Source organism: Podarcis tiliguerta (assembly GCF_965153285.1).
Source record: "Podarcis tiliguerta genome assembly, chromosome: 9".
Taxonomy (NCBI): Eukaryota; Metazoa; Chordata; class Lepidosauria; order Squamata; family Lacertidae; genus Podarcis; species Podarcis tiliguerta.
In genome coordinates, this window is record NC_139542.1 from 6,557,408 (window position 1) to 6,629,496 (window position 72,089).

Below are 72,089 nucleotides of genomic sequence, written 5' to 3' on the forward strand. Positions count from 1 at the left end.
AGTCTGCCCTCACGTCTTGCACGTGGGCTTCCAGTAGGCATCTGGTTGGTCACAGTGAGAACAGGATGCTTGACCAGATGGGCCATTGGGCTGATCTTGCAAGAGACGCTTCTGATGAACTTCTTGAAGTTCTTGGAATGGACCGCTCCAGATTTTAAATGACAGTGAGTTGTTTTCCCAGGGCACTCCAATTGCAGAAATTTGGAGGGGGCGATAGATTAAAAGCAGTGTTTGTCATGTGGATCTATACCTATTTCTATGCAATTGGATCATGTCCAAAAAATATTGGGGTGGCAGGCAACGTGTCCTTGCTGTGGGGCTACATTTCCCCCACCACAATCTTTCCTGGGGAGTTTTCCTCCACTACCTTCCCCTATGAAAGTCAATGGAGAGCATTCTTCCCCAGTGAGAAAAGGGGCTGCATACAGAGGTGGAGCATATGCCTGTGCTGCCCAGGGCAGGTGTGCTCCCGAGGGGGGTGGGACGCGGAGGGTGACCTCCCAGGCATGGGATAGCCGCTCGGGTGCACACTGCAGCTGGGGGCAGAGCGAGCCAGCCACGGGGGTGGATCAAGTTGCTGATGGAGGACATCCAACGGGGGCAGGCCACCCCGGGTGTCTTCACTGAGGGGGGTGACATTCAGTGCACTGCCTGCCCATGACTCCCAAGCCTCTACCAGCTGTCAAAACAAAGGGGGAAGGGGAAGTGCCTTTGCATAGCAGCGCAGCTCTCTCCCTTACCCCGACGGCTCCGGGTAGGCTTGGGAGTCGTGGGCGGGTGGTGCGCCGAATGTCACCCCCCTCAGTGAAGACACCCAGGGCGGTCCGCCCCCACTGAAGCCCCTACCTCTGTCCCTGGCTGTATCCACTGGCGGAGGAAGATGAGTGTGGGGCAGGCGTCTGCAACCTTTAAGACAAAAAGAGCCACTTGGACCCGTTTCCGAAGGAAAAAAAACTGGGAGCCGCAAAACTCGTCATTATAAAAATAACTTTTTTTGTCACTTTTTTTTATTATTTCTTTGTTTGACCCCTCAGAATTACTCCTCCTCATAGAAATAAACGTTAAATTAACAAGTTACCTTTTGTGTGTGTGTGTGTTCTTCACTCCCCTTCAAAACAGTGACCAGCAAACATGCCCCCTTTCAATGCAGTGACCAGTGTACATGCCCCTTACAATGTAGCAGGCAGGCGGGCGGGCGGGCGGGAAGGTGACGTCGGGACAGTGCGTGACTAACACACACACCGCCCCCTTGCGACGTCACAGCCAGTACAGTGCCCGCCACAGTGGGGAGTGTCGGGGCGCACAATGCGCCTCCTCCCCTCGCTAGTATCCACCCTGGAGCCACGGCAAAGGTGTAAAAGAGCCACATGCGGCTCCGGAGCCGCGGGTTGCTGACCCCTGGTGTGGGGGGAGCGCACTGCCCCAGCAGCACGGACCCAGCAGGGTGCCTTCGTGGCTGCCCTCCACCCACGCTGGGTGCCACGCTGCTGACACACTATGCCCCCAGGATGCGTGCCAACCCCGCCCCACCTGCTCTCCACCCCCCCTGGTGCCGGAGCATGAAGCTCTGCCACTGGCTGTATCTCCCCAAAACCACAGAAGGCAAAAGGCCACCCCCACCCTTGGGGTAACGGTGTCCTTGCTGGGGTTGGTAGGGGTGGCAGTTTCCCCACCCAAGTCTTTCCTGGGGATCTCTGCTCTTTTGCCCCACTCCCCTGGCCTTCAGGATTCATGTGGCATCCACGCCAAAACAGTACAGCATGCGGGCATTATTCCAAACAGGCTTCATCCACTCAGAAGGGGTAACAGGGCCTGCCAACTGCATCCAGTTCTGGCAGAAAATGATGATAGATATTTCTTTTTTTCTTTTTTAATCCAAGTTTACACTTGCTCTGCATTAAAAATACCCACAGTGGATGTATAATCTGCTTACAAGTTGGCAGGCCTCATCTACTCTGCTTGGAAATCTCATCCACTTATGTGAAATGGAGGAGGGGTGGTCTTTGAATGCAGAAGGTCCTATTTTCAATTCCTGGCCTTTCCAGTAAAATAGTAGTCTTAGTAGCAATAGTAGTAGTAAATGTTCTCATAGCAGGTGAACCAAAAGATCTCTCTCTCTCTCTCTCTCTCTCTCTCTCTCTCTCTCTCTCTATGTTCTAGCCATAATAGCCTGACCTGCTCTGCTGTTTTATATATGCTTGGTTGCATAGCCCAGGGGACTGTCTGTAAATTGTTATTTACTCCATTCTCACTGCTTCCGTTTTTGTCAGACAGTGACTCAGCATAGTTCGCCACGTCCATCACTTAATTGACTCAGTTTGCTTCATTTGGGACTAAACGTGTGCTTTTCTGTATCAGGGACAAGGAACCGGGTGCCTTCCAGACTCCAGTTCCCATCATCTCCGGCCAGCATTGCTGAGAATTAATGAAGAGGGGAATCCTAGTCCACAACAACACAAGTCCCAATGTTGTCATCAGCCTACAACCTCCATCATCCATGACCATTGACCATACTGGCTGGGGCTGATGGGAACTGGAGTCCAATAATGTTTAGAGAGCCACAGGTTCCCCATCTCTGCTCCACAGAAAAGCATGTACTCAGTCACTGAGGTATGGTGGAGCCCCCAAATGGTAGCACGGTTGCCCTCCGTCCTCTGTTCAAAGGATTCTGGAAACCCGTCTTTTTATTATTTCTTCCAACGCTGGACATATTTGCTCACTTGATCCTAATGTTCACTTTTCGGATGCCCTCATCCATGCTCCGTTCTTGGCAACTATCTTGGTGTACCCCTCTTATATTTTCTCAGTTCTTTCATAACCCTGGCTTGGATTCCAAGACATATAACTGGATGTTACCACACCACAATTAATTATACTAAATCTTTTACAAATCCCTCTGTCAACCTCTCAAGGGCATTCGAGGAGAAATCTGTTGGCTTTTGTGCAACACTCGATAGGAAGAAGAGCCAAAATATTTTAAAGCCTGAAGAGATTTGTTCTCCACATGCATTGACAACCTGCTGATAGCATCAGCTTACAACCCACACTGCCTAGGGTGTTGTTGATCCCCTTTTTTTGGAGTTGTTGGTACTCAATACTTGGGAGGCCCCTTTAAACATTTTTTTTTTAATATTCAAAGCTAGTTGGCTATGAACAGAAGTACACATTTTTTTGTTAATTATTTCTATTATTATTATTATTACTATCATCCCAGGGATGGTTGGTTCCCATTTGGACTGGTAGGGTGAAAGTCAGGGAGGTCAACAGTAGGTGGCAGCAGAGTCAATGACAGGCAGAGCCAATTATTGTTTTGCCCCAATCCTCCTCCTCACAAAGCATTGAGACTAAGGAGGAGGATGCAGATTGCCAGGGCAGCCCCATGGATTGTAAGTAAGAAGACAGGAAGATGGGGACTGGCTGAGGTCAGACTGAGATTGCTGGGGCAACATCCCATTGGCCCTAATGAGGAGCCCCCTTTGTCTAGGCTGTGTAGAAACAAATGATGAGGTGAATTCACTCACATTTCCTCTTCCTTTTTACAGATGGATGGACCAGACTAAATCTGTTCCACGTCACTTTTGCTCACATTCAGCCTTTGCTCAGTTTGAACCCATTTTTTAAGGACTTTCTAAAAGAATGCATGAAAAATCCACATGTAAATTCAACTCATTTCGAATGTACCCTTCTCATGAAATATGTACTACAGAGCATTTACTCTTCAAACTCATATTTTGTAGACATTTTTTAATGCAAAACACATTTAACAAAACTACATTGCCAAATTCAGAGAAGTGCATGATCTCTCAGATGGTTTTGTGTTCTAATCTGCATGCAGATCCTGGAATGTTGAAGAGAGCACATTGCTGGGGGAGTCATGTGGTCTGGGGAGCGGGGAATCTTCAACACCAGATAGAGAAGCCCAGAGGGCTAAACTGAGGTTAGAGCTTTCAACCCATGTGAAATGGAGACCTTGCAGAATGTTTAATGTCTTATCTCCTCCTGCATTTTGTGACAGTGTTGCGTTTAGGTTTAGAGAAAAGGTGAGTAAGAGTAATAAAATTATGCCTAGTATAAAGAAAGCGAGTAGAATACTAGACATCCAATGGAGCTGTATGCCAGAAGATTCAGGATAGACAAAAGAATGATGGGCACCAACTTGGATGACTTTAAAAGAAAATTATATAAATCCATGGAGGATAATGCTATCAATGTCAATGGCTACTAGCCATGATGGCTAGGTTCTGCTCCATAGTGGGAAGCAGTACGCTTGTCAAGGGCCAGTCTGGATCGTAAGATTGGGGAATGCAATCGCAGGAAGATCAGTTCCTAACAGAAGAGGAGGGGGACTATCCCCACCCTTCCAGCATTTCCAGAAGCAGAGAGACAGGCAAACACAGAAGCTGCACAGTTGAGAGAGGAGCTACCCAGCGATGAGATAGTAGCTAAGCAACCAGAAGGGAGGAAGCAGCTAAGCAAGACCTCAATTGAGAGTGTGCAGGGGAACTCCCTCCCTCCCCCTGAACTCAAAGGTCTGAGCGTGTCAGAGAGCAAAGGTGACTCTGGGAAGGGGGAGAAGGCGTTTCCCATTGGTGCGCTTCTTGCTGCGGAAGTGGGAAGGAGTCAGAGTAGGCAGCTGAAATCCTTGCACAGGATGGCCTGTTTGTGCTTGTAGCAGAATGCTGTAATAAAAGGACTATAAATCTACCCAATGCTCGTTAATTCTTATCGGGGAACCACCGGAAGGGAGAGGGAAACTCCTGTACTCGACAGCGCCTCTGAGTGCCAGTTCCTGGAAACCACAGGTGGTCAGGTCCTGTTTGTGGTCATCCTATTGGGACATCCCATTGCTGACCACTGTGAGAATAGATACTTGGACTAGCTGGACCATTGGCTTGATACAGCAGAGGTCCTCTTAAGTTCTTATGAATGTCTGATGACTCAGAGTGGTGCAACTGAACTGTTTAATGGCCAGTTTGCGAATGGAAGATGAGGACAAGTTTATGCCTTACTTCTTCTGACAAAGATGTTGTCTGAAAAGCGCTGTAGGTTGGTAGAAGCAGAGGTGGTTCCAGCTCCACCACCCTTCACCATTGGCTATCACTCATTCCTTGATGCTATATTCTGGCCTGCAGAAAAGACCAAGAAGTGACATGATAGCCATTTTGCACAGGAATGGCGGAGCAAGCTTGTTTTCTGCTGCTCCAGATGGTAGGACCTGAACCGATGGGTTCAAATTACAAGAAAGGAGAGTCTAACTAAACATCAGGAAGAACTTTCCGATGGCAAGAGCTGTTTGACATTGGAATGGATTCCCTCAGATGGTGGTGGGTTCTCACTCATTGAAATTTTTTGGATGGCCATCTGTCAGGACTTCTTTAGCTGTTGCTCCTGCATTTCAGGTAGTTGGACTAGATGATCCTTCCATCTCTGCAGTTCTATGACTAGAGAAAACACTGCGTAGGGAAAGTGAGGAATATCCCATGTGTCTTTATTTATTCATATTGGTCCTCTTTTATAGGAAAAGCACATGGTAAATGAAACAAGAGCAGCATTGAATGCAAAGCACATTCCATTGAACACCCATTCATAAATATATTACATTGTCTGCTTTTGTCCACATGAACAAAGCCTGTGAGTCCAAGTTCAATGCATGAAAGCTGGATCCTCCCTACTTTGTACAAGCTTTCATTTTGCGGGAAACATCCAGCCCCTTGTTCAGTCAATTTCTTCCCAGTTTAATTAAAATGTGCTGGGTTTTTTTAATATCTTCCCTCTCAGAAGCACAGAGGCATAATGTTCAAAGACGATCTTGAGTACCGCTCCGTTTCCACCCTTCCAATTATCCAAATGTGACTTCAAATATATCCTATTTTGGTGCTTTCTCAAGCCCATCTGCTATAAGCAAGAGTCGTGCTTTCTTATCCAAGCACTGGTTGCTGACCTCTGCAAAGTACATTGTGCCATCTTCCATGCCTTCCTTTGGTGTGGTGGATCTGACGGTAAACTTATGGTACATTATATCTTCTGCCCAGCCTGTGCCTATATAAATTGTAAGCATAACTGGCTTCGGGGAGGCTGGCAGCTCTGATTTCAAATAAATAAACATCACCTACAAAGAGCCTGCTGGTTCAAGCCAATGGCCCATCTAGTTGTCAGTTTGCATTTCTTAGTGCAGAAAGTATTGTAGAGATCTTTCCTATTCTACTTATTTCAAGAGGGTTCTGGAAGCTTCTCTGTGTGAAAGAAGCAAGCAGAAGGTTCATGATGTTTGGGTTATTAATTCAGAGATGCTGAGTACAGCCGGTTTAAACTGGTTCTGTTATCTCTTTCTGTCAAGGTCATGCTGACTATAAAAGTAGGGCCAGAAGGAGCCTGGGTTTCACCCGTTCTCTTTCTGTCTCTCTTCCTTCTGGTGTGGTGTTCTGTACATAGTATGCTTAGGGTTAAGGTTTTGATTTATTATAAGTTATTGTAAGTTTGAGTTAAGTCTGCTGCAACTGGATTTCTTATGGACAGTGAAAGTCCTGAATGTATTGGATTTGTGACCATTATGCTCATTTGCCTTCAGTAGCAGTAAAGCTCTGCTGGATGAAAAACGATTTCCTCTGGTCTTTTTTTTTTTGAAACCCTACAATGTGTTTAAGTTTTTACTCTGCTAACTATACGCCGGAGTTCTGCTCTGGAACAATACTGAGTAGAATTCCATGACACTAGTCCAGCATCCTGTTCTCACAGGACCAACCAGATGCCTGTCAGTGTTTGAAAAAGAAAAGATTATGACCTCCTTTTTACTCCTTTGCCTAGTCCTCAGACCTTAGTTGGCACAATAGAGTCTTTGAGAAAGAGTGTTCTTGCAGAGTATTGTTGCTTTTATTCTTAAAAGTCTTTATCTGCAAAACGACCAACTGTACACACATCAACTCTACCAGCTTTCTCTAACCAACCAACCAACATTCAACATTAACACTGACCACTCTATATATACCGTAGGTAAAGGTAAAGGTACCCCTGCCTGCACGGGCCAGTCTTGACAGACTCTAGGGTTGTGCGCCCATCTCACTCAAGAGGCCGGGGGCCAGCGCTGTCCGGAGACACTTCCGGGTCACGTGGCCAGCGTGACATCACTGCTCTGGCGAGCCAGAGCCGCACACGGAAACGCCGTTTACCTTCCCGCTAGTAAGCGGTCCCTATTTATCTACTTGCACTCGGGGGTGCTTTCGAACTGCTAGGTTGGCAAGCGCTGGGACCGAACGACGGGAGCGCACCCTGCCGCGGGGATTTGAACCGCCAACCTTTTGATCAGCAAGCCCTAGGTGCTGAGACTTTTACCCACAGAATATATACCATAGATTCCGGCATATTAGGCGACTGGGCGTATAAGATGACCCCCCAAATTTTGCTGTTCAATTTTAGAGTTTTAGAGTTTGAGCGCCGCCGGGGCAGAGTGCGCACCCCTCCGCTGCCTCTGCCGTTGCAGCAGCAGCAGCAGCCCAAGGCAAGGCGTTTGGCGGGCGGGCAGGTGAGCGTCGCGCTCAGAAGGACGTTATGCGTCCCCTTCTGTGGGAAGGGAGGAGGATCGATGGCAGAAGGGGCGCCTCTGCTCACCAGCTCCCTCTCCTCCTTCCCAACGCGTAAATGGACTCCTGACCATTAGGTCCAGTCATGACCGACTCTGGGGTTGTGGCGAGGGAGCTGGCGTACAGCTTCCGGGTCATGTGGCCAGCATGACTAAGCCGCTTCTGGCGAACCAGAGCAGCGCACGGAAACGCCGTTTACCTTCCCGCCGGAGCGGTACCTATTTATCTACTTGCACTTTGACGGGCTTTCAAACTGCTAGGTTGGCAGGAGCAGGGGCTGAGCAACGGGAGCTCACCCCGTTGCGGGGATTCGAACTGCCAACCTTCTGATCGGCAAGTCCTAGGCTCTGTGGTTAAACCCACAGTGCCACCCACGTCCCTCCCAACGCGTATACCCAGTTTATAAGATGACACCTGACTTTTGGGGTGCTTTTTCCAGGGATAAAAAGTCATCTTGTACGCCGGAACATACGGTACTGTACAGGTACAATTTGGTGAAAGGTTGCATGAGTCATTGTAGGCCACTGACTCATGCTGACTTAGTTCTTTTAGCATTAAAGAAACAGTGGCCAATTTTTAGCCGTGACAATGCCTGTGGGGAACCCAGAAGCAGGATTCACACACAAGATCACTCTCCCCGCCTGTGGATTCCAGCAACTGGTACTCAGAAGCTTCGCTGTCTCCAACTGTGGGGCCAGAGCAGAGCCATCATGGCTAATGGCTAATGGTCTTGGCTTCCACCTCCTACATCTCTAGTGAAATGAACTTCAGCTGCCAAGACTGAGATAAGACTCTGCAAAGGACCCTGGAGAGCTGCTGCCAATCAGAGGAAAGCAATACTGGGCTAGATGGAGTGATGATCTGACTCAGTGCAAGACAGGTCCATATGTTTCCATTTAAGTAGCATTTCAGAGTTTTCAACAAGCTTCACACACATTAGCTGGTAATATCTTAGAAGCATATGGAGGAGGAAGGAATGGGGGGGAGAGAGTTATTTTTTTTCTGGGTCAGAAAATTAAGCAAAATGAAGAAGAATTGAACGCCTTAGAGAAAGCAGTTGATTAATATAGCGTTAGACAAGAGTGTTTAACAAAGAAACAAAGTGTGTAAGGACAATTGTTTTTGCACTGGAAGCCGAAACTGCCAAGCGAGGCAAAATTTCTCATCTTTTGACTGTGTCAAATGAAGCATGGCTGAATTGAACTGGACAGTAGTTTTGTTAAAGAGAAAGGTTTCTAAAGACCTGTTTCCAAAAAAAGGGGGGGGGGCAGATTCAAAGTAATACATTCGTATTGTGTATTCCAGTAAATCAAGATTGGAGTTGACTTCTGTATTATAGAAGCTAAACAGTATCTGTCACTTTTTGTCTTGTTTCAGCGCAATCTGGGAGTAAGTCGCATTGTACTCAGTGGAGTTTACTACTAAGCAGACATGTATTTGATTGCACTGTTAGGTGCTAATAACATGCTGAAAGATGAGAAAAATGAAGACTGCAGACTGTCCCAGAAACAGATGAGGGTAAACACTTAATAATGTAAGCCTCTACCCTTTTCCTCTTGAACTCTTCCCAGGACTCTTAGGGCCATCTCGCTTTAGCCAGTTCATTATAAGGTAAAGGTAAAGGTAAAGGACCCCTGGACAAGTAGTCCATTCAAAGGAAACTATGGGGTTGCAGTACTCAACTCACTTTCAGGCAGAGGGAGCCAGCGTTTGTCCACAGACAGCTTTCCGGGTCATGGGGCCAGCATGACTAAACCGCTTTTGGCGCAACAGTACACCGTGATGGAAAGCAGAGCACATGGAAACACCATTTTCCTTCCTGCCGCAGTGGTACCTATTTATCTACTTGCACTGGTGTGCTTTCGAACTGCTAGGTTGGCAGGAGCTGGGACAGAGCAATGGGAGCTCACCCCATTGAGGGATTTGAACCACCAACCTTCCAATTGGCAAGCCCAAGAGGCTCAGTGGTTTAGACCACAGGGCCAAGCAACAGGATAATAAACATTTAGAGGACAGATAAATTGAATCATTGCAGCAGGCCCCAGCATCCATATGACGTAGCTGGTAATAGTTGCTGGCTGGGGCTGATGGGAGCTGCAGTTCAATAACTTCTGGATGACAACATGTTGACCTGCACCATATGCTTTCTTCTGTAGATGATGTTGGACTACAACTCCCATCAGACCCAGCCATAATGTCCAATGGTCAGGGCTGATGGGATTTGTAGTACAGCAAATATCCAGAGGGCCAACCCAGCTTTACAGCATTCCTTGCTTTGATTATTAGACTCCTGTCCTAGAGGAATCAACACTTAAATTCTCATTTTTTCCCCTAGTTCTGTAAAAATCCTTAATTAGTTGAGCTCTGAAGTAGGAGAGCAAAAGTGTCTATTTATAGCAATTGTAGAATGGAGAGATAAAAACAAAATGAATTTGAAGCATGAATTTTGGAAGAAAGCATGAAGACTTAACTTTCAAAACACAGATTAAACAGGAAGGAAAGACCAGTTGCTATCAGAAATCCCCATTGCATTAAAAATTGTTTATCAACCAATTTTCCCCAAGGAAGCTTAAGGGATCTTTTTTTGCTTAAAGAGGTCAGCGGGAAATAACATGAAACAAGAACTGCTGAGTAAAGATGCTCAGAATTTAGAAATGCTTGGATCATAAAGGATAGATTGATTAAATCAGTAAAGATCTTGACTCCCATCTGCTTGCCTGCCAGAAGGAGAGCTAAAGAGCAAGCAGACAGTACCAGCCAATGCCCCCCCACCACCCCTTCCACCTCTATGATTCTCCAAGATTCCCCATCCCTCTCTCACTCCTTCCTACTGTTGGGATCCATTCCACCTTTTGCTGCAGACATGGGATTGTTGCGTGTCACAGGTCTGTTTACATTCCAGCACAGAGTGCTGGCGCAAGTGAAACTTCCGGTCTGTATAGCTGTTGTTTCTTCTCTTTCTCTCCGAGAAGAGAGCAAGGAGAGACAACATGTTTCTTTGTCCTGATTTATGTTTAATAAAATGGGAAGCGGGTGGCGCTGTGGGTTAAACCACAGGGCCTAGGGCTTGCTGATCAGAAGGTCGGCGGTTCGAATCCCTGCGACGGGGTGAGCTCCCGTTGCTCGGTCCCTGCTCCTGCCAACCTGCTCCCTTGGCCAATAAAGCGAGATGGGCGCCGCAACCCCAGAGTCGGCCACGACTGGACCTAATGGTCAGGGGTCCCTTTACCTTTTATGTTTAATAAATGCGTAGCTTAGTATGTATCTACAGCCTCAAGCCACTTCTGTTGCGCAGTATACACTGATGAGTAAAGTGTGCTCAAGTCTGCAAGCTTGAGTCGCTGATGTACGTCGGAGCCAGAGGTCGATGAATCAATGCAGAGCGAAGGCTGAGAGGGAGATGTGCCAGTTGGCTTTTTGACCCCTGGATGCCAACACCTACAGCATGGTTGTCGCGCCCCCTGCAGCACAGTGCCCAGGGCATCTGAGCAGGTTGTGCTACCCTAAAACCACCTCCGATTCAGGGAGGAGAAAAGTGTGGCAGCTCCCCCTGGCCAAGAAAGCAGAAAGGAGCATGCGAGCCTGAGTACTTGCTTTTCAGACATTTAAAAATGTAACTACCCCCACCCCATATCCTGTGGATATTTTAATAATTGATTTTATACTTGTAAACTGCTTAGAAGCCATTTTGGCATGTAAGTGCTATAATAACAATAGGAGTTGTCGAAGTCTAGCAGCATCTGGAGGGCATGCATATCACTGATGTACTTTCTAGAGGAAAGTGCCAGTTATGCATCCAGTGAAAACAATCACACAATTTAAAAAAGTAATATAGAATTCCCCCACCCCCACCCATACCTCAATTGCCCATGAATTTTGCAAGCTCATGTTGCAGTACAGCCAAGATTTGCTAGCTTAACAGTTATGTTTTCCTGCAAGTCTTATCTAATGTACAGGGAGAATAATGTTCTCTCTCTCTCTCTCTCTCTCTCTCTCACACACACAGACACACAGAGAGAGAGAGATAAACACAAAACACACACAGATAAACACAAAACACAACACAACACACGCACACACACATGCACACACACACATAAACACACACCCCTTGAAGGAGCAGCAGCTGTGGAAGTGACAAAGAATTTTAAGGATAAGATGAAAGGAATACGTTTATGTGTAAATTAATACCATTACCGTTCCCTTTTGGTGGTATCTTTCATCTTATGATCTAGATAATGGATAAACAAAGTAAGCCCAGGCAGTTGAGGAAGGTGAGACTTAAAGAAGTTGGGTTGAAAGGTGAAAAATACACAGTTCTTCATGCTCTTTTAAGCAATTTGCAGGCTCCCAAACTCCACAGTTCTGACATCAAGAAAGGATAGCAGGACCAGCCACTGCCTCAAGTCATACTATTTAGCATTTACAAATACCACCACCATAATGAACAAATCACAAAAGTGGCCAAATCTCTGTTCAGAATCCATATAGCCAACCAGTGATGGCAAACCATGTCTGAATTCTTGTGTGAGTCACCATGTGAGGGGGGAAATGGAGTTTCCAACCGTGGATTTCCCCCAGAAGGGAATTATGAATATGAGGGTCAAAGATACTAAATAATCCACCCTATTGTGTCAACTCACTGATTCTCTTCTCCAAATGTCACCAACGGTTTAATTGCTTACCCCCTTCTCCACTACCCAAGTAGGATGTAAGTCTAGCTTGGGGCATCTTATTCTTGAGGAAGCATTTGAAGAATGAATCATTGGTCACAGATTTGTGGCTAAGCACCCATCCCTCTGATTCAGCTCTGTAAAACCACCTCCCCATTCAGGGGTGGCTGAATGTGTCAATTTTGATTTCTCTATGTTTCCCATTTTCCTCATCTTAAGTTCAATTCTCCGCATTTCCACGTCAGTTTGCAACAGTTTGCAACCAAAATTTCTGCATTTTAGTGTGACTCTTCCCTGCTGTACACATTTTTTTGCAAAGCCATTTCCAGAACGCAATGCATATTTGTGTTGTATCTTCGCACAATGCATTTCTGTGCATATTACCACATTTGGTACTGCAAAGGAATCATGTGAAATTGAGGGATGACTGCACTGCTTTCTTTCTGGGGGTACGCATACCCCTAAACATTTTGTGAATCTTTGTACTTTTGTCCATTTAGTGTATTTGTTTTTCCCGATTTGAACTATAAAATGGTGATTTTCTTGAGTCAAAATGAGAGTATCCATAAACACTTTTTTAAGGAGAAAAAAAAAAGCACTGGATGGCTGTCTTTAGGTTCTCCTGTTGTTTTGGAAAGTGTAGGCAGAGTTAAATTCCTGAGTTAATTGTCTCTGCCATCCCAACATTCAAGTTGTCTTGGCAAATTAGGCTTTGAGAGATAGTATTTTGCTAAATTAGTCTGTACCACCTTAATTGCATAAACTTATTCTGGAGTTGCACACAGCTCCTCTTCCTTCTTGACCTGAAATTTCTACATAAGGTGTCACCAGCATCAACTGATCAAAAAGAGCATGAGTCTCCGATCTTGCATGGGCGGTTGTCCAGCCTCTGCACAAATCTGAAGACCTCAGGACAACGCGGCAGCAATGTGTTTCTGAAATGTGTGAGAATTTTCTCCTTGTGTCAGCAAAACCCTGATAGGAGGCTGTGCAAGTTCACACCTTAAATTTAAGCAGTGTAACTTTCTCTGTAGATCAACCCTGATTCTCCAAAGTGATGAAAACCTTCCCGTGATAAAGAGTCACAAAGTTCTATTGACTTCCAAAGTTGTTAAGGGTAATCAACACTCTCTTTCTTTCTTTCTTTCTTTCTTTAAAAAACAACAGCTCACAAAAAGGAGGACCTGGGTTTTAATGAACCCACCAAGTGTACATCAACTTTGTTTTTTTGCCCAACTGTTACAGGGGCATCTTTTTCTTAATGCACTAATTAGGAGAGAAAATAAGAGCCAGGTAGGATAAATGGCTGGTTTTACCTGTTAAGTGCAGTGTGTGTGTTGAAACAGGGAAGAGATGTTTCTGAAAAGATGTAGGCGGTAAAGCTGTCCATGGATCAGCAACTTTTGAGAGTAAAAATATAAATTTGTATTTCCAAAATACTTTGTTTTCTCATATCTTGTTAATAAGTTAAGTTCTGTTGTTCTGATCTATTAAGATCTGGAATGGAACTCTTAAATGGGGTGATGAACAAAGAGGGAATATTTTAGCTCAGTCTTCTTCCATAAAGAAGAAGAAGAAGAGTTTGGATTTGATATCCCGCCTTTCACTCCCTTTTAAGGAGTCTCAATGCGGCTAACATTCTCCTTTCCCTTCCTCCCCCACAACAAACACTCTGTGGGGTGAGTGGGGCTGAGAGACTTCAGAGAAGTGTGACTGGCCCAAGGTCACCCAGCAGCTGCAAGTGGAGGAGCGGAGACGCGAACCCGGTTCCCCAGATTACGAGACTACCGCTCTTAACCACTACACCATTCTGGCTCTACACCATACTGGCTACTACACCATAAAGTCTTTGGCTTAACCTCATAGGCTTTGGCTTAACTCATCCCACATTGGAACTAAGCTTAAATTGAGAGCCAGTGTGGTGTAGTGGTTAAGAGCGGTAGTCACGTAATCTGGGTAACCGGGTTCGCGTCTCCGCTCCTCCACATGCAGCTGCTGGGTGACCTTGGGCCAGTCACAGTCTCTCAGCCCCACTCACCTCACAGAGTGTTTGTTGTGGGGGAGGAAGGGAAAGGAGATTGTTAGCCGCTTTGAGACTCCTGAAGGGGAGTGAAAGGTGGGATATCAAATCCAAACTCTTCTTCTTCTTCTTAAATATGTGTAAATGAGGCATAGGGAACCTGTGGCCCTCCATATGTTGTTGGACTTCCATGAGTCACAGAAGGAGCAATGGTCAGGAATGATGGAAAATGTAGTTCATCAACATCTGGAGGGCCACAGGTTCCCCAGCCCTGGTGCAACTATGCTAAGAAATAGGCTGCCCCTATTACTCTTCCATTCTTAAGGAAATCAGCCCTGAGTGCTCACTGGAAGGACAGATCCTGAAGGCCACCTCATGAGAAGAGAAGACTCCCTGGAAAAGACCCTGATGTTGGGAAAGATGGGGACGACAGAGGACAAGATGGTTGGACAGTGTTCTCAAAGCTACCAGCATGAGTTTGACCAAACTGCGGGAGGCAGTGGAAGACAGGAGTGCCTGGCGTGCTCTGGTCCATGGGGTCGCGAAGAGTCGGACACAACTAAACGACTAAACAACAACATTACTCTTGCCTCTATCATCTTCCTATCATCTTATCACAGTCTCCACGTGTCCCCCTCCCCATAAATTAGATAGAAAGCTCTCCAGGTCAAGGCCTGCTACTGTTTTTATGCTGCTTTGTAAAGGGCCATGGGCATCTGGAATGATGATGATGTGTTAGCATTCTGTATTTTTCACTTCCCCAATTAATTTATATTTCCGTCAATCTGCTGATGCTAGATTCCACAGAGAAAGTGGGAAGGATGGAGGCAGGTTGTATGCTGGTGAACCGTGGATAGCAACAAGTGAGCAACTTGCTGCAACACAGGTTGGGAATAGACTGAGTCTTTTTAAGCCTCGGTCTCCAGCCTATCTCCTACAGGCTTCACCAGTGCTTTCTTCTTCTTCTTCTTCTAAAAAATGTTTAGAGGTACTGTTATTTTCCTACTCATATTGAAATACAGCCCCTCAATGAGGCCAAACCTGGATTCACAAAATGTATTATTATTATTATTATTATTATTATTATTATTATTTGATGGCAAACTGCCACATGCTGTGCCTTACTTGGATCTGTCTGGAGTCTTGGAAGCTTGACTACCCTACATTCTCCTACAAATGGAGCTTGTTTGGAGGTTCTAGCAGGGGAGTGCAGCTATCATATACCCTTGACTGAAGAACAGTACACTCCTTCTGTCTGGGATGATCGTCCTCTTCCACCAAGTGCGCAGCTTCGGGAGGGACACACATGGAGCAGTGAGGGAGGAAAAGGACACCTGCCTGGCCAGCCAAATCAGCTGAATCAACCTTGGCGATCAATGGGGTGACAGATGTCACAGCCAGACAGCCCTCACATCCAGATTCACAAAATGTTTAGGGGTATGCGTACCCCTGCTTTCCCCCAGAAAAAAAGCACTGGGCTCCACCCCCCTTCAGAGTCTTAATGGGCCATTCCTCTGACCTTACAATGTGGAATCTTCCTTCATTCCACAACCTCCCTTCTCTTTGCACTGCCAGACTGGTGATGTCTGGTGGGAGGCATCTACTTCTTCAGACTAGGAGGTAGGTGTTGGTGAGGGTCCAGGCTGCGGCCCTATAGGCCCCAGTACTCTTGGCTATCCCTCTGGGGGGCCCTGTACAACCTCCAAAGGCACAACACTCTCCCTATCTCCAGCAACCAGCTCTGAAACCCTGGTATCCCTGCAGTCTCTATGTGTCTGGATTACTGCTAGATTCAGGGCTTAACCTGGCCAGAGATGGGAAAGCTTTGGACTTCCAGACCCTAGTGGACTACAACTCCCATCATCCCAGATCACTGGCCATAATGCCTGGGGCTGAAGGGCGTTGGAGTCCAACAACATCTGGAGGGCCAAAGATTTCCTGTACCTGAGCTAGACCAGCCAGGTCCTTTAAGATTCCATCCATGATTCATTTCCCCTCGCCTGGCATTACAAATGATGGATTTTCTTTTACTCATAGTGAAAGTGCTGGTATTAATTTATGTTTCTCCTCACAGTAGCAAATAGAATTATCACTATTAATTGATAAACTGTGGCTTCCTGGTGTGTGTGTGTGTGTGTGTGTGTGTGTGTGTGTTTTCCTCTCCTTCTTCGGAAGCAAATACTTCAGGAACAAGCACTGAAGATCCCATCATTGGTGTGTGGTGGTTCCTCACACCTGTAACACATATTTTGCAGCTTTCTTTCTTGCTACCTTTCCGCAAACCTGCCGATGTGTCTTCCCACCTCTTCCTTTGGGGAAAAAAGTTCCATCTCACCGTCTGGCAGCCCAGCATCACATTTGAATGAGGTGTTCCACCTAGCTACTTCAGATCTCTTGCGCTTATTTCTATTGGATATCAAGTTGTAGACATTGGTTCCAATATGACTACCGTCATGGTCTCTAGAGCAGTGTGCAAATGGACTCTGGGAAATTCTCCATCATATTTGTGGGGAGAGAACTTGGGGAAGGAGAGGGGAGATGGACCATATCACCAAGTTTATCCAGGAGGAGGAAGAGAACCTCCCCATCTCTGGCATCCCCAGGCAGAGACCCATCTGAAATCCTGGAGAGCCTCTGGCAGTCAGTGTAGGCAATATAAACCTGGATGGACAACGAAGGATCTGAGTCAAAATAAGAATAGCTCTGTTGGGTTAAGCCAAAGCTCTGCCTACTCCAGCTTCCTGTTCTCATAATGACTAATTAAATGCCTATGGGCAGCCCACAAGTTGGAACTGAGCACTAAAGCAATCTCCCCACCTGCAGTTTCCAGCAATTTGCCTTCAAAGACATACTGCCTTCAACAGAGAAGGTAGAACACAGCAGTTGCAGCTAGTAGTCATTGATAGTATAAGGCGGTTTCCTCTGCTCCTGTTTTTCTTTGGGAGCTGGGCCCACCATTATCAGTAGCCATGGAAGGTAAAGGTAAAGGTACCCCTGCCTGTACGGGCCAGTCTTGACAGACTCTAGGGTTGTGCGCCCATTTCACTCAAAGAGGCCAAGGGCCAGCGCTGTCCGAAGACACTTCCGGGTCACGTGGCCAGCATGACATTGCTGCTCTGGCGAGCCAGAGCCGCACACGGAAACGCCGTTTACCTTCTCGCTAGTAAGCGGTCCCTATTTATCTACTTGCACCCAGGGGTACTTTCGAACTGCTAGGTTGGCAGGCGCTGGGACAGAACAGCAGGCGCGCACCCCGCCGCGGGGATTCGAACCGCCGACCTTTCGATCGGCAAGCCCTAGGCACTGAGGCTTTAACCCACAGCGCCACCCGCGTCCCTCCACAGCGCCACCCGCGTCCCTAGCCATGGAAGAGCTCCCTTCTTTTTTCTTCAGGTCTTTGTGTTTTTTTGCTCCCCCCCTGATCTTTTGTTCTCTTCATGTGACAATTGTTTTTGTGTGCAGTCCCAGGAGGGATGCACCTTGTGATCTTTCTCTCTGAAGAAAATTCTCACCTGCCTCACAAATTTGCATCTCTGTAACAGAAGGCGTAGAGGGCATTCAAGGTGCAAGATAGGCATTTGATTGCCTCTCTGTTACAAGAACAGAAGAAACTCAGGAAAATCCCAGGTCCACCCAGATACAACCAAGTCCAGAATCTCCCTGTGACATTATCTGAACAATCTCCATGCTAACGGTCAACAGTGAATAGCAGCTGCCTGTTATCCTCCCATCTCAAAGCACAATAAAGCGATTCTTTTTCTTTCTTTTACATATATATATAATTTTTATTTATTTTCCATTTGATATTATACATTCACATCATCATCATCCACTTTACCACTTTGGCTCTTTAGAGCCTATCGACTTCTTTCCCTCCCGCCTCATGGCTTTCAAAATTAACCTTTATATCATTGCATTTTGTACGCTTTCCAATTCTAATTACGCTCATTGCAAAATAACTCAAAAATTAAATAAAAGTAAAAAGATAGAAAAATTCTCATTACAAGTCTTCCGACAACCCTGCTAATGATGTTATTTGCTTTGAATAATCTTTCAGGTATCGTATAGATTTACTCCAGTTCTTTTGGAGTATTTGATCATGCTGGTTTCGGATTTTTCCTGTCAGCTTCGCCAGTTATGCAAAGTCATCTTCACCTGCCACTCTTTTGCACAACAAAGCGGTTCTTACTTGAGACTAAAGGAGATAATTTATAACAGTCAAGGCCTAGCAGCAAGCACTGGGTACTCTTGCAGAGACACTGCTCTTGTGCTCAGATCCTACTTGAAGGTTTCCCATGGAAATTTGGTTAGCTGCTGTGAGAACAGGATGTTGGACTAGATGGGCCATTGGCTGGATTCAGCATGACCTTCTAATGTTCTTATGAAGAGACATCAAGATTCCAAGGTACATGAGCAAGGCAAGAGAAACAGAATTGAACGGAAGCAAGGAAGATGTCCCAACAGCAGTGTGGTGTAGTGGTTAAGAGCGATAGACTCATAATCTGGGGAACCTGGTTCGTGTCTCCACTCCTCCACATGCAGCTGTTGGGTGACCTTGGGCCAGTCACACTTCTCTGAAGTCTCTCAGCCCCACTCACCTCACAGAGTGTTTGTTGTGGGGGAGGAAGGGAAAGGAGAATGTGAGCCGCTTTGAGACTCCTTCTGGTAGTGGTAAAGCGGGATATCAAATCCAAACTCTTCTCTTCTTTTAAAGATGAGGTGGGACCACCACACGTTCAAACATGCACTCCATCTGGGCAGCACCTAGTTCTCAGTAACAAGACAGTGTCCTGCCCCCTGACTCCATCTCCTGCTTTGCCCTTCTCACTGGCTACTTGAAGTCCCCAATGAGGCCCATGGGAGGGGCAATGAGGGGTTGGAAAAGGCAAATCTGTTGCGTGGCAATTCCTGCCCCCCCCCCACAGTTCGAATAAATAAAGACACCGGACACAAGAATTTACATTAATGGGCAAAAATGGCCACAACTTTATTGATTGCAGGTAAGAGCGGTATTGGCTTTAGGCATTGGCCCTATCAGACTAACCGGTATAAAACCGGGAAGGGTTAAGCACCAACAGGGGGAGCCCCCGAGATGCACATCCCTAGGCGCTCCCCGAGGGGTTACCACTCGGGAGCGCGCTTTAGGCCCTAGCCTCCGTAGGTTTCGGACAAGGCAACGCCCCCCGTAGTCCTTTATCAGGCTACCCTTCAACTTTGGGGGAGGTGATGGCGTTCCTCCCCCCCGACTCATTTGCAGGATAATACCCCTGCCAATGCCTAACTGCCAAACCAAGGTGTTGTGACGATTTGGCTATGAGGTAGGCGAAAAAACCAAGTGGCTTCAAAATACAGCCAAATGGAAAAAACTCCTACCAGGACCTTTGCGGTGACCAGCCGAAGCCCATAGCAAAGTCCAAATGCAAACCTAGAGGGTGGGTGGGTGGGAAACTGCAGCTGGCTGAAGGAAAAGAAAGGGGCGAGCACGGGCTGCCCTGACTTTAAATGACCTGACCTAACCCCGCCCCTGTCGCCAGCCGATTGGCTGGCGTCCTAAGAGATAATCCCTGGGATTCCCAAGTCCTGCGGGGCTGAGCTAGCCCCGTGAGGTGGTAGATGGGGCGTGAGCCCGCAACCCCCCCTCCTTATGTCGGGAGTGGCTTTCTTCCCCTCTTCAATGTCTCAAATCACAATGGGAGGACCTCCATCGCTGGGTGCCAGCCTTCAAGCACATCACCCTACAACCTAAGAACATAAGAAGAGTCTGCTGGATCAGGCCAATGACCCATAGAATCATAGAGTTGGAAGAGACCACAAGGGCCATCGAGTCCAACCCCCTGCCAAGCAGGAAACACCATCAGAGCACTCCTGACATATGGTTGCCAAGCCTCTGCTTAAAGACCTCCAAGGAAGGAGACTCCACTACACTCCTTGGCAGCAAATTCCACTGTCGAACAGCTCTTACTGTCAGGAAGTTCTTCCTAATGTTTAGGTGGAATCTTCTTTCTTGTAGTTTGGATCCATTGATCCATTGCATATAGACCAGCATCCTGTTTTCACAGTGGCCAACCGGGTGCCTGTGGGAAACTCACAAGCAGGATTCAGGCACAAGATCATTCTCCCTTCCAATGGTTTCCAGCAACTGGTATTCAGAAGCATTACTGCCTTCAGCTGTGTTGGAGAATAGCTATCATAGCTAGTAACTATCAATTCTCCTCATCTGCATGAATTTGTCTTCTTTTTTTTTTAAAGCCATCTATGTTGGTGGCCATCACTGCCTGCTGTGGGAATGAGTTTCATTGTTTAACTATACACTGTGTAAATAATGACTTTCTTTTATCTGCCCTGAACCTTCCCTACTTTTTCTTCCTCCAGCTCCTCTTCTATCTGGGGCTGCAAAACCATGCCTGATCCTGACATGTCTGAGGGGCCCATGACAGAGCACAGCTAATCATCTTTCCGGCTCATTGATAACCAATAGATGATCTGATCCTAGAAGGTCTTTTACACCTTGAGCTGTTACGAAGATGTGCTGTCGTTAAATGAGAAATAAATCCATTGAGCTCATTCTCAAGACATTTATTCATGATTTATTTGTCATAGCCATTTTTGTCTCTTTAAAAAACAACAACACAAAACCAAAATGGCTGAAAAGAGTGGAAAACAGCAGCACAATAACAAAACAGCAATTAAACGTAAATACTTTAAGACCTGACAGCATATAAAACATACATAAAGCCGCCATCCCCAATAAAACCAGCCATTAAATGTCTTGTGCAAAGAAAAGAGCTTCAGAGCCCTTCTGAAAACATGAAGTCTTGGAGGAGATCCCCAGGGAAGAGTTAGAGTTGCTTTCTTGCTGATTTTATGAAGCTTATTCAGCAAGGAAATATGTATCTTGGTGACTCCTCAACACACAGATGTATTCTGCTTTCTTTTTCTCTTATTATACTGATATCCCACCTTTTTTTAAGGAGCTCCAGGTCGCACACATGGTTCTCCCCCGTCCTTATTTAATCCCCACAACAACCCTGTGAGGTGGGTTAAACTGAAAGACAGTGACTGGCCCAAGATCGCCCAGTGAGCAGAGTGAGGATTCCATATTGTCTTCCATATCGTGGTTATTAATATTGTACATATGGAAGAAATGGAATGAATAAAAAAAGGCTCTTCTCCAGTCCAAAAATAGGGTTCAAAGGTTTTACTAACAGAACTTGCTCCAAAACAGACACTTAAAACAAAAAATGTTACATCCAAATACATACATTATATCATGTGCTTGGCCAAGCATAGGCAGAGCATCTTAGAAATATGAAATTACTTTGTCTAGAACTGAAATCAAAGTTCTCCCTCTCTCACACGCAGACTCCATTAGCCTGATGCTGTGTTGTCCTAGAGAGAGATTAAACACACATCCTTTCTCTTCCAATGTTTGAGAGAGAGAGAACTAAGACCAGCTCACACAAAATGGAGATTTACAACTGAATACTCCCCATGTGATTTAAAGTTAAACACCTCGTGTCAGAGTAGCAGAGATACATTCTAAGTTAATTATCAACCTGTTAGGCTCTCAGCAACTCCTTTGTTTAACTACTGCGGAAGTTTCCATGCTATGCATTTAGCAGTACACATAAAGAGTTGTTTTCCATTAAACAATTGTACTCAACATTCCAGGTTGTACTCTGACACTCTAACTGCTATGCCACACTGGCATATATTCTGCATTATCATTATGAATGACTCCATTTGGGGGAAAATTTAGAGGCATGGTGGCATCACCAATGCATTGCAAAAATGAGGACTTGATTTGCATTTGCTAATGCATATGTATAGAACTATCTCTCAACATAGAGAGTAAGACTGTGAGCAGGTGGCCTTTGTACTTGCTCAGTTTTCTATTCAAAGGCTTCCTACAGGTGGGCTGTTTCCACCACCACCACCACCGCTGCCACTTTCCTTTTTTATGGTTTTTTAAATCTTTAAACTGGACCTGGACCAGACATCCCTTCAAGCAGAACTGTCCTCTGAAACACCTTCTGATAAATGGCAGACACATAGCAACTGCCCTGGAGAGAGCCTATCAAGGGCTATTGTAAAACTTGCTGCACTGAGCTATGGTCAAATGTGTATTGACATGTGTGTGTGTTATTTGCATGGAAACAACACATCAGTGCCCATTAATCAAGCACTATGTATGTGAGTGATTGTGATCAGATCCATGCAAGCAAATGTATTGCCATCTACAATAGGGATAAATTGCGCATGCAAAATCATATCTGAAAATCCTGAAATGGGCCACAAATGAAGCATCTGATTTATTTATCCATCAGTACTATTTATTTATACTTCTTTCCCCTTTACTAGGGTGGGTTGCAACAATAAAATGTGCAATTAATGAGCAAAGAAAATGGGGAAGCCACAAAACAAGAAAAAGGGTTAAAACCATTCCATATATAAATTATATAAAAACAATTCAACATCTAAAAACATTCTGAGTACAGATGCAGGCTGGGATAATGCTCCATTTTAAAAGTATTGTTGAAAGAGAGAGATTTTCAGTACGTGCTGAAAAGACAGAAGAAGTGGCACCACATGCCTGATATTTAAGGGGAGGGAGTGCCTAAGGTATGTGCCACCACATGAAAAGCCTGATTCCTGGATCATACAGAATGGATCTCCTGATAAGTTGTTATTCGACGGAGGCCCTCTCCAGCAGACTACAGTGAGACTATCTTTAAGGTGAAGGATAGAAGATAAGGTAGTCAGAAGCTGGGGGGGGGGTGAGGGTAGTATCAAAACTGCTCTTTAGCTAGTGTTCATCTAGGTGTTTGCCATTCAGTTTCTGTGAGGGAAGGGGAAGTTGTCAGTTTGGCTGGCATCAGACTCCACACAGACCTATGGGGTCAGTGGCTTTTGGAATCAGGCTGAAGACTGGAAAGGCAAGCCAGGAAGCTGAGAGGCTAAGAAGAAGGGAGCCCCAAAATGTGGCAGCTGCAGTGAGGGTGTGTATTAAACCAACAGAGAAATGGAAAGCCATGGTACCAGTGGTAAAGTAGGTCTAAGGGAAAGAAGGATGGAGACAGGCAACTGGGATGAGAAGGGGCTAACAAGAAAGTTAGTCTTCCCACATCGAATTGAACTAATCAATGGTTCTTGCATGTAGGTGTGGGTGTTCTGAGATAACAAAGAGAGTGGGAGAAAATAAGGAAGATTTAAAAATATATTTCCAGCAGAGTTAATTCCTAGTTCATTTTCCCTTTCTCTTTGGCGTGGTGGTAAGAATCTGGACCAGAGGTTCCTTTTCCTTGGCAGCCCTGAAGTAAGACTTTCTATAAAGTTTTGTAGCACAATCTATTGTAACCAGATGATGCAATACCATTGCACCAAAAACAAGATCATAAGTGATTTATTATTTATGGAATGCAACTCATAAGGTTTTCTATAAAAGTTGCTACATTTTAATAAAAATCATGTTCTGAAAACACAACATATATACAGAGAGAGAGAGCGAGAGAGACAGAGAGAGAGAGAGGGAGAGGTGCCCAAAGTCTGAGTAGGGCATAAGTAATCCATGTTCAGGCATCTTGAGAACCTGGAATAGGTGAAAAGGGATTATGTAAGCTCATGTCTGCTCCTTAAGGTGGAATGGAAATGTCAACAAGATGCTGGTGCATTTTTTTATGAGGACTTCTGTTTCTACATACAAAATTATGTGGAAATGTGGAGAACTGAACTGGAGCTTGGAAAGGTGAAAAACCAAGGGGAACTACAATTGACAGCTTGGTACATCCCTACTAGCTTCCGTCCCTGGTTGTTTGCCCCCAGAAATAAGGGATTTTCTTTGGAACCAAAAATAGAGGCTATTAATTTTGGGGTCTGATCTCAAAGTCCAACATCTCTACACTTCCAGCCTTTGTGATTTATTTTAGTAATTAGCCATGGTAACGAAACATTGAGCCTCCAGACTCAATCGCAGCATACCCCTGGTTACAAGAAGCTGGGGCCCAGAAAATTAGGAAGAGCTCTCTCCATCATGCTCTGCTTTGCCAACTCCTTAAGGGGATTCTGGCTCAGTGGCTGTTCTGTAGCTCACATCATGCAGACCATTGTATTTCAAGTTTTAAGCTCTGCATTTGCTTTCTTTTTCTCAGATATTCATGCATGTCATCAGACTCCTTCACAACTGATAATTTATTAATTTAAAAAAATTAATATACCACTTGATTTTAGTCAAACCTCAAAGTGGTAGAATAATGTGGACTTTCAAAAATCTTCCTTGCCCAAATAGGAAGGAGGAAACCCCACCTAACCAGGGAGAGAAGAGCACTTTGAGTAATTCTAGAACATCTGTACTTTCAAAAGGCATTCTTTTGTGCATCTTAGTTTTGTGAGAGCACTCTCTCTCTCTCTCTCTCTCTCTCTCTGAGGGAGAGAGACCAGACCACAATGCTTCTCTTTCTCTCTTAAGAAACCTGACTTTGTGGAGTTGTTATAAATTTAAAAGAGAGTTGGGTGCTCTGGTGTGTCCTGTGAGCCACTTGGATGTAGCCTCTAGCAAGTTTCCGCCAAGGGAATTCAACTGTCAAGGTAAAAATGTTTGGCCAATTAAAATATACAGTGGTACCCTGTTTGCATACGTCTTGGTTTGCATATATTTTGGACTACAAAAACGTCAAACCCGGAAGTGCATGTCCCGGTTTGGAACCTTTTTTTGGATTACAACTCATTTTTTTTTATTATTATTATGAACAAAAAAAATTTTGGAGGCCCCATTGGCGAAAGCGCACCTTGGGTTACAACCAGTTTTGGCTTACAAACAGACCTCCGGAACGGATTATGGTTGTAAACCAAGGTACCATTGTATGCTGTTACATCTGCAGTGATCTATTTAAATATCCAGGGCATCACATGCAGTGGTTTTTTTAAAAAAAGGATTCATGAATGAGCACAAAGCTTGATGATCTCAGCCTCGACATTCAACTGCCAGTCATCAGGCATCGAGCAATCAAGTGCTGTGCGTCTCTGTGAGAATCAGTGCTCCATGTCATTCATTCATTCATTCATTCATAACATGTTTTTAGCCGCAGTTCCAGTATTTGCTCAAGGTGACATCCAAGAGTAAAAATAGGCTGCAATAAACCTAACATTTCAAGCAAACAAATTGTTCGTCAGACAATCAAAACATCCGTCGTGAAAAAATAAAATGCAGCAGAAAACGATCTCAGACAATGCTGGAAAAGGAATTAAATGCCTTTGGGGAGCATGGTGCAGTTGAAGAAGCTGAATGCATGCATATATGGATGGAGAAATAGCACGCACTGCTCACAGCCACATGTCACTTCTTATGGTTGCAAAGGCCAGGGGAACTGAGTTCCAGGACAGTATGACTATAATTTATTAATTGGAGAAGAAGAAGGTCAGGTTGCAGCAATTGAGGCCCTGAGCTATAAGTTGCATATAACCAGGGGTGGAGGAAGGGGGGTGCGGTGGGTGCGGGCTGCCCTGGGTGTCACCACTGGGGGGGGGCACAAAATGCCGGGCGGCACTCACAACAGGGCCTGCAGCGCACCCGAGCTGCAGGCCCTGTCATCAGTACCGCCCTCCTGGGAGTGACGTGGTGGCTTGGGCTCAGGCAGGCTCCGAGCTGCTCAAACGGTCTGCCCACTGCTTCCCCTCTGCTGTAGGGTGGCTGAGTGGAGGGAGGCAGGCAGACTCCAGAGGCCCCATGGGCACGCCGCCCCTAGCGCCTGAGTGGCTTCCTCTGCCGCTGCGTATAACCACGTATCCTTTGTAGGGATGTACCAAGCTGTCAATTGTAGTTCCTCTTGGTTTTTCACCTTTCCAAGCTCCAGTTCAGTTCTCCACATTTCCACGTCAGTTTGTATGTAGAAACAGAAGTCCTCATTAAAAAATGCACCAGCATCTTGTTGACATTTCCATTCCACCTTAAGGAGCAGACATGAGACTGTTGTCTTTGTCCATGGGGTTTTCTTGGCAGGGATACTGGAGTGGCTTGCCGGTTCCTGCTCCAGGTATGTATGGAAGTGAGAGCTGGACCATAAAGAAGGCTGATCGCCAAAGAATTGATGCTTTTGAATTATGGAGCTGGAGGAGACTCTTGAGAGTCCCATGGACTGCAAGAAGATCAAACCGATCCATTCTGAAGGAAATCAGCCCCGAGTGCTCACTGGAAGGACAGATCCTGAAGCTGAGATTCCAATACTTCGGCCACCTCAGGAGAAGAGAAGACTCCCTGGAAAAGACCCTGATGCTGGGAAAGATTGAGGGCAAAAGGAGAAGGGGACGACAGAGGACGAGATGGCTGGACAGTGTTTTTGAAGCTACCAACATGAGTTTGACCAAACTGCGGGAGGCAGTGGAAGACAGGAGTGCCTGGCGTGCTCTGGTCCACGAAGAGTCGGACACGACTAAATGACTAAACAACAACATGAGATTGTTGTGTGTCACATGTCCGTTTACATTCCAGCACAGTGTGCTGGGAACTTCCGTTTGTGTATAGCTTTTGCTGTTCTCTCCAAGAGGACATGAGAGAGAGAGAGACAACATGTTTCTTTGTTCTGATTAATGCTTAATAAATCTTTAGCTGTTAGAATGACTTCACAAGCCTCATGCCTACTTCTGTGTGCGCAGTACACTCTGCTAATTGCATGCCCTGGCTTTTGAAGTCCGGGTTGCTGAGTTACATTGGAGCATGGGCCAATGGAAGGAGACAGCACAGCTGGGGCTTATCAGCTGGCCTCCTGGCCCTCTGCATGTCGACACATCTAAGTGTGAATTTCTCTTATCATGCACATTTTTGCATGCAGAGCCACTTCCCCCATCCAATGCTTTTTGTTTGTTATTTTCACTAATACGTGCATATTTTTTTTGCACAATTTATCATAGTAGAAGCATAGTATCTGCACCGTACTATAGGCAGAGTGTAGCCATGGCTGGAGACAGAAATGCTTCTGAATGCAAGTTGCTGGAAAGCACAGGAGAGGGTGGTGTGCTCCGCTGCTGCTTACCAGCTTCTTACAGGCACCTGTTACGCTACTGTGAGAATAGGATGCTAGAGTACATGGGCCATTGGTCCAGGCTGGTTCTATGTCCTTAAGTCACTGCATAGCAACAGCCAGGAGTCTTCAAACAAGCACCACATTGCTCCTTGGTAATGTGGCACAGCCAGTCCTTACTCAAAGAGGGAGATTCCGTAAGCACTGATCAGCTGATTTGTGCTTATAGCAAACCCCCTGCACCTGCCAAAATGGCCTGCAGGAGTTGGAGGAGTTCAGGATCTAGCCCACTGGTCAAATCCTATTCCTCACATGCGGTGTATAGCAATGGGCAGTTCTCCTTGTTGTGCAGCAATAAAACTGCTGGCACACTTGCAAAGCTAAGCAGGGTCCAATATGGTTTCAGATTGGATGGGGGACCATGTGTTGAGATTTCCCGCATTTGCAGGGGGTTGGACTAGATGATTCTCAGGGCCCCTTCCAACTCTACAATTCTATGATTCTATGACCTGTCTTTAGGTGATGTTATTCCACCCACTACAGAGCAGCCCACTTTGCACAAATGAAATGGAAAAAGAGAGCTGTGTGTCTGACAGATTTTTCAATCTCTTTGTCAAGTTCACATCCAACTTTGGAAGAAAAAGTAGCCAGAGGTGAAGATCTGAATTCTCATCTCTTTCTCTCATCTAGCCATGCTGTTTGCGCTTTAATGATATTTTGGCTGAAAGGGAACAGATGAGTTCATGTATCTATTCTTTGGCTCTTCTTGGATTTTGTATCCAACTTTCTCTCTGAAAACACTCTTAGATCTGGCTTCGTTAAGAAGGCCTGCTTCAAAGGAAGCTATACATTTAAAAGTCCAGGTTTCCATTCTCTCCGTCCTTCCAGTCCTGGCAGGGAAGGTGAGGTCACATCATATGGTGCTTCAAATGGTGAGCTCTACTCCAGGCTCTTCAATACTCTCTGTCCTTCCCTCAGGGCAAGATGGTTCCTGGGTAACACTGTGGTGAAATTTGTGGAAGGGAGAGACTCCTGTCACTGCAACCCCAGGAACCAGATGATGAACAGCCCTTTAGGTTGTTCCACCTTCTCTCTCCCCTTCCGTCAGAACAAGATGGTCCTCAGATTGTTTGTTTGCACTCTGAGAAGGAGGTAGGGAAATGGAAGGCTCCTTCAGAGCAGAAGAAAACTTTCCAGAAATTAGAGGATGGGTTTCAGCACAGCGCAAAAAAGAAAAACAGGAGGAAATGCTTCTGGCTGCTAAAAAGCTAAGACATTGTGGTCTCCAGAACTCCTGGGAATGTGAGGAAAACATCTCTCACTTCCGCAGCCTCATCCCTGGGCTGTGAAAGTGAGTTGCTGCTCTCTGGTCGGCCCTACAATGGGTCCCGTTCCCCTTTCACTCTGACTGCTTTGAGCAGCTGGCAGAACTTCATGACAAAGATACTGTTTTACATCTCATCTCCTCGCAGCCTGGAGCTGTGGGAACAATGGTAAATGTTAGCGTGGAAATCTCACTGTTTGCACATTGCATCTTCGCAAATGTCACTGTGCGGTGCTGGATTCCTTTTTGGCTCTCTCACAGCGCTTGTGATTCCCCCTCCAGTGGTAGCTACTGTACTGATGGCAGAAGGAAACAGGGTCAGCCCGACTGAACAAGCAGCCCAGGTGATCTCTTGGGCGTCACAGTAAATTCAGGGCAGCAGCAGAAAAAGTGTTTCTGGCCTGAAGCACATTTCAATCTGAAAAATCTTCTTAGTGGGGTGGGTGAGCAAATACTCATGGTGGAGTGAGAGGCGAAAACAGATGCAGTAATGGATATGAATTGTACCTTCATAGAATGATAGAATTGTAGAGATGGAAGTGACCCCAAGGCCATCTAGCCCAACCCCCTGCAATGCAGGAATCACAGCCAGGCTACATTCCAACCAAATAATAATAATAATAATAATAATAATAATAATAATAATAATAATTTATTACTTATACTCCATCCATCTGGATGGGTCCCCACCAGCTACTATGGACGGCTTCTAACAGAACATTAAAAACAAAATAAAACACCAGATATGAAAAACTTCCCTAAACAGGGCTGCATTCAGATAGAATCATAGAATCATAGAGTTGGAAGAGACCACAAGGGCCATCGAGTCCAACCCCCTGCCAAGCAGGAAACACCATCAGAGCACTCCTGACATATGGTTGTCAAGCCTCTGCTTAAAGACCTCCAAAGAAGGAGACTCCACCACACTACTTGGCAGCAAATTCCACTGTTGAACAGATGTCTTCTAAAAGTCAGATAGTTGTTTATTTCCTTGACATCTGGTGGGAGGGCATTCCACGGGGCAGGCGCCACTACTGAGAAGGCTCTCTGCCTGGTTCCCTGTAACCTCACTTCTCACAGTGGGGGAACTGCCAGAATGCCCTCAGTGCTGGACCTCAGTGTCCGGACTGGATGATGGGGGTGGAGACGCTCCTTCAGGTATACTGGGCCGAGGCCATTTAGGGCTTTAAAGGTCAGTACCAACACTTTGGATTGTGCTCAGAAACGTACTGGGAGCCAATGTAGGTCTTTCAGGACCGGTGTTATGTGGTCCCGGCGGCTGCCCTCAGTCGCCAGTCTAGCTGCCACATTCTGGATTAGTTGTAGCTTCCGGGTCACCTTCAAAGGTAGCCCCATGTAGAGCTCTTTGCAGTAATCCAAGCGGGAGATAACCAGAGCATGCACTCAGGTGCAACATCCAGGCAACCAAGAGGCATTATCACAATTCAGGGACATATTGCAGCTGTTAATCGGGTGATACCCACCAAGCCAAATCCTGGCTAATGCACTAACATTCGTGGGATCCCTGTTAAGTTTTGATTTTGCTCAGCAGAAACCCAGCGGAACAGGACATAAAGCTTACGGTCTCCCTCCCCGTGACTTTTGGATGTGACTGGGGGGGGGGGGAGCAAACACCATTGGTTTATTGATGTACAAAGCTTAATAGAAATGAAAAATGGGAATGATCTGAAATGATGTTGGATTTATATGGAAAATAGAAAATGGAATGTACAGGGATCCATACAAAATTAGGTAAAATATGATTGGATAATTAGGAATTGGATATGACTCGCCTTGAATTAAAAAGCAGCATCGACAAAACAATCCATCAAAGTAAGTAACTGTCCTGAGCAAACCCAGCCCAAGGGGAACAAATGGGTGATAGCTTAATTTATTATGGCAAAGCACTCAACTGCAGCAACTTGCAAGGGGCACAAGGGTATCCACACCTGCTGCTTATCTAGCTAGGCATCTAATCCCCAGGCTTGAGTCCTGAACTGGACCATTGGAGCAACAGCGTGACCATGTCTCTACTCTAACTTAACACCCCTCAGCTGACGGGGTGCACACAAGCAACCTGAAAATTCTGCATAGCAGCTCCCACTGTGCCTGGTGCTTTGCACCCATCCTTGTCTTGGCTGCATATTTTTTGATGTTTTGTTTATGTTTTGAATTCTGTGTTATCGTTGTCCCACCCTCCATGTTCCCTCAGCCGTCCTGAGCATGGTTTTAACTGTGGAAAGGTGGCATAGAAGTAAAATGATGTATGTATGATGGTGCCCCGTGACTCTGGACAAATAGAAACAAGGGAGCATGTGCTTCTATAGCGCCTGTATTCCAGAGACATTCGTACTACAGTAGCGCCATCTTACCACTACTGCATAACTACCCAGGGGGCACAGGACAATTCTATACCTTCTTGCTGCTTTCAGATACCAACCCTGCGACAACATACAATGTTGCCAGATTCTGCACAGCAGCGCTCAAAATTCAACGGACCTGTGTCACAAACTAAATTTAATGAGCACTCATATCAGAGTGCTCTGTAGACTGATAGCTTATAGTCTTCTCAGGGCCGGATTTAGGTTTGATGAGGCCTAAGCTACTAAAGGTAATAGGGCCCTTTATATGTCCAGCTGTCCTTTGTCAACAACAAATCGTCACTGTTTTTTGTCTTGAATATATGCTATAAAGTAATTTATGGACCTAATAGGTAATGAAAGCCATTTGCACATAACAAAATATGTATTTTATCAAAGTAATTGTTGAACTGAAATGTAATTAAAGGTAAAGGGACCCCTGACCATTAGGTCCAGTCACGGACGACTCTGGGGTTGCAGCGCTCATCTCGTTTTACTGGTTGAGGGAGCCGGCATACAGCTTCCAGGTCATGTGGCCAGCCTGACTAAGCCGCTTCTGGCGAACCAGAGCAGCACATTTACCTTCCCGCCAGAGTGGTACCTATTTATGTACTTGCACTTTGACATGCTTTTGAACTGCTAGGTTAGCAGGAGCAGGGACTGAGCAACGGGAGCTCACCCCATTGTGGGGATTCAAACCGCCAACCTTCTGATCGCAAGCCCTAGGCTCTGTGGCTTAACCTACAATGCCACCCGCGTCCCTTTTGAAATACAATTAAGAAGAAGCATATTAATAGTGAAATACAATTAAGAAGAAGTATATTGGGGGGGGGGAGCCCCAAGAGAGTGGGGCCCTAAGCTATAGCTAGTTTAGCTTATACATAAATCCAGAGCTGACTGTTGTATATACTAACAACTTATGCGATGCCACTCCTGTCTAATGTTCCTAACTCTTTTTTTTAAAGACTTTCCTTGCTTCCTTTAGATTTTTATAGACTTTTAATTCTTTTTAGTTTTTCAAATCATTTTTTCAGATTTTAAATGACCGTAATAAAGATTTGATTTCATTTGATGTATATTTGTAGATTCATTGGACTGATTTCCATTTTGGACATGGGACAAATAAGGAAACGTTGTCAGTTTCTGCTCCCGTTTCGGTTTTCATCAGACTCCACCGACATCCGTAGTTACAGGCCAGATAATTATGCTTTCTTCTTTTTGTTCTTTGCCCACAAGAAATCTCCGCTTTGGTTACCCTGCAGTCCTTCCTCAAGCTGTGCATGAAATAAAGGAGGAGATTCCAGCGCCCACAACCAAACGGCTTTGGGAACAAAGGAATAAGATTAACCAGCTTCCCATCTGTAAAACACAGGCATTGATATAATTATATCGGGACCAGATTGATTTAGAGGGCTGAGAAAAACACTCTTGATAACCCAATTAGCCAATCATCCTGGCAAGTGGAGCCAGCAGGGATCCTGACACATCATGAATCCCAACCTTGTCCAATTTGCCTCATTGGCTGCTTTATCGAAGTGGGTTTTGTGCTTGGTGTCCTCCGAGGGACAATCTGTGAATACATGATTAGCGGAATAGCCACATTTGTTTGAGCGAGATGGAGTGAGCAAAATCAAATGCAAAGAAGAGTAGCTAAATCAGAGACTGGGGTGGGGGAAAAGCTTCTGGTTTAAAATGAGGAAGGAGGGAGAGTACTCTGACTCCTTTTGTGGAACTCACGATTTGTAACATTTAAAATTGCACTGGATGCTCAAGATTGCCAGAATCAAATATGCTCCATGTCTGTGTTGTATTAAACCCCAGAACTGTCCTGATCAAGTATCCAGCTACTCCCTTCCCTCTTTTCCTTTCCCTCCGGCTAAGAGAAGCCACGCTGCAGGCCTGTGCTGGGAACCCTGTGTGATGGCCTGGGACTCGGGTTCGGACTTGGAACCGGAGGAGTCTCGGTCCGCACTGGATCCTCTGCCTCAGGCCAGGTCTGGGGCCTGATTCTGAAGAGCCCCAGTCTGCGCAGGTTCCCCTGCAACAAACATCAGCTGGGCCGAGTCAGGGGCCTGAGCCTGCCCTGGCTCCAGGTGCAGGGACTACCTCGTTGCCTTGAGCTGGGCCATCACAGCTGCTCTGCTACCGGCTGGGTCAGGGGAGGCTGAGGCGGCCTCTGGGTATAGTAATACACCAACGTCTCCAAGCTGCAGAGACTCAGGTCTGAGAGAAGGAGAGGCCTGAGTACTCGCAGGAGGAGTGCTTGCCTTTGGGCGAGTCCTGGAGGTGAGTCACCATGGGATCAGGACCGGCTGCTTACCCCATCAGAGATAAAAGGCTGCTGGACCCTACCCCTGGTTGCAGAAGCAATGTTGCTGCTTGCTGGAACCTGCCCGTTACCCTGTGCCTGACCTAGCCTGGTTTCCTGCCTTGGCCCTGTTGGACTGGCTCCTCGTGGAATCCTTGGATTTGGGACGGGACCTGGACTGTGTTGCTCGAGTTAACCCCCGGGCCCAGCTCACCCTGCCTGGCAGCTGTATATAACCTTGCAAACAAAGCAATGATGTTATGCACACCCTTGTGAATAAGTTAAACCAACAGTCCAGTGCCAAGTTTTCCAGTAGGCATAGCTAACATGGTGCCCTCCAAACAGCCCTGAAGAGGGGCAGTCAGTGGTCAGGGATGATGGGGCATTCTTTCAGGAGTGGCGAATCATTTTTCAGTCCGATGGCCATGTTATCTTCTGGGCTACTTCCCTGAGGCCACTTCCCTGCCTGGTGAGCAAGGTCAGAAGAAAAACATTTGTAGCTTTGCACTGTAGGCTAGCACACACACACACCAGGGGTGGAGGAAGGGGTGTGTGGTGGCTGGGTGTCACCACTGAGGGGGTAACAAAATGCCAGGCGGCACTAACTATGGGATCTACAGTGTGCCTGAGCCACACGTCTCTCCTGGGAGTGAGGCAGTGGCTTGGGTGCCTGCAGGCTCTGCGCTGCCCCAAATGGTTTACCTACCGCCTCCCTCTCAGCTGTAGGGCGGCTGAGTGGAAGGAGGCAGGCAGACTCCTCAGAGGCCCTGTGGGGTGTCCTGCCACGGCTGGCCCTGCCCCGTGGGTGGCTGGCCCCACCCCTGGGCACAGGGCACACACGCTGCCCCAGGTGCCCAATCAGCTTGCTCCTCAGCGTTGCCTCATCAGTTGCCAGAGCCTGGGGTATGCACATACCAGCATACCAGATGGGGGGTGTGCAGGTGACAGGTGGTGAGACGCCAGCCAAGACCTCGCTGTCGATGCCGCCCAGCAGAGCAAAGCGGGGCCGCACTGAGCTGCCAGCCCACCTACTCAAGGGGAGCCCGGCCAGCTGATGCAGCCTTTGGCAGGTGGAAAGGAGCACTGGGCTGGGCCAGGCTGGGCGCGCCTGGTTCTCACCTACTCAAAAATTGTGCCCCACGGCTCCCCTGGCATCCCCTTGGCTGTGGGTTGTAAGTTAACTGAATTTCCAAGTGGGAGGTGGAATGTTAGGGAGCTGCCTCTGGAGTGAAAGAATGAATGCAGCTCATAAACATATAACCAGTGTGACTGGTAGGTATTTTGTGATGTTGCTCTTTTATTTTCGGATGGTTTATTGCATTTATTTTACCTTTATTGTGCATTTCTTCTGGGCCACATTAACATGCTGTTCAGGGCTTCGGGCCGAAAAGTGGAATGTAAATAAACCGTAATGTAACAATTAAGCAGTTTTCAGATGCAACTGCCAACTGTAGGCGATTTCCCAGTCGAAAGACACAAGGTTTATTCCTGCTGAAGAGCGCTTGCATTTTTCAAAGCACAAGGTGTTCTGTCTTTTCACACCTCCTCCTTCAAGTATTTTCCAAGGGAGCGGGGGGAGCCATGGTGTTGAATGAGAACATGACAAAATCTAATTTCTGAAGGATATGTTTGCACTCTGTTCCAAAGCGGACTTTGCTGTAGTGTTGGGAAACCAAGTTAGACATTTCCTTTATGCAATCTCATTGGTATTCTCTTACCTTTGCACACAGAACTCAGTGAAAGGTATGTGCCATTAGCTTTAAAAGAGACAAATGAATGGATGGAGTTGTTTGCTCAAAACATCCAAGCTTTCGGCAATCTCTATAGTGACGTTGTACTTAGACGCTGAAACAAGTTTTTCGTTTGATGATTTAATCCAGCTTTCGAAAAGACAAAATAATTGTATTTGATGGCCGGGAATTCAATCTGTCAAGCCGAAAACATCAATTTTTGTTAGTGTTTACAGCTTCCAACAAGCAGCGTCCTTTATTTTGGTGAAATATTCAGTAGTGGATAAAAAAAGAAGCATAAATCATCAATTTTTGCATCTCCTCCTTTTTTGACAATGCAGGTGGTGGTGAGGAGAAACACAATACAAAGTTTAAAACATACCTAAGTCAGCTAGGCAAGTGGATTGACATTAATTGTATTGCCTGCTTTGAAACCTATAACTAAGCTGTCAAAAGCTACGGCTCGGAACTCAGGGACGTTTTCTTAAGGAAATTCCACTTTTTAAGCAATACTAATTCATTGTTAAAATGCAAGTGTTTTGGCACCTGCACTGTGGGCAACATCTCCGAATAATTTTTAATGGTTTTAATATTTCCACCTTGCCACTTCACTATAATTAGAAATGGACTCATTGAATCATAGATTTGTACAGTTGGGAGGGATCTTTGGGGTCATCTAGTCCAACCCCCTGCAATGCAGGAATCTCAACTAAAGCATCCATGACAGATGACCATGCCAATTCATTGGATAGCTAATGGGTGCTTTAAGTGCATTTATTTCCCAGATAATAGCTCCAGGGGCTGGGAATTGTATTATTTAATTTTGATGGAGGAAATAACATTGGATAATTATGGTTTCTTTTGCAGGGAAGGGCCATAGCTCAGCGGTGAAGCATCTACCTTGAATTCAGAAGGTTCCAGGTTCAGTCCCCAGGATCTCCAGGTAGGACCCTTTATAAAATACTGCATGTGTGAATTGTCTCTTCCAAAAAGCATTTCTTTTGAGGTTACGTAACTTTATTACCTGTGAAAACCCATTTCACACTTGCAAGGTATTTCTTTGAGCTTGTCATCATCAATTGATCAACGTGCCGAACTCCTCAGAGGAGGGAGTTGTAATGGTTCTAGGGGTTGCTCATGCGTAAATCGGTGCCAACACCTGGCTGGGTTGCCTGAGTGAACCCTTTCTGTCTGGACAGCCACTCGCCCGTGTCTGTCTCAATCTCTGGCAGAATCCGTCAGTGGGCATTTCTTGAACTTCTTCCAGCATAAAAGTTCTTTGACGCCTAGTCTTCGCCTACTCTCCCTGCGCAGAAGCCTTCTGCGCAGGGAGGGTGTGGGCATCGGAGGACCCATGCTCTCCCCGCTGGTCCCCGGCGAGGAGTCTTGGAGCCACCTCACCAATTCCCCCATCTGCCCCCCTTCTCCACTGGAGCTACGCTGATTTCCTTCCCCAGAAGATGTGCTGCTTCTCTCCCTCCCAGGACACTCTCCGGAATCCCTCTGGAGCCCTCCCTCTCCCTCTGGCTCCGATGGCAGTTCCCTGACAGGAGTGAAGTGGATTTGAGTAAAGAAGATCCCTTGCACGTGAACTAGTGGCAAGCCAGGTGTCCCCGTCTTATATTTGTTTACTGGTTCTCCCTGCCTAAGTGCAGAAACATTGAAACTTATTTTATTAGTTTAGGCCCAGTTCTCCAATCTGTTAAGGTCGTTTTGAATTGTGATTCTGTCTTCTGCGGCATTAGCTACCCCTCTGTCAGGGAATAGCCAGAACACGCAGTTTTGTCAGTAGCAGGGGAGGGTTCTGAGCAGGAACTGGCAAAAGAGGAAGACAGGGAACTGAGGCACGAAGCAGAGCACGGGGCGGGGTGTAGTCAGGAGGAGCAAGGGGTCAGGGATGGTGAAGAGCCCTACAACTCACCAGAGACAGTAAGAGGAAATTCAGACTCAGAAAAGGGGGCGGGGCTTTCATACCAGCACAGGCAAGGAGGGAAATGAAATGTAAAGAGCAAAGACGTATCACGAGGTGTCCACACCTACTTTGTTGGCGCCGAAATCGAAGGAAGCCACTCCCCGAATCTGACTAGACAGATTAGGACATGTAATTTTGAACTGCAGCTGTTCCTTGTACATATGTAATAAAGACTGTAAATATCACGCTGTGTGTGCTGGAGTTTTGCTGCGAAGAGGGAACACCACCTTTACACCCTCCCAGTTTAGTGTCATCCGCAAATATGATGAGCACCCCCTCAATTCCTTCATCCATTTACAAAGACGTTGAACAACAATGGGTCCAGGACAGAACCCTGCGGCACCCCACTTGCCACTTTTTCCCAAGAGGACGAGGAACCACTAGTGAGCACTCTTTGGGTTCGGTCAGTCAACCAGCTACAAGTCTTCTGTCTTGTCACCTCTTATTCACCCTTTCTCTAAACAAAGAAGTCTCAAGGGCTACAACCTTTTTCACATAGTGGAGTTACTCCATCCTGTTGATCTGAACCCTTTCCAGCTGTAGAGTACAGTACCTTGGGTCTCGAATGCCTTGGTTTCCGAACAAATCGGCTCCCGAATGATCGAAACCCGGAAGTGAGCGTTCCTGTTTTCGAATGTTCTTTTGGAAGCCAAACGTCCAATGGAGGTTCCGCAGCTTCCTATTGGCTACAGGAGCTTCCTGCAGCCAATTGGAAGCCGTACTTTGGTTTCCGTAAGTTTTGGAAGTCAATCAGACTTCTGGAATGGATTCCGTTTGACTTCCAAGGTATTCTTTTTGACCAGAACCATACCCAGTATTCCATCTCCAGTGACAATTACCATGACTGTTGCTTCTTGGGATGTGGTAAGCCCACAGGATGAGGAAAGCTCTAACGCAAGGGTAGGCAACATCTCAGCTCCAGAGATTGTTGGCTTACAATTTCCATCCAGCCCAATAAGCATGGCTATAGCCAGGGCTGATTAGAGTTGTGGCCCGATAGCATCAGGGGGGCACCATGTTGTCGACCCCTGTTCTGCAGAGCTGGGGGAATCAGAGGATTAGAGAGCTGGAAGGGACCCTGAGGATCATCTAGTCCAAACCCCTGCGATGCAGGAATATGCAGCTCTCCCATATGGGGATTGAATCTGTGTCCTTGGTGTTATCAGCACCATGCTCTAACCAACTGAATTATTCATGGTATATGGGGAGGGACAGTTCTCTTTGCCAGAAGGGCTGCATAAAGCATGCACACAAAATCATTTTTTAATTTCTTTAAATAAAAAGTCCATTAAATACTGGGAAAAGAGCAGAGAAACATATGATCCAATATGAGAAAAAGAAGCAAAGGGGAAAGTGTTTTACGGAATAACTAAAAAGGAGTAAGTGTGACAACAGGCCCTTTAGGGATGTATTCGCAGCTAAATAATGTGTGACGCTCATAATCTCAGCAGCCTGTTCCGAATCAATGAGCTGAGAGTCTTGTAATGTTGCTGTTAACACCTCCAATAAGGAGGCAAATATTTCCCCATTATCTTTCCTTAAGCATGAAGGAAAAGTATTCATTGGGTTATAATGGAGTTATGGCAAGGAGCCAGAGTTCTGCTACTACACCAACCATTATTTCCGCTTGGATCTTCAAGTACAGAACAGCTATTGGGGTGGGGCGCTCAGAACATTTATTGCTTTTGCCAGTGCTTCCCCCCCAATAAAAATATATATGTTTAGGGGTACTCTCATTTTCCTACTCATATTGAAATATTGCCCCTCAATGAGGCCAAACTTAGATTCACAAAATGTTTAGGGGTATGCGTACTGCTGCGTACCCCCAGAAAAAAAGCATTGGCTTTTGCACAATTAATTTCACCTTTATAATTCCTATTCAGTGACATTGATTTCCTCTCTGTTGTTGCTCCATTTTGTTTCCTCCTGAAGGCTTTCATTTTCGTTCCCATATTACTCACACAATGGCCTTGGTCTGTCAGGGATACTATAAGAGACAAGGTGTCGTGTTAGACCAGTCATTCAGATTTGTGATGAAGGGTAGCCAAAATGAATCTAGAATAACCTTATTCAGTTGTTCACACGCACACCGCCCCTCAAATAGAATCGAAAGAAGGGGACAACAGGGATACCAAACCTATTGGCTCTACCAACCATGCTATGCATTCCTACTGCCCTCCTCCATGTGTTGGAAGGATAAGCTATGCCACAGGGAACCTTCCTTACTTGTGATGTAGAAACCGGCGTAGGGTGTTGAATGGATTGTGGAGGATGAACAATTAGAGAAAGTTCCCCACAGCAGACATTCAGCCCCCAACATGTGGGGTGGTGGAGGATTAAAAGGGTACAGCAGTTGGGAAAAATAACACCCAAAGAAGGCTAACGAGGACATTTATTGCTGCATTAGCCCCTTAACCCCCATCCCGTCTAGTCCAGGATGAAGAACCAAGCAAGATGATGTAACACCACTATGTCGCTAACAAGATATGGCAAGGTGCTAATGCCACCAAGAACAAATGAAATTGTTGCGGCAGTGGCAGCTGTTATATTTTATTATCCTCCCCCCATCTGTCCTTCATGCTAAGGTCCTGGGCTGCGTTGCAGTCATTTAAAATGCAACATTAAGAACAGCTTTAAAACACACACACTTTACAAACACACACAAAAAATAGCTTAGGTTCTCAGTTGTCAAAGGCCGGGGGTAAAGAGGTGCATTTCCAGCATTTGCCAAAAACTGTTTAATGAAGTTGCCAGGTGCACCTTCCCACAACTTAGGGGACACCACAGAGAAGGCCCTGTCCCGCCACCACACTTGAATCTCCGAGGAAAGCAGAACTACCAAAAGGGCCCCCTCTGCTGATCTTTACACCTGAGGGAGTTTGTAGAGAAGGAAGCAGTCTCTCAGATATTCAGGGTCTGGGTCATATAGAACTTTCAGCAGAATAAGGGCAGTGCATCCTTTTTGGTAACTGCAAAATCACTGAAAGTGGTGTTTTTTGTTATCATTTTTGATGCTGTCACATATGCAGAAAAGGTGAGTAATTTTGCCTTAGCCATACAATAAGATACTTGAAATGAATCCCCTACTTTGGAGATGGGCGCAACAAAAGATGCTATGAGCAGCAAGAATCTGGGGCACTTTCAAGTATAGGAAAAGTAGTTTAACTAGCAGTTTAACTATTTATAGTTCAGTGATGGCCAAACTTGGCCCTCCAGCTGTTTTGGGACTACAGTTCCCATCATCCCTGACCACTGGTCCTGTTAGTTAGGGATGATGTGAGTTGTAGTTCCAAAACAGCTGGAGGGCCAGGTTTGGCCATCACTGCTATAGTTCAACTACCCCACAGCACAGCAAACCATGACTTGCTGGATTCCAACCTAGGTTTTCCTAGGATCTACTACTGGATTCCTCAGGGAGAAGGTCATTGGCTATGTGCCACTGCTTATAAACTTCCCAGAGTCATAAGGCTGAATGCTGTTAGAAGCAGGATGTTGGACTAGATCAGGGTTGAGGAACTAGTGTTGCTTCCCAGATGTTGCTGTATCCCAACTTCCATCAGCCGCCCACAGCATGGTCAAAGGTCCGGGATGATGGGAATTGTAGTCCAGGAACATCTGGAGGGCTTGACAGGTTGGCTATCGCTAGATTAGATGGTGGTTTGGTCTCCTTCAACAAAGCTCTCTTTAGGATTTAGGTTCTTTTGTTCTTACAAGACATTCTCAGCTCATTGTGTCTCCATTCTTTTTAAAAAGAAAAATAGTTGATTGCAAAGCTGAAATACAATTAGGATTTGAAGTCTGGTAGTATATATGTGTGGATCATACTGTGAGGAAATTAGAGAGACTTGAACAAATCCAGTAGGCTTAATTTACTGAAGAGCCTGCTTAATGCCAAAGCCGAAAGCATAAAAAAATTAAATTAAATTTGGACAGATTCATATTTGACAATTTAGGGATAAGAAGAGAGAGAGAGAGAGAGAGAGAGAGAGAGAGAGAGAGAGAGGATGGTTTAATGAGTAGGTTAGTTATACATTCTCCCAATAGCCTGATTGGGCAAATGAGACATTTGTTCAGGACAGTCTTTAAGAAGTACTCTGTATCCATCTGCTCAGCAATCTTCTCTAATGTCTATCTTTTCATTATTCCTGTGAAAGAAGAAAAATACAGATCACTTCTTTCAAAAACAATCGCAACTTCAAAGAGGAAAACTTCATGTTGCAAAACAGCACAAACAACTGGAAATGTCTGTATCAAAATTATGATTACACTTCCAGAAACGGACGAAGATGCAACAGCTTTTGCCACCACCCCCATCTCCTATCTCAAAATCTTGTCAGTTGAGTAAGTTTTTGACTTTGGTGTGATAAGCCACCTTTTAGGCCAGACATCTTTTTACAGATAATATTTTAACACCAAGTCTGTTCTTTGTAAGTAACTGTCAGGAATGTGGCCCTCCACAGCGCAGCGGAAGGCACTGAGCCTCAGAAACTGAGTTAAGCGAGCAAGGGGGCGACTCCGCAGATGTAAATAAACATACATAAAACCGATGGAGAGTCATTGCTGCTTATCAGGCTGCTTGCCTGCCAAGAGATCATTATAGTGACTGTCTTAGCGGTTCAGGACTGTCAGGTGCCAAAGAGTCATATTGGTTCCAAACAATGCAGCTCTGGGTCCTCCAGGCAGCCAAATAAAGTTGTGAATGCTTGAAATAAAAAGAAGTGGAACCCAGCACAAAATCTGCTTGCCCATTTGTTGCCCTTACTACTTTATGGACTCAAGGGCATCCTGATCAAATTTGCAGATGACACCAAACTGGGAGGGGTGGCTAACACCCCAGAGGACAGGATCACACTTCAAAACGACCTTGACAGATTAGAGAACTGGGCCAAAACAAACAAGATGAATTTTAACAGGGAGAAATGTAAAGTATTGCACTTGGGCAAAAAAAATGAGAGGCACAAATACAAGATGGGTGACACCTGGCTTGAGAGCAGTACATGTGAAAAGGATCAAGGAGTCTTGGTTGACCACAAACTTGACATGAGCCAACAGTGTGACGTGGCAGCTAAAAAAGCCAATGCAATTCTGGGCTGCATCAATAGGAGTATAGCATCTAGATCAAGGGAAGTTATAGTGCCACTGTATTCTGCTCTGGTCAGACCTCACCTGGAGTACTGTGTCCAGTTCTGGGCACCACAGTTCAAGAAGGACACTGACAAACTGGAACGTGTCCAGAGGAGGGCAACCAAAATGGTCAAAGGCCTGGAAACGATGCCTTATGAGGAACGGCTAAGGGAGCTGGGCATGTTTAGCCTGGAGAAGAGGAGGTTAAGGGGTGATATGATAGCCATGTTCAAATATATAAAAGGATGTCACATAGAGGAGGGAGAAAGGTTGTTTTCTGCTGCTCCAGAGAAGCGGACACGGAGCAATGGATCCAAACTACAAGAAAGAAGATTCCACCTAAACATTAGGAAGAACTTCCTGACAGTAAGAGCTGTTCGACAGTGGAATTTGCTGCCAAGGAGTGTGGTGGAGTCTCCTTCTTTGGAGGTCTTTAAGCAGAGGCTTGACAGCCATATGTCAGGAGTGCTCTGATGGTGTTTCCTGCTTGGCAGGGGGTTGGACTCGATGACCCTTGTGGTCTCTTCCAACTCTATGATTCTATGATTCTAGTGCTGGGCATCAAGCGATGCCACCCAGGCACAATGCCAGGCACTCACAGATCACAGCACACAACACCCGAACCGCCCCCACCAGCCTGAAAACAAATCATTGGTCATTCCTGCACCCGAGCCGTTGGACCAGATCTGCCAGCAAAAGGATGCAGCTCTATCCAAATCATTTCTTAGATGTTTCCAAATAACCCCTGCAAAGCTTGAGGCAACTGGCGAAGGAAAGAGCAAAACATTTCTCCTTGGAAAGTGCACATTTTCCATGTGTCCTGCTGTAGGAATCTTTCTTCCAATTATTCCATCTCTTCATAACTGGCTTCTGTAGGTGAGGGGAGTTAACCTTATAAATTTGCAAAGCGCCCCTTGTGATATTAAAATTCTGCGGTTCCTAAATATTTAATATGTATCAGCTGCCTAGCAGAACCGGAGTTAAGAAGCTCGTGCCAATACATCGCTTTCCTTCAAGGAGATTGCAGATGCTGCTCACGGCTGGCAAAACATTTTGTGTTCGGACCAAGCAGCTCAGTGCGTAAGAGAATCTATGCATGTGCTTCTTCGTTTTTCATTTAGATGCTCCAGTAAAGGTTACTGTGGGCTGTGTCCAACATTTTCTGCCCACCAGCACATGAGTTCTGGTGTGGTGTAGCGGTTAAAGTGTTGGACTGGGACTTGGGACACCAGGATCCAAATCACTACTGCCTCTCAGCCTAACCTACCTCACAGGGTTGGTGTTGTGGGAATTAAAGGAAGAGAGGGAGAGCCATGTACGCAACCTCACTCTCCTTGGAAAAAGGGGTAGGATATAAATGCAAACAACAACCACAACCACAACAAAAACAACAGACAGATGAGTTTTAATGTTGTGCCACAGAGGAAGCCAGCAGAGCGATTGCACTAGCAGAAACTCAGATTACAAATTACCTAAGAGAACACTGTAAACAACCAAAAACTTTGAGTAACGCTTGTAATGTACTAAAAACTAAGGTAAAAATGGGTTGTTTTAAGAGAAATAGAGAAAATATATGACACAGTTGAAAAAGACTGAAAATGCAAGCCATGGAGGGGTGTCTAAGGATTCAGAGGATCCTAAATGATGATGATGTCTAATGTTTGAATTTAAATGTGTAGTGTAAAGCTGAATAAAAAAAGTTTTTTTTTTTTTTTTTAAAAAAGACAATACATAGATGGGTCTGACTTGGTGAAAGGCCTGTGCTCTTATGTTGTTCCTATGAGATCTTACTCATTTTCTCCTACATATTCAAGGAATTGAGCAACAGCAGGCTTGTTTCCTCACCGCTTAATCTCACCAGCATGCAAAAGCTGCAAAACAAATTCCAAGGAAACAAGGCAAAAGTTAAAAACGCGGACGCGAAGAGGATGCCACGACAACAAGGCATTGCCAAAAGAGGCTAAACTGAAGCAAACAAGTTATTTTCCCTTGGTCTAAGAGAGCAGGAAACGAATTGGTTTTTGAAGTGTGAGAAATGAAGCAGGAGTGGCTTGCACTTCCATCATTTAATAAGGGACAGAACGAGAACAGAAGAATTGCTTTGCTCGGTCACACAGAGCAAGGGCTGTCAAATCTAGCGTTGGATTGCAAGAAGAGACAGTCTGCTTTTCCCCCTCTTCTTTTTCTCAGGGAGGCCGTAAAAGGAGGTGAGCCTCAACCACATGCACACAGCAATTTCTACTCTTTGCACAGAGTGGACTGCCTCTGTAAATGAAGGTTTCATGTAGTGATCACAAATAACAGCCATTGCAGGTGTTGGGAAAACATTCTTTAAGAAACAGATACAAGTTCCTGGAAGCTTTAAAGAGGTTTCCAGAATATTCTTCAGTGTGTAGGCTTGATTGGTGTCAGCTGAAGGTGCAAATAAAGGGAGGAAGTTGCAGGATGCAATTTCCACAAGAGGAAAGCACACACACACACACACACACACACACACACACACACACACACTATCAGCACACATGCTGACAACAAGGTTGGAAGTAAGACAATGTGTGACAATGTGTGGAAGTAAGACAATGAGTTTTGCTGTGTCTGGATTGTTAACTACTGGACTGAGATTATGCCGTGCTGGAGAGATAGAGAAGGAATGTAAATAGCTTGTATATAACAGTAACAGAAATGCTTGTGCAACCAGTCAAGCAATAAAGAACCTCTTTATTGAAGAATTTCAATATGACTCCTGTTCTTGCCCTCTGCCTCCGGGAAAAACTCTGCTACAAACAGTAAGAAGTGGTTTTACCAAGGTGCCACCACACAAGCAGAAAAGTGCAGCGGAAGTGTGTGGGAGGCAACCTCTAATAGCAGGATCCCTCTTCTGTGAATAGATGCACCCTGTTTTTCAAACATGAGCATCCATTGCTATGTCCTATGGCAGCTAGTTCTATAAGTTATTGGTTGAAGCAATAGATGCCATCATTTCTCAGCCCTCGATGTATTGCTGATCAGCTTCATTGCTTGGCCCTATACAGTGGTACCTTGGGTTACATACGCTTCAGGTTACAGACGCTTCAGGTTACAGACTCCACTGTGTCCTATTTGAACCCATAAACAAAAATACTCTGTGTCAGTGTGATTTGTTGTTCTCCTGGGAACTTTGTGGCTCAGGTGCCTTGGCATGCAATGGGCAGTTCTCGGAAGGATGGCTCTGAACTCCTTTGAGGCATGGCTATGGACTCCCCTTGTATGTGTGTGTGTGTGTGGGGGGGTGTCTATAGGATGAATTCCTGCACGTCAACATTCACCACTACCCCAGTGGAATTCCAGGTGAGGCCAGCTCTGTTTCAAACTAGGTGGGAGGTTTCGCTTTCATGTACCCAACTCTGCTACGTCCCATTTTCTTGAGAAAAGAGGGAGGTTTCTCTTTCATGTACCCAACGCTGCTACGTCCCATTTTCTTGAGAAAAGAGGGGATAAATGTCCCATCCCTTAATTGCACTCTACTATTTGATGAGCATTAATGCCACATGCAGCCTTTGCTGTTCGTCACAGATTTGTTGTGCACAATGGAGAAATAGCAAATGTATCAACACAGAGAGGTTCAAGGCATAATTACTGAGTAACACTGCGACTGCTGTGACTGATTTTTTTTGGGGGGGGGGGGAGATGGGGGTTCTGCCAGGAAAAGATAGCATCAATTTCTTGATTCCCTGGGTCTCGTGACATACGATTTATGTCCAGCCAAACCAATTATTATATTAAATATGAAACTGCTCCCAAGAAATGATCTGACATCGTTGCCGGCGGTATGCCTTATGTTGTTTACTGCAATCAGGAAAGCAGGCTATATAATTAAGGAAAGATGTGCGAGGACCAGCACATGAGCAGAGCACAGAACCGAAGACTGCCTTTTATGTCCATCAGTAAAGAGGAGCAGAATGGAATAAAAATCTGGAGCATTTTTGCTGTCGCTCCCACGCAGCCACCACAAAAGGCGACAAATTCCTCAGATTAGGCGGCTTTCCCCAGAAGGAATCTCAGCAGAGAACAGAAACCCCTGCAAGACTCTGTCTGTGATATAGTGGTAAAATTCATAGGATCATAGAATCATAGAGTTGGAAGAGACCACAAGGGCCATCGAGTCCAACCCCCTGCCAAGCAGGAAACAACATCAGAGCACTCCTGGCATATGGTTGTCAAGCCTCTGCTTAAAGACCTCCATAAAGGAGACTCCACCACACTCCTTGGCAGCAAATTCCACTGTCGAACAGCTCTTACTGTCAGGAAGTTCTTCCTAATGTTTAGGTGGAATCTTCTTTATTGTAGTTTGGATCCATTGCTCCGTGTCCGCTTATCTGGAGCAGCAGAAAACAACCTTTCTCCCTCCTCTATGTGACATCCTTTTATATATATATCCTTTTATATATTATATAAATTAAATGACTATAATATCTTCTTCTTTGGCGATCACTCATAGCTGAGTAAGATTGTCTTCCATAAACACGGTCTTAACAGTGAGTCCGTAAGTGACTGTGGAGGCCAATTCTGGATCCACACATCCTTCCACAGTGAGGACTGAGATTTCTGAGCAGGAGTTGATCATGGTGAGGGTTTGCCAAACATACCTTCCTCTTAGTACGTTTCTCCCTTTTGTCCTGAGTTCGAGCATCTTCAAAGTCCATGACACCTTTGGTAAAGGCTGTTCTCCAACTGGAGCGCTCACAGGCCAGTGTTTCCCAGTTGTCAGTGTTTATACTACATTTTTAAAGATTTGCCTTGAGAGAGTCTTTAATCCTCTTTTGTTGACCACCAGCATTACGCTTTCCATTTTAAAGTTTGGAATAGACCTTTGGAAGACGATAATCAGGCATCCGCACAACATGACCAGTCCAACAAAGTTGACATTGAAGAATCATTGCTTTGACACTGGTGATCTTTGCTTCTTCTAGTACACTGGCATTAGTTCGCCTGTCTTCCCAAGTGATGTGTAAAATTATTTGGAGACACCGTTGATGGAATCTTTCGAGGAGTTGGAGATGGCGTTTATAAGTGATCCATGTTTCTGAAGCATATAGTAAGGTTGCTAGTACAATAGCTTTGTAAAGAAGCATTTTGGTTTCCCAGCGAATGTCCCGGTCCTCAAACACTCTGCACTTTAATTGGGAGAAAGCTGCACTCGCAGAGCTCAGGCGATGCTGGAGTTCGGCAGCAATGTTGGCCCTTGTGGAAAGATAACTGCCCAGGTAGGAGAAGTGACCAACATTTTCTAGAGTTACACCATTGAGTTGGATTTGTGGCTCTGCAGGGGGGTTGTTTTGTGCTTGTTGGTGCACCACTTTGCCAATAGTAGGAATACCTGTAGGGTAGGGTAGGGATGGGGGAGTAACTTGTAGCTCAGTGGCAGAGCATCTGCTTTGCATGCAGAAGGTCCCCATAATCTCCAGGTAGGGCTGGGAGAGGCTCCCTACCTAGAACAATAGAGAACTGCTGCCAGTCAGTGTAGACAATACTGAGCTAAATGGACCAGTGGTCCGACTCAGCCTAAGGTAGCACCTTGTGTTCCTGTGATTTAGGAGCACACAGCCTGCTCTTTAAAAAGAAATCATGTGAACATGTGCATTTAATTCCAAAATGCACATTTCTAAACATATTTTCCCTCAAAATACAGATTTTTTTAAAAAGTTTTTTTATTTACTAAAAAAAATAAAATTGCATTGGAAGTGCAAAGTGCAATGGGTATATTCATATTATTTGAAGCTTTCTTACCCTGCTCTTCAGTGACATTATGCATAGATCCCTGATGCAGAATGTAGAACTTTATCCCCAGTTAGTTAGTTATTTACCAGCAGTCTTGTACCTGATTTTTTCCGGGAATCCGAAGAAACAAAAACAACTGTGCAGTTTTGAACTCAGTGGTGAAAATCACTGCAGTTTTGAAAGGTTCATTTTGCCATCTTGGTTCAAAATCATGCCCAGCTGTATGCAAACATAGACAAAAATCTGTTCCTTGATTTCAGGAACCGTCATCCAATATTTGGTTGCGATACCTCTAAAGGCAGAATGAATTGACAAACAAATCACAACGGTCCAAAATATATAGTAGATAATTTGCTCCTAGATCCTACCCTTCACTGAATGTTCCCAGAGCTGGTTACAGAAACATCACAACTATAACAGGTAGATAGTATAATAAAATCATAAAACACAACCACAGAATTAACCAGCAACTCAGTTAATGCGTTGATGTGTGGAACATAAGTGAAAGAAGTGTGAAGACCACACCGTAAGCACAGATCTGGCTAAAGAGATGTGTCGTGACTAATAGATGACGATGATGGTGCAAGATAGATCAAAATTCCACAACCTGGGGGCCACCATAAAGAGGTCCCTGTATATGTCAAAAGTCCCTTTGGCTCCTAATTTCCTCTGAGGCATGGGTAGGCAAACTAAGGCCCGGGGACCAGATCCGGCCCAATCGCCTTCTAAATCCGGTCTGCAGACGGTCTGGGGATCAGCATGTTTTTACATGAGCAGAATGTGTCCTTTTATTTAAAATGCATCTCTGGGTTATTTGTGGGGCATAGGAATTTGTTCATTTGTCCCACCCCCCCAAAAAATATAGTCCGGCCCACCACAAGGTCTGAGGGACAGTGGACCGGCTCCATGCTGAAAAAGTTTGCTGACCCCTGCTTTGAGGCATAGAAGCCAACTCCTAGGGGCCAAGGTCCCTTCGACCTTCCCAATAATATATTTGAGGGGCCCGGGGCACCCCAAAGTTGATAAGCATTGCCATTCAAATGTACCACCCCCCTCTCTCCACCACTCTCTCCCCCTTCAAGCCTATACTAGATACAACACGGTCTTACACTGAACGTAACTAAGGGACTCTATGATTTGAGGGGGGGGGGAGGAGAGACATTGCACATTTTTTTGTAATTTAAGAAAATCTTCAATAAGAAGTATTTCTCAAAAAATGGTTTGTGTGCATGACAGATTGTGATCGATTATGCAGGGCAGGGCTTACCTCTCCCCTCACCAGAATATTTTATTCAAGTCGGGACGCGGGTGGCGCTGTGGGTAAAAGCCTCAGCGCCTAGGGCTTGCCGATCGAAAGGTCGGCGGTTCGAATCCCCGCGGCGGGGTGCGTTCCCGTCGTTCGGTCCCAGCGCCTGCCAACCTAGCAGTTCGAAAGCACCCTCGGGTGCAAGTAGATAAACAGGGACCGCTTACTAGCGGGAAGGTAAACGGCGTTTCCGTGTGCGGCTCTGGCTCGCCAGAGCAGCGATGTCATGCTGGCCACGTGACCCGGAAGTGTCTCCGGACAGCGCTGGCCCCCGGCCTCTTAAGTGAGATGGGCGCACAACCCTAGAGTCTGACAAGACTGGCCCGTACAGGCAGGGGTACCTTTACCTTTACCCTTGCTCTGAGGCAACTACCAAATGAATACTTGTGTAATGTTCCTTTCTGTTCTTTTCTTCCAAACTGATCGCCTGCTCATTTAAAGACTGAAGGGATGTACAGTGGTACCTCAGGTTATATACGCTTCAGGTTACATACGCTTCAGGTTACAGACTCCGCTAACCCAGAAATAGTACCTCGGGTTAAGAACTTTGCTTCAGGGTGAGAACAGAAATCATGCTCCGGTGGTGCGGCAGCAGCAGGAGGCCCCATTAGCTAAAATGGTGCTTCAGGTTAAGAACAGTTTCAGGTTAAGAACGGACCTCCAGAACGAATTAAGTACTTAACCCGAGGTACCACTGTGTGAGCTTTCCCTGCCCCCCCTCCAGACGTGCACCTTCAAACCCGTAGCGCCAAATATCTTACATAACCCAGTAACATTTTATGTGCCAGTCTGAGACTCCACAATGCAAGGGGCTTGTTTTGATCTCCAAGAGCCCAGCTCCATTCAGGTCTCCTGTCCCATTTGGCACTGGAAAGGCAATTAAATATATTGTTTGTTTGCGCTTGGACAAAGCAATATGTCTACAGAAGAAAGCAGAGGCGGTATGGGGAGGGGGGAAGTGGGCTTATTCTCTCGGCCAAATGAAACTGGAAAAGTAAAAGTAGATTCTGTTTTGTTATCGAAAGGTACAGTCTTAAATAAACTTCATAAATCTCCTGGACTGGAACATTTCAATGCTGAAAGAACAAAGCAAAGAGCTTTGTTGGAGGTGTTCCCTCCCCCTATTATCCCTGCAGCTAAATTATCAAGGTGGTGAAAAGTAGCCAGCAAGAAGTTGTCAGAAGTGCAATAAATACTTTCCAGCAGAAAGACGCGTAAGTGCTTTCTATTTGATGTTAAATACAGTGATTGTATTAACAGCCCACTAGAAAATAATTCTGTATGCAAGATGGGAAAAGGGGCATGCCCCCCCACCAGTGCTATTCTTGCACACAGGGTTGTAGGAAGGGGTGGGTGGGGACAGTTCGGCCCAGGTTCCATCATGGAGGGGGTGACAAATTAGAAAGGAACAATTACTGCCCTACCAGGGGGCGTTCATGGGATGCGGGTGGTGCTGTGGGTTAAACCAAAGAGCCTAGGGCTTGCTGATCAGAAGGTCGGCGGTTTGAATCCCCGCAACGTGGTGAGCTTCCATTGCTCGGTCCCTGCTCCTGCCAACCTAGCAGTTTGAAAGCACATCAAAGTGCAAGTAGATAAATAGGTACCGCTCTGGTGGGAAGGTAAACGGCGTTTCCGTGCACTGCCCTGGTTCACCAGAAGTGGCTTAGTCATGCTGGCCACATGACCCAGAAGCTGTATGCCGGCTCCCTTGGCCAATAAAGCGAGATGAGCACCGCAACCCTAGAGTCGGCCATGAGTGGACCTAATGGTCAGGGGTCCCTTTACCTTTAGGGGGGTTCATAAAAACTTTTTTTAAAAATGCCTGCTCCAAAGGTCTTATCTTACTACACTAGGGATTATATAGCTATATATGAAACTTCATGCATATCAGTTAATATCTTGACCCTCCTCCACGAAAATAGCTGTTTACTTGGCCGTTTTCCTATGTCGTGAAGGCTGAAATTTCAATTCAGGGGAGCACTTACTGTTTCCAACCCTAACCCTGCAGAAAACCATCTAATTAGACTTTAATTTGATTTTGACATGTTTTTAGGAGGTAATTTAATTATTGTTTGATTTTATACCAATGTTACGTATCTGATGTTAGCCACCCTGAGCCCGACTTCAGGTGGGGAGGGCGGGATATAAATAAAAGTTTATTATTATTATTATTATTATTATTACTTATTATTATTCCTTTGTAAGAAAATATGAAATAACGTAAAACCATTTTTGCAGGCAAAAATAAATAAATAAATAAATAAATGGGGGGGTGACAAGAGGTTTTCTGCACCGGGTACCACCTGACCTTCCTATGCCTCTGCTTGCACATCCCTCATAATGTTTAATCTGACAGAAGATTCAAACAAGCTGTTTCAAAAGTGGTACAGTCATCACATGGGCTTATACATCCTCTTATTACCATGGAGAATCCGAAAGCATTTCGGATAAGGCTGCTAAGGATTAGGCCGGGGATCCAAAAGTTGGGAACAATCTTTGCGAACTCAGGGCTGAGAACATGATTCCAATACTGGAGTTTAAAAAAATGTTATTATTTTATTTTTATAGAAAACCAAACTGAAGCTCCAAACAAATTGCCGCATCCAGCATCAATTATCTTTGGTTCAGTCTGTCCAAACAGGAGCTGGCAGTCCTTAGCTAGGCATGGATCAGAAGGCAGGTGGCCAGAGATATGTGCAGTGCATTAGCACATGACTGATGAATGTATCAGTCTCCGGCTTGGAGACCTGTTCTTTCAAAAACACATTTAATTTTGCAACCAGCACAACACTGGATAGCAGTGAATCCAGTAAGTCAAAGGTTTATTATATGAAGAATTCATCTTTCCCCTTTCTAGGTATAGGTTCAGATGTTCACTGAGTTGTATCCTCCTTTCCTTAGCTTGAAAATTAAATTTTGCTGCATGAGGTTCTCCATGTTACAGACAAACTGCTTTAATATTAAATCCCTTCTTCTTCCTCCCACAGTGTGTGTGAGAATTGTTCTTTCTTGGTGTGGGGTAAAGGTCTTTTGCAGCATCCTACCGAATCTGAATTCCCTGGGTTTTTGGTTTGGGGTTTTTTTTGCTGTTGAGGAGCTTGGATGCAGGGTTCAAGGAGACTATAAAACTGATAAATCTTTGTGGAGGAGATTGGACTTGTTTGGGGTTTTTTTCCCCCGGAACTGAGAATTCCTGCCAAGGGGGTAGTGAAAATTCCTGCAAACCCCCCCCCCCCTTAAAGACCCAATGTTGTTATACATCATAACACATTTGGCCTGCACCTAGAACTTGTCCCTGTTTTTAAAAAGTAAAGTACAAGCTGTCCACAACAGCTATTTGAAATGTGTGTGTTTCATTGTTGTGATATAAGTGCGTTGGCTGGAGATATGCGAGGCCGGGAGATTTTTAAAAAAGCAAAAATAGGAAATGGACCTAATTTTAGAGACAGAGCAGGGCCATTATGATTAGATTGCTTGCAGAATATTTTGTACCAGGGTCCGGCCTTGTTAATGATTTCTCTGAAGTAGCACAAAATCATTGATTATATCTGAGCAGGTGAATTTAACCACCGCAGCTTTGAGTGCCAAACATTACCTCTGATGGGGGGTAATTAATTCTATAATAATGCTTCAGTGTGCTTTATTACAAGGCTCCTAATAACCTTAGAAGAGCCTTGCTGGATCAGACAAAATGTTCAGCTAGACCAGTGTCTTGCTTCCCACAATGCAAAACCAGGGACGGCTTTGAAGCCCCCAAGGAGTTATTGCAGGCAAAACTCTTTCACCATGCTTTTAGCTCTTTTGCAGTGCTTTGCATTGTACCCCCTAACTCACAGGAAGCAATTTTAACAGCAACTCTTTAAGCTCAGTTTCATGGACCTGTTCAGGGTATGGTTAACAGATTTTTTTCAATGAATCTGGGGGCACTTTTTATTTTTATTTTTTTTGAAGCTGAGTAGCAACAGGGAGTTAGTAGTGGGGATGGTGAAGCAAAAGACCCTGGGCCCAAGCAAACATGCATATTGTATAAAGGTGCAAAGCCCTTCTTTTGCACCCTGTGAAACATAAATGCGCAGAGTTTTTTTAAAAAACTGGGCAATGGCTGCCTGCCTGCAGCTCCTGAGCCTCCCCCAATCTGTCAAAACAAAGGGGGGAAGGGGGCAGGAGATTGGGGGAGGCTCAGAAGTCATGGGCAGGTGGTATGCCGTTGCCCAGTTTTTAAAAAACTCTGTGCATTTATCTTTCACAGGGTGTGAAAGAAGGGCTTTGCATCTTGCCTGGCAGAGAAACCATGCGCCTTGCGCCCCTCCTGGGCAACAGCCACTCTCCTGTGACTCCCCAGCCTACCTCAATCTATCAAAACAAAGGGGAAGGGGGCAGGAGATCTGAACCGCCGGACGTCCCCGGTTCCTCTTCGGCAGCGGCAATGGCAGTCAGCAGCCTGGAGCCAGCCAGAGCCAACTTTGCTACCAGGCTGAGGCTGCCGTTGCCACATTTCCCGGGGACAGATTTGCAAATCTGGGGACATTCCAGAGATGGAATTTGTCCAGGGACAGATTTACAAGTCCAGGGACTGTCCCTGGGAACCAGGGATGTCTGGTTACCTAGTTCAGGGGATAGTCTATCTGCAGGGATTTTATCCTGCTAGAAATCCAGGAATTGTCATTCCACTGTATTGGGAATCTAATATATAAATGTTTGGTGAGGAACCTCAGGCCCAGGGGCTGAATGTGGCCCTCAAATCCAGCAAAAACAAAATAACGAAGTTGAACATTGTCTTGGTATTTGTTGTTCCAGTACAGAACAAAAGGAACCCATCTGTCAACACAATCATGTCTTCATCCCGCTGCGTCATCAGCTCTTACAATATAAGACAACATTGTCATTAACACAGTTGACCAGCTTCTTTTAAACCATCCCAAAATGGATTTTGCACAGTCAATAAATTTGCTCTCCCTTGGCTGCTAATGCAAAGCAGCTGTAACCTCCCACGTGGCAGCATGCCACCATTTCCACATGTTACGACAGTGAGCCTTGTTACGTGCGCACTCCTTGCACCATTGCCAGCAGAGAATTCTCGTTTCAGTGTTCATGAGGTCCTGGCCACAATGTAATCAGCCTGAGGGTTAGATTAATTAAATTCTATTGTGTAATTAGATTCTGGCCGCTCTGGAAGAGAGGAGAAGGAAAGCAGGTGCATGCTTGGTGAAGAATCTACAAGTAAGGGAGGGAGCGAGAAGCTATCTCTTTGATTATCACGATTCTATAGCATACTGTCAAGAGTTGCCGGATCTCTGTACAGCTGGCCCGTGTGGCAAATCTGTGAATTGCGCTTTGCCTTAAAAGACCTTCAAACCCAGGCTCCTCAGATTTTGTTGGACTACTACACCCTCCTTCTATCACCTTCAGTCGGCGTGGCTTCAATGACCAGGAATTATGTGAAGCCCAACAACCGTTATTGATATAGGTCTAACTGGTCTTGTAAGCAAAGATTGATTCAAGGGAGATTTGCCTTTATTTTCATTGACTTGTCAAGTGACTCAGTGCTCAGGGTTTTGTTGTTGTTGTTCTAGTTTGATTAAAGATCATATTAAAGTTGTGTACCTAAAGAGATGCTGAGGACCCTGAGATCTAACTAGTGCTGCCCCCAGGCCTATCATTTGCTCCCCATTGTTCAGTCAGAATGCAATTCTCTGCTAGCTGCATGCCCATTAATCTGCCCCCTTCCAATATCCTAATGATCGTCATTTATATATATAAACCAGTGTATAACTGTGGAAAAATGCTTCCAGCATTCTCCCAGGACACCAAAACAAATCTTCAGTACAACGAGCTGAGCCTTCCACTCAATCCAGTGGATTACTCCAGACTGTTAATTAAACTGGCAGGAACTATTAATTCTAAAAACTCATTCCTTCATCATGTTTTTTTCCCCCTTTGCTAAATGAGTGTGTGCCATATGTATACACTGAAGCTTAGGAAATAATCCATCACTAAGACACAGCTGAATACTTGGGTAGAAATCTACTTACATTACAACAGAGCCCCCTTCTTTCCTCCCTCAAGATAACCAAAATAGTAGAGTTGGGTTGTTTCAGGAGATCCAGAGGGTCTCCAACAGGTGGTTCTCCAGTCTCTGCTTAAAGATCTCAAGTGAGGAGAATCTCCTTCCACTCTACATAATTAACTCCGTTGCTGAACTGCTCTCAACATCAAGAGGTTTCTTCTAATAGTCAACCAAAACGTACACTCTTATAACCTAAGAGCATTTGATCTAGAGCTGGGATGAAGAACCAGGTTCAGCTAGTGGGCAAATTTAGAACATCACCACCCTTTGGAGACCACCAATGACAGGAGGATTGAACCACTGAATTCAGCACCAAATGGAAGCTCTTTGTTCAGCATGGATTGTATTCACTTGGGAGTTCTGATTGGGAACTCCCAAATGAATCTGGTCCCAGTGGGCCTTGCTGCTGAATCTAAATACATGGCAGGGATCGGCTACACTTGGGAGCAGTCCAGTGGATCCCACCCTGATAGAGTTTGTATTTGGCACCAAATTTAAAACGGCCTTGGTCCAGTATACCTGAAGAAGCGTCTCCACCCCCATCATTCTGCCCGGACTCTGAGGTCCAGTGCTGAGGGCCTTATGGCAGTTCTCTCGCTGCACGAAGCCAAGTTACAGGGAACCAGGCAGAGGGCCTTCTCGGTAGTGGCACCCGCCCTGTGGAGCGCCCTCCCACCAGATGTCAAAGAGAAAAACAACTACCAGACTTTTAGAAGACATCTGAAGGCAGCCCTGTTTAGGGAAGCTTTTAAAGTTAAAAGACTACTGTATTTTAATATTCTGTTGGAAGTCGCCCAGAGTGGCTGGGGAAACCCAGCCAGATGGGCGGGGTATAAATAATAAATTATTATTATTATTATTATTATTATTATTATTATTATTAGGCAATGAAATCAAGCCCTGCTTGTAGAGAAACAACAGAGAGCACATTTCATGGCTCCTGGCTGTTCCTTTGCAGATTTACCTGTCCAGCACCTGACATCACATGCTGTTAGGTGTGGGGTAGGGTAGCATGGCTGGGGAAAGTGGGTTTCATGTACCAAATATGGACCCTTGGTGGGTCTTAAATGGCCAATGAGCCAGAGGTTCCCCATCCCTGGTACCTGTGACAACCCTTCAGGTATTTCAAGTGCCCTCCATTCCCCCCCCCATCCCTACCCCTCTAGAATAAGCACAGCCATATCCTCATACTTTGCTTCCCATCGCCTTCACCATCTTCAATCCCCTCCTCAAAACCCGTTCCAATTTGCTTATACCCTTCTTAGAATTTGGACCCAGAATTGGGAAGAGTAGCTCAGATGCAGCTGGACTTGTGCATAATAAAGTGTTTGTATTAACACAACACAAAGCTTAGCTTGTGAAGCTTGTGATGGCCAATAATGCCAAGATTCATTTCTCATCTATTTATGCCAAATCAGATATCCTGTATTTTCTACCTGCGCATATGATTTCCATCCCAACAAATGCAGAACTTTGCATGAGTCTCAATTGACTAACATGTTATCTCCAGCCCAGATTTCCATTCTATCAAATTTATTTTGAATTTTATTCCAGGATCTTATGAGGGGTTAGCTGCTCCTCCTAGTTTTGCATTGTCTCAAAATTTAATCATTACTGTCTACCACAGGAGCCAACTGAGGGGTCTCCCCCCCCAGTAAAATATTTGGGGGGCCAGCCAGTTGCTGGGCATTGCCATTCAATTGCTGTGTGTGCACCACAGATTGTGATCGATTATGTGGGGTGGGGCTTACTCCCCCCCCCCCCATATTTTATTCAAGATGGAACTCCTGTTCTGTATGGCTTTTCATCTAAGACACTGTAGAAATGATGAAGAACACGGTACCCAGGGCAGATCCACGCTTGAAACTTCCCTCCAATATGATGGGTGCACAGTTCTCAAGTTAGGAGGTCCTTGCACACACCAGTGCATGACCATTGAGGGCCAGCTGGAGAGATGAAGGACTGAGAGTCCACTGAAGCCCATGCTGACCACAGCTGCACCAGGAAAGATACGAACTGTGACCTCTACTGATAGTGTGGAGGGCCTCCTGCAGATACTCTTGTGTCATGGCTTGACTGCTGAGATGTAGCAGAGTTAAGCAAAGGTGTGTGAGAGACAGAGTCATGCAGCGAACTTGGAGTTAACAGTTTTATTATAAAATCAGAACAGGAATATACAGAAACTTGTGAGATATGCTCTCTCACGTAAGCTGGTGCTCAGAGTGGCTAGCTCATCTCATATATATATATATATATATATATATATATATGTAAAATTCTTAAATTAAATTTTCTGTTTTACAATTTAAAGAACTCATTTTTACATCCTTAAGATATCAATGACTTCATTTCTTCTCTTTCCACGGTTCATTTTGCATATCATAAATCCCTGCATATTTTACAAAAACTATACCATTCAGTATTCCATTATTGCATCCATCAAAACTTATTTACACTGTTTAATTTATCTCAAGGCTGCCAGCGTTTTCAGCTGTAGCTACACAGTTATTTCCCATATATTCAATAAACGTTTTCCAATCTTCTCTAAACGTATGTTCTTCTTGTTCTCTTAGTCTATAGGTTAATTCTGCAAGCTGCGCATACCGTAGTAGTGGCACACATAAATAACCTTTTTTTGACACCTGGGAACCCTTCTAGACTATTTTCTAGCTGTCAGGTTCCTCCCTCTGCCTCCAGGAACTTTCCTGTCTCTGTTTCGTTCTCTGTTACATGGAGTAAACACCTTGTTTGGGGCGAGGGAGGAGGTTCTAGCAGGCTTTGGGCAGACACATAGTCATCTGGTGGCAAGTCTGACTATCTTGGCTCAGGGCTGGGGCATCTGCTTGGTGGCCCCTATTCCTCACCTTTCAATATCTCCCAGCTCCTCTTCTCCTCTGGGGTGTGTCCAGTTGCCCACCAGTCTGGACCTGGGTCCAGACTGTGCTCTCCTGTACTTTCTCTGGTCAGGTGACTTCTACCACTCCTCCTCAACTAGCCATTCCTTGATACATTGTCATCAGGAGGTTCAGTCTATATGAGATAAGAACTGGGCCTTTAGTGTGATGGCACCTACCCTCCAGAACTCCCTCCTGCTGCACATTAGAGGGGTATGGTTAGGAAATGGGTGTGGCCTGGGGAGACTCTCGAGAGACAGACAGAAAGGCTTGAAGGGCATGCAAGCTTGTGATTTCTTGCCCCTGGTTAAGGACTTTGTGGACAAGTAACAGAGAGCCAGTGTGGTGTAGTGGTTATGAGTGGTAGACTCGTAATCTGGTGAACCGGGTTTGCATCTCCGCTCTTCCACATGCAGCTGTTGGGTGACCTTGGGCTAGTCACACTTCTATGCAGTCTCTCAGCCTCACTCACCTCACAGAGTGTTTGTTGTGGGGGAGGAAGGGAAAGGAGAATGTTAGCCACTTTGAGACTCCTTCGGGTAGTGATAAAGTGGGATATCAAATCCAAACTCTTCTTCTTCTTCAAATCCAGACAGCACCTTGAACCTGGCTCAGTAGCTTATAGGCAGCCAGCACAGCTGCTTCACAAAATCGTAGTATGGTTAGCTCCAAACCACAACTTCACAGCAATATTTTACACCTACCGTATTTTTCACTCCATAAGATGCACTTTTTTCCTCCTAAAAAGTAAGGGGAAATGTCTGTGTATCTTATGGAGCGAATGTGTGGTCAATCGCTGGCTCGCTTTCTGGTCCCGGCCCCTTGCCCAGGCCTCCATTGGTCAATGTTCTGCAGAAGGAGGCTTTTGTTTCCCCAGTGACATGTGACTGGCTGATTAGATTATCTGTCTGGAAACTGTAGAAACAGCTCCCTTTCCTTTCCTAAAGAAGCTGCAGAACTGTGAGTTGAACCCCATAAAAACAGAATTTTTCCCCTTTGCAAAAGAAGCTGCACAACTGTGAGCTGATCCCCCAAAATATGGGGCTTTCCCCCCTTTCCTCCTCTAAAAACCAGGTGTGTCTTGTGGAGCGAAAAATATGGTACTGCAGCTTCTAGACCAACTTCAAGGGCAGCCCCACACTGTGTTCATTGCAGTAGTCAAGTCTTGAGGATACAGAGGCTTGATGTGCCTCCACAAACTTTTCTACGTGCCTTTTTCTTTCCCTTCCACCTGATCCAATCTGTTGTCTACTGTAAAGCACAGTAGGTCGATAGGCAGCAGTCTTCCCTATAGACATTCTATCATGTTTATGCATATAATAATGAAGCTTTTGCACGAAAGCTTTAACAATGGTAGAAATCAAGCATCCGTCCGACCTCCCCAAAGTTCCCAGATGTGTCACTGTAATTGGGTATTGTTCTGCCTCAGCCAGCTGTCACTATTGTAGGCCGTGACTAAATGAAACTACAGAGCTGGAAAGATCAAAAGGAATGTAATTTGCAAGTAGGACAGGATAGGGCTGTGTGCAGATGATCCTTTATTTCAGAAGGCAGAGCTACAGACAGGGGACTAGTATGGTGATCAGGCATGAATTTGCCATTTTGAGACAAAACAACAAAAAACACTGGCAGAACTCTGAAAAAGTATGCCTAAAGAAAATCAGGGGAACGAAGAGCAATGTGAACTTCAGGCTCTGCCTTGTAAAACTAAGCAATGGTTTGGCAAGAACACAGAGCAAAAATCCTCCAGCAGCACATTTTTGTGGAACATAGGGACCATTGGTCCATCTGAGCTCAATGTTGTCTACACTGGCTGGCAGAAGCTCTCCAGGGTTTCAGGCAGGAGACATGCCCAGCCCTACTTGGAGCTGTCAGGATTCGAACCTGGGGCATTCTACATGCCAGGCATGTGTTCTGCCACTGAGCTGTGGCTCTGCACTGATGTGAGCCAAGACGAAAAAGGCAGTCACTTTGATGTGGTACAATTAAGCATATGGAATACAATTAAGATTCTCTCCTGTTTGTGAGTACAAGTGGTAATCTTTGCAGTACAAACATTTGACGGTGGTTTTAATTAACAAGGCAAGGTTTAGTGACTCTAATGCCTCTATAATTAGTTTACAGGCTGCAGTAACTGTGTATTAGATATATGTGGCCATATATTCAGTTTATGGATGCTGGGATAGGGTAAACTGGTTTTGTTTGCTTTTTTCAAAAAGAGAGAGAGAAGGGTTTTGCTTGTAGATTTTAATATGAATGGAATAACAGAATCATTGAATTGTAGAGTTGTAAGGAACCCCTCTCCTGCCAACCTAGCAGTTCGAAAGCACGTCAAAGTGCAAGTAGATAAATAGGTACCGCTCTGGTGGGAAGGTAAACGGCATTTCCGTGCGCTGCTCTGGTTCACCAGAAGCGGCTTAGTCGTGCCAGCCACATGACCCGGAAGCTGTATGCCAGCTCCCTAGGCCAGTAAAGCAAGATGAGCGCCACAACCCCAGAGTCGGACACAACTGGACCTAATGGTCAGGTGTCCCTTTACCTTTACCTTTATCTTTAAGGAACCCCTAGGCCAGCCCCCTGCAATGCAGAAATCTCAACTAGATAATACATACAACCACTGCTCAAAAACATCTAAGGAAGGAGAGTCCACTGTCAAACAGCTCTTACTGTCAGAAAGTTCTTCCTAATATTTAGTCAGAATCTCCTTTCTTGCAACTTGAATCCGTTGGATCGTGCCCTACCCTCTGGAGCAGGAGAAAATAAGTTTGCTCCATCATGGCAGCCCTTGAGATATTTGAAGATGGCAATAATAATAATAATAACAATAATAATAATAATAATAATAATAATAATAATAATAATTTATTTATACCTTACCCATCTGGCTGAGTTTCCTTAGCCACTCTGGGCGGCTCCCAATCGAGGGTTAAAAACAATACAGCATGAAATATTAAAAACTTCCCTAAACAGCACTGCTGGGAAATAAATTCCCTACATTGGCAGGTTTTGCCTTCCCCGTAGCAAAACGTCACAACTTTGGTGGTTTCAGGCCTTGGGCGGAATCCTTTAGTCTATCTTCCCTAAATGGGGGGGGGGGGGTTGAAGCGGTTACCCATGCCCTCTCCCTGCAGGAACGATCCCAGGGTTCCCCGTTAAAAGGGTTGTTTTGAGGGGAGTCATTGGCCATACACTGATAGGTTGTCAGTGGTCTCCCCTGCGTTGCGGTGAAATGGGGGGCGCCCTCTCTGCTTAAACATACATTTTCCAGAGTCAGCCCAATCCCCACACATTTTGGATAACCCTGATGTTCGCCAGATCCCTGGCTGGGGACTGGGAGGGATAAACGGCCAATGCCTAAGCCAAGGTTTCCCTACATCTGAATCTTTAATAAAGTTGTGGCCAATTCCCATAGCACATTGTCACGAGTCATTATTCCACTAGGGAGTCGCTGGGGTGGGGGTGGGGGTCTCTGCCTGTCCCCGCAATGTAGGAAGCTACCTTATGTTGAGACCATTGGTCCATTCAAGCCCAGTCTTATCTACATTGACTGGTACCAACTCTCCAGGGTTTCAGACAGGGAGTTTCTCCCAGCCCTAACTAGAGTTGCTGAGGATTGGACCTGCAAGCACATGTTCTACCACAGAGCAATGGTCCCTATTGATACCTTTAGGCCAATGCCTCGGGCCTTTCTTGGATACCTCATCTAAGGGAGGTTCCAAGAATGGTGACAATGGACAGGGTCTTTTCAGCAGTAGTACCCCATCTGTGGAATGCTCTCCACAGCAAGACCTGCCTGACACTGACTTCATCATCTTTTCAGAGGTTCCTCTATTGCAGATATTAATATTGTGCAGCTTGAAGCAATAGGATGAATAAAAACTGACTCCTCTTGGAATAAAAAAAATTCAGACCAAAGACTATGGTTCCAGAGCTTTACTAACAGAACTTTCTTTAAACAGACATAAAACAATAGTAATACATCCAAATAGTTGCATAAAATCATGTGCTTTCCCAAGCATAGGTTCAGCACATTACAAATATGAAATACTATTTATAATCAGAACTATAAAACAGAGCTATGTATCTCCTGCAGACTCCATTAGCCTGCATTCTTTTTTTTAAAGGGTTTATTAATTTTCCAATAAGAACATCTAATTAAGATATCAAATCCAATCCAATCCATTAGCCTGCATTCGAGCCTGAGGCTGTTCACTCACAGTGGCTTGAGAACAAAGGCCTCCTTCAAAATGGTGATTTACAACTGAATACCTTACTCATGTGATCTAAGGTTAAACACCATGTGTAAGAGAAGCACAGAGAGACATTAACAGTTAATCACCAACCCAAAAGGAGCTCAGAGAGCTCTTCTTAGCTTCAATAGAATTTCCCCAATATTTAACCATTAGCAATGCACATACAAAGTCGTTTTCCATTTCAATTTACAATTAAACAATTATACTTAACACCCTCTACTGCCAGAAATACGATGGGGTAGGATGGTTGCTTTTATATCTTTTAAAAGTTGATTATCCATGATTTAGGGGAGGGGGCAGGCAGCTGCTTGGGTGGTGTGGTTATGACACTAAGTTATTGCTAATCCTGTTTTGTGTTACACTGCCTTGTTTTAATGTCTGTACATTTTAATTTGCTGCAAGATATCGTGAATGAGGTTTTTATATAAAAGGCATTTCAGAAACTACAGCAGTTATACAACCACTAAACAACCTTTTCTAACTTGGTGCCTTCCTGATAATTTGAACTGCAACTTTTGTCAGCTCTAGCCAGCACAATTTTCAAGCTTCAGGTGTAGAACGTATTCCATTTTGGGCACCCCTGTATTACAGAGGCAACAGATAAATATTGGTACTTGCAAAACCACGCAGAAGCCTCAACTGGCTTGCACACCGCTCAGTTCTTAAGTTGGCAAGATCTAACATCTAACAGGTTGATTGACAAGAAATGTTCTTGACACATAGCATCTTGTTCCTGCATAATGAGGGTTTTAAAAATAAAATAAAATACAATAGCAGCAACCAGCCATTTATGTGCTCTCCCTTAGATTCTGGGTATCTAGTGCAAAATATATGGGCATTGTTTCTCAGGAGCTAGCCATCAATAATGTAACGATGACAGACAGAGTCGCAGGATCAGGGGCGAGTGCAATTGGGAAAGATGGGCGAGAGTGGGTAAACAATGACAAATTCACCAATCAGAAACTCACTCTTGTGGAAGCGAGGCTCATTGCAGCATGTGGCAGATGGTGGGATTCACGGCTAGATGTCACCAAGTGTGTTTTTTGGGGGGGAGGCACTATCTGCTTCTTATAATGGCATCCTTGCTGAGAGCAGGTCCTCTCCCCACCCCCCTCCGTCCAGTGCATAAAGGGTTTGTGGGGAGAGGTGTAAAAAGCTTGGGAAGATCTGGAGCTCTTCAGCAGATACTCTGCTTTTCACTATAAAAATAAACCTGGGATTTTATAAGACACCCATTGCAAGCTTGCTGTCCAAGCTCTGCAGTGGGATGGGCGAGCCTCACCAGGAAACACCAACCACAACTGATGTGGATGGGTGTGAGACTTAAGTGCAAGGTGCTTCCAAAGCAACAAAGAGTTGAATAAAAGCTGGACACGACCACAAGTAAAAACTCACCACCATCCTATGCAGCAGGGATGGGGGATGCTATTCAGTCACGTGCTAGTGGAGGGCAGGGCAAGACGATAGAAAAGTGGACTGAGCTGTCAGTTTGCATTTCTTAGTGCAGAAAGTATTCATCTGATGTGTAGAGATCTTTCCTGCTCTACTTAATTCAAGAGGGTTCTGGGAGCTTCTCTGTGTGAAAGAAGCAAGCAGAAGGTTCTTGATGTTGCATTATTCCTTTCAGTCAAGGTCATGCTGACTATAAAAGTAAGGCCAGAAGGACTCTGGGTTTCACCCTTTCGCTTTCTATCTCTTTTCCTTCTGGTGTGGTGTTGTGTACATAGTACAGTGGACGCTCGGGTTGCAAACATGATCCGTGCTGGATGCACGTTCGCAACCTGCAGCGTTCGCAACCCACAGCAGCATGTCCGCGCACACGCAGGTGCGATTCGGCGCTTCTGCACATGTGCAAAGCACGATTTAGTGCTTCTGCACATGCGCAACCCCAAAAAGTACTTCCGGGTTTTGGTGGGTCCGTAACCTGAAAAAACGCAACCTGAAGCATCTGTAACCTGAGGTATGACTGTATACTTAGTCTTAAGATTTAGACTTATTATAAGTTATTGTAAGTTTGAGTTAAGTCTGCTGCAACTGGATTTCTTATGGCCAGTGCCAATCCTGAATGTATTGGATTTGTGACCATTATGCTCATTTGCTTTCAGGAGCAGTAAAGCTCTGCTGGATGAAATATAATTGCCTCTGGTCTATTTTTTTTGGAACTCCTACAACGTATTTAAGTTTTTACTCTACTAACTATACGTCAGAGTTCTTCTCTAGATCAATATTGAGTAGAATTCAATGACATGAGCAACACATGTAAGTTTTACCATGGTACAGTAGGCTAGTTTATGCACGTACTCTTCTCTGTTCTCCATTCAGACAAGCAGCTTATCAGAGTCCAAGAACACATGCCAATCATCATTATCATCATAGACTTTTATTGCACTAGCTATAGGCCATGGCATCATTCAGAAAAATAACGAAAGGAAAAACAGCAATAACCATAAAAATCATCAGGTACCACACATACTGTACAATATAAACCACGGTTACAACTACTAAGATTGTTTGTTGCATAAAATAGAATAGCAGAAGATTCTCTAGTAAAATGCACCAAATTAAATATTCGAATCCCCTTTGCAGTTGACCGCTATTTTATCTAGTTCTTTCCTCCTGATCTTCTTAGCTGCCAATGCATAGAGTGCTACTTTATAAGTTGCAAAGTCATCAGTATCGGTCAGCAGCCATTTCACCCTTTTCACCCTATTCAAGTGAGTTCCATTCGAAAACAGGGATTTTATGAATCGGTGTCTTGGGTCTATGTATAACGGGCACTGCAATAAATAGTGGCACAGGTCCTCCACACAGGGTTGCCCATGCCAATAACACAGAGACACTTGAGGTGTGGAGCAGGGTCAATGAAGAGCTGTGGCCTACAGGGAGTTTTCGGGTTCTCCACAACTGCTGTAATCTGATCACTGCACCAGCAAAAATATACACACGTTATGCCGTAAAAAACCCATTAGAGTTGGCACTTATTTATTTGCAATATTATTTGCATTTATAGTCCACCGTTTTCTCCAAAGAATCATAGAATCATAGAATCATAGAGTTGGAAGAGACCACAAGGGCCATCGAGTCCAACCCCCTGCCAAGCAGGAAACACCATCAGAGCACTCCTGACATATGGTTGTCAAGCCTCTGCTTAAAGACCTCCAAAGAAGGAGACTCCACCACACTCCTTGGCAGCAATAGAGCTTCGGGTGGCATACATGGTTGTCCTCCTTTAATCCCCACAACAACCCTTTGAGGTAGTTTAGGCTGAGAGAAAGCGACTGGCCCAAGCTCACACAGTGAGCTCCATGGCTGAGTGGGGATTTGAACCCTGGTCTCCCAGGTCGTGGTCTGACACTCTAGCCACTACACCAAACTGGCATTCTCTTCTGAGACTTTGTTGTCTTCTGGACAGTCTTCTGTTACTTGATGGGTTTGAAATCTGGCACTTTCATAGACACCATCCAGTAGGTAATGCATATCCAGTTTCCTGTTTTTAGCCCATCAGATTCCCTTTTTATAAGCTGTAGGATTTTGAGACTCATATTGATGAAACCTTGGTTTTGCCACTCACCTTCGCTTAGAAACAATGCTGTCCTCTTTCTAGATAGATATAGACAGATTTGTTTGTTCTCCATCATAGTTCTGTATCAATACATGACGATCGCAGTGCAAGCCTATAAGCATTTACTCAGAAGCAAACTCCACTGAGTTCAATGGGAACTTACTCCCAGGTAAATGTGTATGGGATTGCAGCCTTATTGCTCCAGTGCCTGGGGAAAAAGCCTGCAACTAACACACCGATATTTAATGCTAGGAGGGTTTCATTCTCTCCCGTGAAGTCCGTACAAGTTAAATATCTATGAATATAAATGTATGATTTCTGCCTGGGTGATGAATGTTTTAAGTTGAGCACACAGCTAATATATGCTAAATCATTAACCTTGGCAAGGACCAAAGCAATTCCTAACTGTGCAGCTACATAGCTCCAAGTAGTCATAATGTTCCCCTCCAGAGATAGGCATAAGACGACTGAAATTGACACCCACTTTAAGAAGGATAATTTACACTCTGGCATCACAGCAAGCAGAAGAGGGTGGAGGATGTGATTACTTTGAGGGAAAAAGGGAACAGTCTCAGTGGTGCTGGGATGTGGGGTCCAGTATGGATCCTGTCAGGTAGAAACTTGTATTCTTTCCTTACCAATGTTGCCACAACCTCACATTTCAGTGGGGCCAACTGTGTATAGGATGCTGTGCATAATCAAGAATTGTAGTGTAGTTTACAATGGGAGGATTCTGTTTTGAATAACATCGAATGGAGGATTCCTGTGGATTCTGATATAATCTGCACCTCCTGGGCCAGAGTGAAAATTGGAATTAATTTATCCATTGGCTTTCATACTTTCTGTATGTTCCATTGCAGTTTTTGGTTCAATGAGCATATCAAAAACCTTATAAAATGTGCATTTTGAGAGAAAATCCATTTAGAGAGGTGTAATTTGTGGGGAAACACATTTAGTAATGGTATTCAAATGTGAATTTTTCTGCACCGGGAAGAGGGAATCACAGCTTAATGTGCAAAGCAGGATGGATGGGTCAACAAATGTGAAAAGTGACATGCACTGCAAACAGGCAGATAGGAGGCATGAAACTTAACCCCAGAATTGCACATGGGGGGGGGGTCCCCAGAAAATTGAGGTAAATTTTTCTGTGAGATATCTAGCAGAGAATTAATACATACAATTCATCTACATGGAGGTTCAAAGTCCACACAATGTACCTGAACTTTGAGGAAAAGGAGAAGGTAGAAGAAATGACAAGATGGAGAAGAAATATTAGCTGCCACCTGCAATTTGTGTAACATTCTGCTTCAAGTAGTGAGCATCATCCGAAAGAATATGAACACCACCCTTCAAAATTCTCCACATTTTGCTCCTACCAAGTCATGTGTACAAAATTCACATCCTGGGTGGGGGAAGTGCACAAAATAATCTGTATAGGAGTGAAAGCAATGTACAATAATGTGTGTGTTTGGCAAAATGGCATAGAAACATGTATATTTGAGAAAATTCACACTAAAATGCTGATAAGTTTTCGTGAGGACTGTTTCTTAAAATTGCAAAATGATGTGAAAATGCGGAGAACCGAATTTAAGACTGGAGAAAATGAGAAAAAGGGAGAATCTGAAATCGATAGTTTTACTCATCTTGAACCCAGACTAGTAGAGTTAAGGCAAAATGAACCTAGTTAGAAGTCACTTTGGAGAACAGTAACCACCAGATATGGGGCGAAAAACCTTTAGCTGGGCAGATATTACTGAACTACAGCTGTCATCATCCCTGGCCTTGGCCATGCTTGCTGGGGCTGATGGGAATTTTACATCAACAATATGTGGAGAGCCAAAGGTTGCCCATTCCTGATCTAGGTGGGTGGAGGCTCTGTTATCTAAAGCAAAATTCACAATCCTGAGTGATAGAAACCTAGTACTCTTGTAAAAAAAAAAGAAAACCCAGGAACTCAAAATTCTGCATTGATAGAATCAAAGAGAGGGATAGTCCCATAGTATGAATATGCAGTGCATCTTTCATAAACTTTTTCAGAAGGGAATATCGCCCACAAGGACGGGAACTTCATCACTGAGCATAAGTCGAGCAAATGAAACGTAAAGGAATTTGACATGCCGTTCTGCAGGCTGAAAGGCGAAGGAAGGAACACACAATTCTCAGCCATCCACGTGCTGTAATATATGATCTTGCTCATTAGCCGTGCAAGCTATGAATATTATAAACAAGTTTTCAAGATCCTATTAAAGCCATTTCTGGCAAACTGCAAAAACTTTGTAGGAAGGGGGAAAGAGAATATATATATCTCACTGTACGCATGACTGTCTGAGAGATTAAAGCTGCGAGGACAAAGTAAGTGGTACTTAGGAGTTATTAACTGCTGGCGATTAAATTAGCCAAGCGTGAGCAAGCAATTGCCGCGTAGCCATTGTGCAGAATGACAGCAAATCAGATAAGCAGATTATAGCGAGAGAGCAGGACGTTAATTAATGGTGTCAAGATATGAGGGACAACCCACACACCAGCAGCAGCCGAGGCCTGCTTTGAGAGTAAGAAATTCACCCATGCTTCCTTACATAAAGGCATGAGAAGAGCCTGCTGGATTGGGCCAGTGGTCCATTGAGTCCAGCACCCTGTTCTCATAGTGGCCACCCAGATGCATTGTGGGGAACCTTTAAGAGGAACCTGAGCACAGGAGCACTCTCCCCTCTCATGGTTTCCAGCAACTAGTATTCAGAAGTATCTCTGTCTCTGTGGAAGCAGAACATCAGGGCTGGACCACTCATGAGGCAAGATGAGGCAATTGCCCAGGGGTGGAGTGTAGAGGGAGGTATACTGCTGGGACATGGGGCATTTGATTCCTCACACTGCCCTGCCAGTGCTGCATCTCTTTGTGAGGCTTGGATCTGATCTAAATGATTTGCTGGTGGTTTGCCTCAGGTTCCAAAATGGCTAGTAGGCATTGGTAGCCTTAGCATTGGGAGCGGCCACCAATACCATATGAAACCGGTCCTGAAAGACCTACATTGGCTCCCGGTACGTTTCCAAGCACAATTCAAAGTGCCAGTGCTGACATTTAAAGCCCTAAATGGCCTCGGCCCAGTAAACCGGAAGGAGTGTCTCCACCCCCATCGTTCAGTCCGGACACTGAGGTCCTCCTCCGAGGGTCTTCTGGCGGTTCCGTCACTGTGAGAAGTGAGGTTACAGGGAACCAGGCAGAGGGCCTTCTCGGTAGTGGAATGCCCTCTCATCAGATGTTAAGGAAATAAATAACTATCTGACTTTTAGAAGACATCTGAAGGCAGCCCTGTATTGGAAAATTTTGTGTTGGGAATTTTTAATGTCTTTTTTGTTGTTGTTTAGTCATTTAGTCGTGTCCGACTCTTTGTGACCCCATGGACCAGAGCACGTCAGGCACTCCTGTCTTCCACTGCCTCCTCCAGTTTGGTCAAACTCATGCTGGTAGCTTCGAGAACACTGTCCAACCATCTCATCCTCTGTCGTCCCCTTCTCCTTGTGCCTTCAATCTTTCCCAACATCTCTTCTCTTCTCATGAGGTGGCCAAAGTATTGGAGCCTCAGCTGCAGGATCTGTCCTTCCAGTGAGCACTCAGGGCTGATTTCCTTCAGAATGGAGAGGTTTGATCTTCTTGCAGTCCATGGGACTCTCAAGAGTCTCCTCCAGCACCATAATTCAAAAGCATACATTCTTCGGTGATCAGCCTTCTTTATGGTTCAACTCTCACTTCCATACATCACTACTGGGAAAACCATAGCTTTAACTATACGGACCTTTGTTGGCAAGGTGATAATGTGCTGTAAGCCACCCAGAGTGTCTGGGGAAACACTGCCAGGTGGGAGGGATATAAATAATAAAATTGTTGTTGTTGTTGTTGTTGTTATCCTCCATTATGTTGCCCAACCCTCTTTTAAAGCCATCCAAGTTAGTGGCCATCACTGCCTCCTGTGGAAAGGAGTTCCACAGTTCAGCTATAGGCTACATGAAGAAGTACTTTCTGTTATCTGTCCTGGAACTTGCAACATTCAGCTGCATGAAATGCCCAGGAGTTCTTCTTCAAGCATCACAGACCCCCTTGTGAGGATTTGTGATCTGCTCTCCATATATGATTTACAGTGGAATCACAGCTAGCCCTACTCCATATTAATGCATTGAGGTGGGGGGTTTCTTTGCAAAACTTCCATATACAGTATTCATTGATGTTTCCACAAGGGATGTTTCTAAAATTCTCTTCATTCAGATCTCTCATCTGCAGAGTTTGGAGTTTCAGCTTGCCTTGCGACAGACATCTGGGATTTGTTCTGGGAGGGAGAAGAAATTGCTGGGACAGAAAGAGCAACCTGTGACCCCAGGGCTGTGTGTGAGTCTCAGGATAACGTCATGCAGCTGGCAAAGTGGGTGGCAGAAAGAGAGAGGGGGGATAAAGAGAGAAAGAAACTTTCACTTAAGAGCATGGTAACTGAAATATACTCAGAGTCAAGTGTGAATTTCATGTTCTTTATTCAGCTCATAGTAGCAATGAATGAATCTTTTCCCAAAACGTCTAGCTATATATACATTATTTACACAATGGGCCTCGCGGGATTGGCTAATTCTGGGCTGCTCCTGTAGGCCAATCAGGTTGCAGATTCACTTCATTCAGGAGCCTGAATGGCTGCTCCTGCAAGCCAATCAGGTCACTGATTTACTTCCGCCTGGATTGGGTGGCTCCTGCGGACCAATCAGACTGCTGCATTCTGGACCCTATTGTTCTAGGAATCAGCTCAGTACATAACAGTAATTTTGGCTCTTCATGACAGCCTACGCAACCTGGAGCAATAGCACCTTAGGGTGCCAGGGCAGCATTTTGAGTCAGGGTGATAACTGGCAGTTCAATCTTATACATGCCCACTTGGAAGCAAGTTCCACTTTAATGGGCTTGCTCCTGAATAAACAGGCACAGTCAACAACCTTATCATAGCCATCTCCAAATATTTGGTGATGGTCACATAGATGATGGAGCAAGTCTGGGGCAGGAATAAAACTGCTAGCACATTTTCAAAACTACGCAGGGTCTGGTATGGTTTGAAATTGGATGGGTAACCACATGCTGAGTTTCCTGCATTGCAGGGGCTTGGAAAAGATGGTTCCCACCCTTAGTATTTTATTTTATTTTGAATATAATTTTTATTCAGTTTACAAATAAAACAAATTGATACAATTCATACAATTTTTTAAAACCATTCTCACTTTTTGACTTCCCTCAACTTGGCTGGTACTCCTTCCCTTCTTAATTTCCCACACATTTCTGAGATCTCATCTAATTTGTAAGTAAAATCTTATCCACTCCAATTTTTTGTCTTTCTTTTTTACAAAGCTTCATTAAAAGTTACAAGCGTTATTTGTTTTTCACTTAGAATATGCATGTATTCTGAAAATTTTTCCCATTCTTCAGTAAATCTCTGATCTTGTCGATTTCGAATTCTCCCTGTCATTCTATCCAGTTCTGCAAAGTCCATCATCTTCATTCTCCATTCTTCCAGTGTTGGTAGTTCTTCTTGTTTCCATTTCTGAGCTATCAATATTCTCGCTGCTGTTACTGCATACAAAAATAGTTTCCTGTCTTTCTTATTTATCTCATGCCTTACAATACCAAGTAGGAATGCTTCTGGTTTCTTAACAAAGGTATATTTAAACATTTTTTTCAATTCATTATATATCATTTCCCAATAATTTTTAACTTTCTTGCATTCCCCACCCTTAGTAGATAGAATACAGTAAAAAATAAAAATAAAATAAAGGTTCTTTCTCTACGGAACACTCCTTGACATCAGCACACTGACTCTGTGATAATTTTCTGTCCCAAGAGGTTCAAATGACAAAAAGTAGGTTTGGTGGAAACAAACATTAGGAAGGAAATCCTGATTGTATAGGTAGACTGCCTTGGAAGGTGATGTAAAGGTAAAGTTAAAGGGACCCCTGACAGTTAAGTCCAGTGGCGAACGACTCTGGGGTTGCAGCACTCATTTCGCTTTACTGGCCGAGGGAGCCGGTGTTTGTCCACAGACAGTTTTTCTGGGTCATGTGGCCAACAGGACTAAGCTGCTTCTGGAGAAACCAGAGCAGCGCACGGAAACACCATTTACCTTCCC

The 72,089-nt window shown here is 45.0% G+C and overlaps 1 long non-coding RNA gene across 1 annotated transcript; it reads left to right on the top strand.

The window, feature by feature from the left end:
- The first annotated feature begins 15,846 nt into the window (after positions 1 to 15,846).
- On the top strand, positions 15,847 to 20,835 carry LOC310657450. The gene is made up of 2 exons (XR_014501785.1): positions 15,847 to 15,890; positions 20,643 to 20,835. It is a non-coding gene; the product is annotated as an uncharacterized lncRNA (long non-coding RNA).
- The last annotated feature ends 51,254 nt before the right edge of the window (positions 20,836 to 72,089 follow it).